At 38.0% G+C, this 72089-nt stretch overlaps 2 protein-coding genes and 1 long non-coding RNA gene across 4 annotated transcripts; 2 read left to right on the top strand and 1 right to left on the bottom strand.

The window, feature by feature from the left end:
* Window positions 1–18915: 18915 nt before the first annotated feature.
* Window positions 18916–21070, top strand: LOC131005058 (uncharacterized). Of its 2 annotated transcripts, XR_009095199.1 has the most exons (5): window positions 19127–19479; window positions 20017–20159; window positions 20399–20500; window positions 20717–20785; window positions 20869–21070. It is a non-coding gene; the product is annotated as an uncharacterized LOC131005058 (long non-coding RNA). The 2 variants fall into 2 exon arrangements; XR_009095198.1 differs by having other exon boundaries at window positions 18916–20159.
* Window positions 21071–21196: 126 nt separating this feature from the next.
* Window positions 21197–23993, top strand: LOC131005057 (uncharacterized). The gene is made up of 2 exons (XM_057931851.1): window positions 21197–22535; window positions 22629–23993. The coding sequence occupies exons 1-2, from the start codon at window positions 21766–21768 to the stop codon at window positions 23800–23802; spliced, it is 1944 nt and encodes a 647-aa protein (XP_057787834.1). The 5' UTR covers window positions 21197–21765; the 3' UTR covers window positions 23803–23993.
* A 15683-nt stretch (window positions 23994–39676) lies between these two features.
* Window positions 39677–43552, bottom strand: LOC131011602 (uncharacterized). The gene is made up of 5 exons (XM_057939373.1): window positions 43498–43552; window positions 41732–42352; window positions 41320–41474; window positions 40882–41229; window positions 39677–40792 (listed from the first exon to the last, which is right to left on the bottom strand). The coding sequence occupies exons 1-5, from the start codon at window positions 43550–43552 to the stop codon at window positions 39677–39679; spliced, it is 2295 nt and encodes a 764-aa protein (XP_057795356.1).
* Window positions 43553–72089: the final 28537 nt, after the last annotated feature.

Here is a 72089-nt window from a genome sequence, read left to right as displayed (position 1 = left end):
TATAAGATCGATATGAATCTTTTTGTATCTAATTTTCTTCAAAATATTGTGATAATAATTATCTATTTATAATGTATCGATATCTAATTTTGAATTCATAAATTTTCGTACGTTATAAATTAATACTACCATTTAGATTTAGTTAGTATAAAGGTGACTTTTATTCACTTTAATAACTTAACAAAAAAGAAAAATAATGCTCACTTTTTTGTGAATATATAGAAACAACTTAATTATCCACTCCTTTGTTTTGTAAGAAAATAAATAAGAGTACTGCTAAACACACATAATATGTGCACACATAATGCCCTTGAAAATTTATTACCTAATTTAAATTATTTTTGTTACTAAATTACCCTTAATTTATATTGGAAAATTTCTAAAGATTTTTTTTCCTTTTATTACTGCAACACAATTTTGGAAACAAAATATTGATATGCATGGCCACTAATCAAGATACCACTTTGTTTTAGAAATGATGTTAAACGATTTTATTAATTCTTTTATTTAAAATACAAATATTTTCATTAATCATTATCCTATCTACTAATATTTGTTTTAAACAATAAAATTCATGAATGAGATAATACTACGATTTATTTTTAAAAAATATCCTTTAAACAATGTCACAATATTCTTCCAATATTTAATTGTACAAACTATATAATCTATATAATATATATAAAATAAGAGTTTTTTTTTCCTCCAATTTTTCTCTATTTTTTTCTTTCTCTTCTCCCATTTATTTAAATCTATTTTTATCTCTATTTTTTTATATAATTTAATTCTTTTCTAAAGATCATTAAATTTGGTTAATGAAGAATATGCATCTTAAATTTAAGTTTGTGACAAATTATTTAATAAGATATAAAAAATCATCGAAATGAATTTAAAATGAATAAATTATGAAAATTTTAATATATTTTATTTTCTCTCTTCTTACAACTTTTTATTTATGTTTGTGTACGAAAATATTTATTTATTTATTATGACGTATAATAATAATAATTATTATTATTATTAGGCAGTGGGGGTGTTTGCGGCAACGGCATATAACCGGCCGTGTAGCTACCCTTGCTGCTTACTTGTGGTTTACATCTCTTCGCTTTGTGCGTTTGAGGATGGTTAGTTTCTGGCGACGGCTTCTCACCGGCCGAAACTTTTGCCTCTAGTTTGTTAATCCTTCGTGGAGTTTAGTTGGGTTGAGCCGACTTCCTTTGGCTTGGTTTTTCGGCGGTGGGGTGCTAACGGCGATGGCGTATAACCGGCCGGGTAGCTACCCTTTCTGCTTTCTTGTGGTTTACGTTTCTTCGTGGGGTTTGGTTGGGTTGTGGGTTGTGGGGGTGCTTACAGCGACGGCGTATAACCGGCCGTGTAGCTTCCCTTCTTTTGGTTTAGGCTCGTTTGAGGTTGGCAGACTTTTGGCGACGGTGTCTCACCGGCCTTTTTGCCTTCCGAGCTGTTTGGGTTTTTGTTTTTGTAGGGTGAGAGCCGGGATTGTTTGGGGACGATGGTTAGGCCGAAATTCCGGAAACTTTCTCTTCCGCTCTTTCCTTTTTTCTCTTGTAGACGAGTACTCTTTTTCCTTTTTACGGTTTTTCCCTTTGGGTTTTCCGTAAGAAGGTTTTAATGAGGCTCGACCCTTAGTCTGCTTTTCTTGTGCTTTCAAGGGTTTTTTTTTAGGTTTTTTCTTTTCTTTTTATAGAAAATCGCAGTTTAATAATAATAATAATAATAATAATAATGATGATGATGATGATGATGATGATGATGATGATGATGATGATGATGATGATGTACGTGTAATGTTAATTTTCATTATATGAATTATTTTATTTATTTTAAAACATAATTTGCATTTATTTATATTTTTGATTTTATTTAATATTTATACTTATTTATTTAAATATGTCGGTTATGGACCTATGGTTATGTTAGTCGTGCATCGCACGGATGGCGTACTAGTGTACTATAGTACAATAGCACACTTTTTGCTTTGTTTTTCCTTTCCATTTTCTTTTTCATTTGTGTTTTATTTTTTATTTTTGTTATTTTTATTAATTTATTTACAAAACTATAGTAATTCCTTCATATGTTATATTTTAAATTTTGAGTTCATTAAATTTATTATGGTATAATTTTATTGAGTAATTGATCCATGTTCTCAACGTAAGATATTATTTCATAATTATATTTATTTTTAAATTTTTTTTAATTTGTTATTTTCGAGTTAACTAATTTATTATAATATATTGTCCTATAGTATATTTTTATTGAGTTATCGATTGATGTGCTCAACGTATGACATTATTCCCACAACTATAGTCATACATTTATGTTTAATAAATTTTATGTTCACTAATTTGTTACTTCTTATTTACTTATTTATTAAAATGCGATTTTATATAAAAAGGGAAAAGGAAAAAAGAACAAAGAAACCCTAGAGAGCACAAAAAAACAGACTTAGGGCCGAGCCTCATTAAAACCTTTTCATGGAAAACCCCGTGGGAAAAACCAGGAAAGGAAAAAGAGTTCTCGTCAAAAGACAAAAACCACGACCAGAAGAGCGTAAAGGAAAGTTTCTGAAACTCCGGCCTAACCATCGTTTCAAAACAATCCCGGCTCAAACTAGTCACAACCGAAACAAGAACAAGCAAAGCAACAAAGATGATGTCCGATGAGACGCTGTCGCCATCATCCAAGAAACAGAAAAAATAGTTGAACCTCAGCCGGTTAGACGCCGTCGCTGAGTAAACCAAACCCATGTCCCCAAAAACACCAAGTGAGAAGAGATTTTTTCCGGTTATATGCCGTCGCCAAATCTCTCAGCAGAGACTACACACGAGATCGAACAGCAGCAAGCTGGAGATCTTCTTTGAGAACCCTACAGATCAAAAGACAAACGAGACAGAGGCCGGAAAGGTCACCCCTGTCCCATGTCATCAATTCTTCATACGAACGCGACTATGAGTCGCCATATCCAAAGAAACCGCAATCTTAATATCCTCAATAGCAAAGGGCCACCACCCTTCGATCCGGGCATGATTAGCCATAATATCCGCCACACTATTTCCTTCTCTATAAATATGCGAGATCTGAATTCGAAAAGTTGAAAGCCAATTTAAAGTCTGTTTCCAGAGCGGTAGAAAACGCCAGGGAACATTCAGAGAACGAGATTGAAGAAGCTGGACAACATAAGACGAGTCTGCTTCAATCCAAAGCCAATGCCAACCACGAGAATTCGCAATTCGAACAGCATGCATGATCGCGAAAAGCTCCGCTTCAAAAGCGAACCCCGAACCCCCTTTATAGTGATAACAACCTCGAACCGCACCCCAGTTATCGCGGAACACACCGCCCGCGGCAATGCTCCCAGGTTTCCCAAGTGCCGAACCGTCAGTATTGACTTTAATCCGCTGCCCCGCCGGTGGCCACCAGTGAACCTCAATCATCATAGGGGGCGAAACAGCGCGCATAGCGACCCCAATTTGCCTAAGCACCAAATAATCTTGCCAAGAGTTATTAGAACGCCCAAGCTTAGGGAAATTGGAATCCATCTCCTTAAACGCAACTTTCAGGAGCCCAAGAATCATATTCGGGTGGAAACTAGCATCATTAAAAGTCACTTGATTGCGGCAATCCCAAATTTTCCAAATAAAATTAATCACCCCAGCTTTCCAGAAGGACCGAACCAATGGACTGAAATCAGTGTTCCATGCAGCAGCTAACATACTATGAATACCCAAGCAGTCCAGCATGTGCGATTTGGCAAACCAATCAAAGAAAACCACCCAAGTCTGCCGGATAACACTGCAATTCCAGAACAAGTGGTCAATAGACTCCTCAGCCAACCCACACATCACACATCTGTTGGGGCCGTGCATGCCCCTTTTGATTAGACCATCCAGAGTCGGCATCTTCAAATGCAGAATCCTCCAGGTGATAAGAGATCTTCTGTCAGGAATAAAACGCTCCCAGATCCAAGTGCCCCAAAGAACTTTTGGAAAATGCGGAGACTGCGAAACATAGGCAAGAGAGGCCGAAACCTCCCCACTAACAGAAGGTTTCCAGAAGCGAGTGTCACTCTCTTCCCCAATTGGAAGCAAGAGAATATCCACCACAAGATCAGGAAACTGAATAATAAAATCCGGAGTGAAATGCCAAACACCATCATAGAAGTAATCACTCACAGCTTGCTGCAGGAAGTCTCTCATAAAAGGCGGAATATGAAGCTTGTCCGCCAACTTGTAACCCAGCCAATCGTCATGCCAGAAATAAATGTGTTCTCCAGTGCCAATATAGGAATAAGAATCCATCACCAAGGAGTTCACATGCTCCCTCACGCCAGTCCAAAATGGAGAAGAAGCCAAGAACATCTTGGCATAGCCAAAATTCGACAAGTAGCGAGTCGCCATGACCGAAGGGGCGAAGTCTCGGCCTTGCACAAGCTTCCAGGCCATCTTCATCAAGAAGCTTCTATTCATAGCCGAGAAAGACCTAACCCCGAGGCCACCTTCCGACCGAGAAGCGCAAACCCTAGACCAGCTTACCGGGCACGAAGGCTTTTTGTCCACATGTCCCGACCAAATAAAGTTGCGGCACTTCCTATCCAGTTTATAGATGAGGGATTTAGGCCATCTATATATCATCATAGAGTGCGTTACCGAGCTTTGAATCACAGAACGAACCAAGCAAATTCTGCCAGCCATAGATAAGTGAAGCCCCTTCCAACTTGAAAACTTGTTGACAATCTTATCATAAATACCAATCAAGTAAGAAGCACGCATGCGACCAGAGAAGATCGGGACTCCCAAGTAGGTAACCGGCAAAGATCCCATCGCAAAGCCAAGCTCATTAATCACACGATTCTTCATAATGCAATAAACGCCCTTCCCGAAGAAAACGTTAGACTTAGCAGGGTTACAGATTTGTCCCGAAATATCACCATAGAAATCCAAGATTTCTTTGATTTTGCGAGCGTTTTTCATCGACGCCTTACAGAAAATCAAGATGTCATCAGCATAAAGCAAATGAGTAGGAAAAGATGCCTTTCTGCTAAAATCCATGGAAATAATGTGACGAGAAGTCACACAAGTGAGGAATAAGTGACTCAAAACATCCTCAGCAATTCCAAAAAGAATAGGAGAGAGAGGATCACCCTGCCTAACTCCCCTGGAACAAGCGAAGTAGCCACTCAACTGCCCGTTGTAAAGAATGAAAATCCGGGCAGAACTGAAGATAATGGAAATCCATTCAATGAACTTTCCATGGAAACCATTAACCCTGAGCACATTCAGAATAAAGTCCCAGCGCATAGTATCAAAGGCTTTGCGAATATCCACTTTGCACGCCATATTCGAGCGTTTGCCCGTGCGATTCATGCAGCTAAAACCTTCAGAGCCAAGCATGATACAGTCATGAATCGAACGACCTCCAATAAACCCAAATTGGTTTGGCGACACCCCAACTGCCGCCACTTCCCCCAATCTGGTAGCGAGGATTTTGGAAATAATTTTAAAGAAGAAATTTGACAGAATGATAGGTCGCAAATCAGCCACCGTCTCCACCACATCCTTTTTTGGGATCAAAATTAAGATGCTAGCATTGCAGCCTGCAGGCAGATAAGAATTAAGGAAGAAAGCACGCACCGCAGAAAGAATATCCAGTCGAATAATGCTCCAACAACTCTGAAAAAACTTCCCAGAAAACCCATCCGGACCCGGCGAGCTATTCGCATCCAAGCTAAAAACCGCAGCCATAATCTCCTCATCATCAGGTATATGCGTGAGTTTCCCATTCTGATCCTCAGACACAAATTTATCAATAATACCTTCCAGCATATCCCAATTCACATTACTGGGGCTTTCGTCTTTAAAAAGAGAGGAAAAGAAATCAATAATATGCTGCTGAATATTCTCCCTATCATACGAGACTACATCGCCAATCTTCAAGTGCTCAATCCTGTGACTTTGCTTTCGAAAGCGAATAGCACGATGGAAAAAAGAAGTATTACGGTCTCCGTCAGAAAGCCAATGCGCACGACTTTTTTGTTGCAAAAGACTGTTCTTCCTGGCAAGCAAAGAAGACAACCGAGCTTGATGATTGACCTCCTCCTCAAAAAGAATGTCCGTGTAACCCTGGTCAGAAATCTTGTTCTGCACGTCGAGCAACGAGACTTGCTCCGAATTAATCTGCATATCCACCTGCCCAAACACATCTTTATTCCACGCCCTGAGGTCATTTCTGAGACGACGGAGCTTGAACATGATTTTAAAAATAGGACAACGAACGTCAGTCCCCGCATCCCAAGAAGACGCCACTCTCTCAAGAAAGTTGGGGTGAGAAGTCCACATATTCAAGAATTTGAAACGTCTCCCCTTACCCATCTCATCGCTGCATTGGAAAATCAAGGGAGAGTGATCAGAGGTAAGCCTTGGGAGCGCATGGGTGTTAATCGAAGCCCACAGATTCGCAAAACCAAGGGAGAAAAACGCCCTGTCCAATCTAGACTCCACATGCCGAGGAAGTAAAATCCGACCAGACCACGTAAAGCGAATGCCAGAAGAAGGAGATTCAATCATATCCGAAGCCGCGATGAAGTCGCAAAACTCGCTGCAAGAACTTCTCAAAGGGGCCACCAAACTACGTCGCTCATGAGCTCCCTTAACGGCGTTGAAGTCGCCAATAAAGACCGTGTTCCCATCAACAAAAGAAAGAAGGTCTGTCCACAAGGCACGTCGAGAAACGTGGTCATTCGCACCATGCACAACAGCAACTCTAAAGAAGTATGTTTGCCAAACACAATCAGCAATAATGACTTGATCCGAGGAGAGCAGAATTGTGGTCTGAACATCCGGACTAGTGAGCAACCAGATGTTCGGTCTCCGAGGCTGTCGACAATTTTGATGACGAGGGACCAAATTAATCGATCTCCAATAGCTCTGGCGAACTTTCTGAAGGCTTTTCTTAGGCTCAATAATGCCTACAAGAGAAGGCAAAAAGGAACGACAATGCTCCTTAAGAAGAGATTTAGAATCGTCCGAAAAGCCTCGGACATTCCAAACCAAAAAATTCATAAGAATTATTGATTAATTCTGGGCTGAGAAGACCCCAGCTCCGCTTCCTTATCCCACCGTTTGTTTGCTACGTTGTCCATAGCCTGCAAACTATCCGACTCTTGATAATCAACAATATACTCACGTGGTTGATGGCCATCATCAGCTGCCTTCTGGAGACGATTTTTGATACTTTCTTGCTGAAGAAGAAGAGCTTTATTATGATTGCGCGGATTCTTTTCATTTTTTGGAGGACGCCCTCTGCCACGTTTAGGTAAGCTTGATCCTGAGGCCTCATGCTTTAACCTTTCCACTTTAATATCATTTTCTAAAGCGAGAATTTTTTTTTCCTTGCTTGTTTGGTCCGCCGAAACAGGAGCAATAGTTCTCTGCGCATTCTGCTGAGAGATGGTGTCGCGATCCCTCTCATGTCTCTCCTCTTGAAGAGAAACCTGAGTCAAGCCTGCTGCCACATTCTCCGTAACGTCCCCCCATGGTTCGTTCATTTGCTCCTCCTGAAGAGAAGCGTGGTGCGAGCCTGCTGACATTTTCTTCGATACGTCCCCCAACTGTTCTATCCTTTGTTCCCCATCAACCTGCAATATAGATCCTTCTGCCGTAATTAAGTTTACGCCCCCCAACTGTTTGGTGAAAAGTTCCACCGAAAGAGGCTGCTGTGATTCCCTCTTATCAGTGGCATCTCCCATCTGTTCGATGCTATGCTCCATAGAAATATGTTTAGTGGCAGCAAATTCCCGACCCTTCTCTTGCTGTTGAGATCTCATTCCTTGATTATTATTATTTTCATCCGAAGCAATGTTCATGTCGATGTTTCCCGCTGTGTTCTTAAGAATGGCATCCTGCTTGTTAGTCTCCAAATCCTCTTGAATCGAGGAATTTTCGAGGATGGCGAATCTGTTACCATCCTGGGACCCCAGTTGATTATGCTTAGAGCCCGAGCTCCTGTTACACAAATTTTCCAAAAGATCCGGCCCTGTAAACTCCTTGTGCGAAGTCACACTCGTTTCCTTAGCTCCATCTTCCGACTCCGAGTCAGATGCCACCTCTCCATCGAGAGGCTGCTTACTCTTGTCCTCCACAACAGCCTTCCATTCCGGGCCTCTAATGATTTTCGCCTCAGGTTCCATATTTTTACCTGCTTTTCCTCGCCGACACTTGTCCGGCGAGTGACCAGTTATCTTACATTTAGTGCAATATAAAGGAATATATTCATAACTGAATTCAATGTTAAAAAATACTCGCCTCCATCAATCGTCATGAATTCCGGGAGAGGTTGAGAGAGATCAATTTCCACTAAAATACGAGCAAAGTGAGCTACTTCATCATCAATAGACGTACCATCAATCTTCAACGGTTGTCCCAACCATCGACCTATGCCCGAAAGAACCTCCGGATGCCAGAACTCCACCGGCAGGTAATATACTCTCACCCATACTTGAGCCAAGGAGGACGATTCTTTATATGGGTTAAAAAAGCGAACCCAATCACGGAGACGTATCGAACCTGCAGGAAGATCCCAGATCACATGTCGTTTAGCGGCAGCTTTATCTTCCTTGTTGAGGAACTTTAAAGTATAGAATCCTCTTCCCATCGGCATGAGAGACCAAGGAGATTTAATCGCCCACAACGATTGTAATTCCGCCTTGATTTCTCTAGTGGTCCTAGGTATTTCACCCTTATTCATCATGAAACGACCAATAAGCGCGTGTTGGAATTTTGACGCCTGAAAATTCTGAATTTCGCGAGGAACTTTGAGCACGCCATGTCCTCCTTGAGCAAAGGGTTGAAGCGCGTGGAATTTATGTGCCGGTAAGTCCGGCTTCCTGACCCTTTGGGGTGCCGTGACATGAGCATAAGAGGACACCGTTCCAACAGCTTTCGCGGTAGAAGAGGAATAACCAAGCAGCGGCTGCTGATTCTTCTGCGTTGAGACACTCGGCAAACAAGGGTTATCCTTGGAGGTTGGTAAAGCTTGGCCAGCAACGTCCGTAGAGGCTATGATGAAGTTGTTCGAAACTTGGGGCAGATTAAGACCACCCCTGTCGATCGAGGACTGCTGAAAATCACCGGGGGACATGATCGGAGAGGAGTTAACGGTGGAATTTGTGCAATCGTTTAAACAGGTCAACCATCTACAGTGTTCAGAGGTTTGGTCTGGCCTCTTAACCTGCTGGCAAGGATGGGCAGACCCCAAAGGCCGGAGAGACGGACTGCTGTAGGTGCAGCGTCGCAGCCGGAGAAGTCGGGGAAGGGCTGTCCGAGCGGCGGCGAGGATGCGCTCTAAGATCCGCGCTCTCAACAGTCAATCGGCTATCACAGCATCCACCCCCTCCGCGAAGACGCCGATCTATCACAGCAAGTACCCCTCCCCACCGTCGGAGCGATGCAGCGGCCGGCGATATCCAGTGACGTGGGTAGCGTCAAGCGGTCGCCGATCCAGTCAACTAACAACAGTTGAGACAGCAGCTGTGAGCGAAGGATGTCGGCCGATCTAACAGCAGCTGAGAGGGAAGGACATCGGCCGAGCGAACAGCAGTTGAGAGGGGATACAGCAGACTCCGGCTCCGGTCGGAAGCGGCGAGCTCGCGTCTGCGGCTGGAGCGAAGAACAGCAACGACGTCGTCACGAAGACGCCGATCTATCTCAGCAAGGAGCCCTCCCCACCGACGGAGCGAGGCAGCAGCCGGCGAGAACAGCAACGACGGCGTCAGAGCGTCAAGCGATCGCCGATCCAGTCAACTAGCAGCAGTTGAAACAACAGCTGTGAGCGACGTTGGCCGATAGTATAATTTGATTTAGTAATCGATCGATGTGTCAGCGTATGACATTATTCGAGTTTTTAAATATATTTATGACATTATTTTCACCATTATAGTCATTCATTCATTTTTAATTTATATTTTTATTATTTCAAGTTCACCAATTAATCATATTATAATACCTTATATGGCTATATTATGATTTCATTGCGTAATCGATCGACACATTATTCTCACAATTATAGTAATTCCTTTATATTTTTTATTTTAATTTTACTAATTCATAAAATATAATATATTATGATACAATTTTATTATTTAATTAATCAATACAATGTGGTCAACTTATGACATTTTTTCTCAATTATAGTATTCATACCTAATATGAAATAATAATTTCATATTCATACTTAATAAATGTCAATAGCATTCAATGATACATATAGCGGAAGTTATATATATAATATGTTAAAATTCATGATATATTAATGTCTAAAAAAATAATATTTGTATAAATTAGAATGTAGATAATAGGTTATTTCAATTTAAGGAAATAAAATATTTTAATATTAAGGAAAGATATAGCATTCAATGAGTTGTCCCTTCCTTAATTATCGCTAGAGGATAAATATGTAAATTACAAATTCAATTAAAATTTGATTATTTTCTTAATTTATAAAAATGTGTAAAATGACAAAAAAATCCAATTATGTGCGCACATATTATGTGTATTTAGCATTATTCAAATAAATCTAAAGAACGCGTAATGCGGTAATGATCATTCTATTTCTATCACTAAGCATAAGCAACTTCAAATATTACTTGCTCTATCACTAAGCTTACGCAATTACACGCCACCCCCTTAATTTGGTCATATCATATCCATCCCTTCTTCTTTCTCATTTTTCCCATTCTTTTAATTTATTCCTTATTTTACGGCGCAACATCGCCGTCGTAGCTTGTCGGCGATGAGTTTTGTTTGCCTACGTTGTGTCTACACTGAGATCGTCGAACCCGACACGGCCACACCTGTCTATGCTCCAACTGCCCGGATGCTTGACTGCGGACTATTGCACAACACAAAGTGCATGAATTGAATATTGTAATATTAAATACTATAATTTGAACGTACATGTTTAAACTTCCAAACATAATAGATTTCTACCTCAAACCTTGAAGAGTCAAAAAAAGCACAAAGAGAAAAATAGCCACCTACTCAACCACTTGTATACTCCATCCGTCCCGTTTATAACGTCCCCAAAAAATGGACATACAAATTATGAAAATGTAGATAAAATAAATAAGGAAAAATTGCATGTAAATACACAAACTTTGCTCATAATCCATATTTAACGTGAAGTTAGGATTTTACAATTAAATACACCAACTTTGTAAGTTGTTCAATTTTGACGCCTATTTCATTTTCGATGATCGGAAAAATTGACGTGAAGTTATAATTTCATTCATTTCATTTTGTTATTTGTCCGACAAACTAAAAGGTGTGTGCCAGCGAACCACGTAGGAGCTACGTCATTTTAAAATTTGAAAAAAATGAAATCGGCGTCAAAATTGAACAATTTACAAAGTTGGTATATTTAATTGTAAAATCCCAACTTCACGTACGTCAAATATGAATTTTGAGCAAAGTTTGTGTATAAACACGGGAGACATGGCAAAAGTTTAATTTAGTAAAAAAAAATTCTATTACTTACAGAGGACAAAAAGTCTTTCATTTAGACATTGAAAAGACTCTGAAAGTAAAAGATGATTTACTACGCTGGCAGTGTAATTTAATTTTTGTGAAGTTATAAAGATTTTCAGATTTTGGATAAATGATTCTACGCAAATTCTTATGTGCTCCATGGAGCACCGTGCTTCATGATACTAACACTTGCATTAAATGACACTAACATAATATTGTTATTCGCGACAGTGTTATGTATATAACATGATAATGTCATTTGTAAAACAAAATAGTGTTAGTGTCATTTCAAACAGTGTTATTTATAGTGTTAGTGTAATTTCAAGCAGTGTTATTTATATAACATGATAGTGTCATTTGTAAAACAAAATAGTGTTAGTGTCATTTCAAGATAGTGTTAGTGTTAGTGTCATTTAATGCAAGTGTTAGTGTCATGGAGCACGGTACTCCATAGAGCACACAAGACTGCCTCATGATTATAACAATTCATAAGTCAAACTTGAAACTGTTAAGTGTTCCAGTGTTGTTTTATGATTTTTCTACACATGGGACCATTTTTTTTTTTTGTTTAAAATTACTATCCATATTCCATTAATAGTGACTCATTATTGCTCTGCACGACTGTTAAGAAAAAGAGTAATTAAAGAATAAAAGTGGTGAAACCTACAATTTTTTATGATAGAAGATGATTTCCTATTTTAAAACATGTACATTATTAATGAGATGGGCTAAAAAGAAAAAATGAGACATTATCAATCATGAGACGAAGGGAGTACATCTTGAATTTTAATTTTTACAAGGAAAATTTTGTGTTAAGTATTTGCTTCTCTTTTCCCTCCAAAATAAAAAATAAAAATAAATTATAAATCCAGCCATATATATATATATATATACTCCCTCCGTCCCATAAAGAGTATCACTTGGGCATAGCACGAGAATTAAGAAAAAAATTGTAGATAATATGTTGAGTGGGAATGAGTGGCTTTGAATATGTGATTGAATTGATTGCGAGACTGTGTAGATATGAGTGTTAAAAAGAGATTGTATACGTTTCAAAAAAAGAAAAAGAGATTGTATAGCAGCGACGTGTCCGAAAATAGAAATGATATATTCTTATGAGACATATGAAAATGGAACAGAGCTATATTCTCCCTTGTGTGATTTTATATTACATAAGACTTTCTATTTCTAACTATAGACTTCAATCTATAATCGACTTAAGCTAATGAATCATATATATATTACCTCGCGACTGAAAGTAAACAATTTTATATGATATTCGTACATAATTTGAGCTTGGAAGCTTTTAATGAGAAACAAAGCTCCTTCCCTTATTTATGCTTCTGTTTGTTGCAATTTGTAAATGGATAGAGGAATGTAGTCCATCCCCTTAAATATATGCTTACACCAACCTAAGTCACACTATCAATGGTTGATATTTTTGGGGTACTTTATATGATTGGTTCTAAATCTTGATAGTTTTTTGGATTGACTGGTGTAGGATTGTTGGTCAGAATCTATATCTTCTTGGAATAATTTCTTTGTAGATTTATATTGGTGTTAGTCAATTTGAAAAATTCGCGATGTTAAGAACTTATCCATGAGTATATATATCAATCTATTTCACAAATTTTAATTAGTTCATTATTTCATGCACTATGGGAAAGCTTGCTTAATTCAAACGGCATATCTGAGGTAGTGATTTTGAAGACAAGGAGAAAAAATATTAAAGTCTATGAATATAGAATACAAATGAAGGCGATCGAAAGAGCACCTCCAGCATTGGCTTTTGAGAAAATCTTCAAAATGAATTATGTTACAAAAGGATGTGATATTACAGTCAGCGTCATTATCCAGTGTCAAATATGTGAAGTCCAAAATGATCAACTTTCCCTTCAACACGAGGCACCACATACCTGAAATAATGAATTTAACCCTTCGCCCGCACAACTCGAAAGACCATATTGTACCCTTCAAACGTAGTACATTATTAGAAAATGTGGCTTTAATATATCATCAAAAATTCATTCATTGAAACTGAAAAAACAGTCGTTAAAACGATTAACGACGCAAATCTTTCGTTATTTGCGTGCTCGTTCCGAAGATTAACGGCCGAATTTTCGATCGTTAATTTTAACGACCTATTAACGATCGAAAACCAATCATTACAAATATCGATTTTGGTCGTAATTTTTCATAATTTTTTATTTTTAATGATCAAATATTTACTTTTGACGATCGAAAATTGGCTAGTTTAAAAAAACAAAAAAACTCATTTTCAATTATGAAACCTTGCTTTACCCCACATGTCTTCCTAATTAACGTATTTTCTACTCAATGACATACACCTTAATAAACTTCTCAGCGTGGGTCAACCATCACAAAATTGCTCAAAGTCAAGTACGATTAACTTTGAATTAGCCTATTATTTATATAATTATCAACTATCAATTAATTTAAACTTTTCTTCAATATAGAGTCTCATTCATGCATATCCTTAGAATATGTCGAGAATGATAACTAAGACTTGTGGTGTCGGTGGTGGAAGAATGACAACAGAAATAATGATTAATTTTAAAATAATAAAAAAAATTAATATTATCATTATTTTTTTAAAAAAATTAATTTTATCTTTAAAAAAACTTCTAGAAATTGTCATCAAATTTAAAATAAGAAGAAAAAAAAATATTGACGATCGATCTTAAAAAATAGTACTCCCTTCGTCTGCAAAGAGTGTGTGGTGGAGTAGAGGACATTGGTTTTAATAAAAAAGTTGGAAGATGTGATTTTAGTGTTAAAAAGTAGTATTGGACCCACCAAATTGTAAAAGTAAAGAGTGAGGTGGAATGGAGGGCACTGGATTTAATAAAAAAGTTTATGCGATTTTAGTATTAAAAGGAAGTGTTGGGCCCACCAAATTGTAGAAGTAAAGGGTGAGTATTTTATAAATATTGAGTGTGTATGAGGTTTAAAATATAAAGGAGGTTTCTAAAAAAGTAAGACACACAATCTTCATGGACGGACGAAAATAGTACTATCTCTGTACCAATACAAATGTCTCATTCCTTTTTTGGCAATATATTCTCTCTCTATGCCTAATATTTAAATAATTTACACCAACCCACTTTATATACTTTTTACATATTTTTTAATCTATGTGTCCAAAAGTAATGTGAGATTTGTAATGAGACAGCGGAAGTAATAAACACACAATCTTTGTGGACGGAGAGATCATTAAAGAATTAATATTAACGATCGAATTTTTGATCGTTAATAATAATAATAATAATAATAATAATAATAATAATAATAATAATAATAATAATAATAATAATAATAAAAACGATCGAATTTTCGATCGTTAAACAAATTTAAAAAAAATATTTTTTTAATAATACATAATAATAAAAATAAATAAATAATATTAACGACCGGCTTTTTTGTCGTTATTATAAAATAAAATTCGATCATGAAACGATCGTTAGAGCCGCTTATTTAACGATAATTTTTCTTACGTTAATTGATGTCGTTATAGACGTTTTTTCTAATAGTGACATATCAAAACTCTGACGATTTCATTATTAGAATAACTTAAAAGGATATTTTCCGTAAAATACACGAACTTTCAATAATTTTTAATTTTTTTCATGATATTTAAAATTTGAAAAAAAATAGACCATCTTTCGATTCTCTCTGATTTTTTCCACGGGTATAAAATACCCCCAAATAGAAGTTGATTTAGGGTTTTTGACTTAAATTTTTTTATACTTGGTGTGAGGGATTTTCAATTCACATATACATCGGCTTTATTATGCCACCTTTATTATCCATCACGCTTTGATATCAAAAAATCTATGTTAAAAGCCCTAAAATCAGCTTCTATTTGGGGGTATTTTATACTTGTTCGCTTTTGTTTTTAGCTACGCCGCAAGTATACGGTGTAGTTGCAATAAGTGGAAGTAAGGTCGTATTCCACAAGGATTGGTGAATTCAAACTTCTAAATATTATTAATAAGTTGTTTTCAATCTATTTAGACAACCTAAGTTCAAGAGTTGTAGATTAACTACAACAAAGCTAAATAAAGCAAGCAAACAAAATAAACTTAGTTAATAAATTAGGGAATGACTAGAAAGAAAGTTATCATAGGGACTAATTTCGATGGATCGTAATGAACTTCAATCTAAATCAATATTAATCTTGATGTGCCTACTTATGTAAGGCGAACTCTGATCCCCACTAGCTTTAGCCCCCTTTCGAATGACTAAAACGATAGATTACAGGTAATAATTGTTGTCCTCGGTCAATTTCTAACCTATAACTCCCAAGAGCACAAAAGATCAATAAGCCCTCATCATCCAACTCTCAACCTCCCGGCTTATTGACGTGATATGTTTCAAGCTCTTAATCTATTGTTGATTATCCTCTCTCGATTCAAATAACAAATTCGAAATGCACAAAAGGTGGCCAACCATTCATATAAGAAATAAATCTAGGGCTTGTAAAGATAATAAACACAATCAAGATATATATCAAACAAAGATATCAATCCATTAAATAGACCATCTAGTCTAATCCCAAAGATAAGAAATTTTAGCCAAGCATTCATAATAAAAACAAATCCCATGTCATAAGAAAACATAAAAAAAGATATATAAAGAGATAGAAATTCATAGACAAATCAGATAATCTTGATCTTCAATCATGTAATCTTGATGAGCTCATTTTCAAGTCTTCCCCTTTTTGGTGTTAATTTTGTGTGTGGAAGAGAGCAAATTAAATGGTAGAAGATGGAGAGTAGAGTTTGGAATTGGAGTGTCGGGGGTGGAAGAATTGTGGAGAATGATGAATTTCTCCCTAAAATAAAGGTGTAAATGGTGTTGGAGCTCAAAAATTCCGTCTGAGGCCCACAAAGTGCCAATTTCACCTTCTATCCGCAGTCACGGCTGTGACCGCGGTACAGGACCGTGGGGGAGCTGTTGGAGAGGCCCAAGGTCAGGTCCGCGGCAGCGGGCGCAGTTTGGACGATTTTGGCCCATGGCCGCTACTGGGACTATGGGCTGTGTTGCTCTCTGCGCAGCAGACTTGCTCGACTTCGTTCTCCCTCGTTTGCGCTCACAGATTCAAGGGACGAAGCAAGTACCTATTTTGTTGTTGGCGCATTTTCCTATCGAAGAGGAGCATAAACCAAATATAAAAATCCTCCAATGTGTGTGAAAAATTGTTGATAAGTTGAATCAGATTGTAGCAAAAGAGACGCCATTAGTCTATGCTAAGATGTGATGAGTAAATGAGTAATTGCATCAAAACAAAAGATTTCTATATAGATAGACGAGAGATCATCGTAAACACTTCTTACAGAACCAATATATACTACATCTCCAATTTGGCTTTTTTCTCAAAATTGCTCCAAACCCCCACTTGGAGATTTATGATCATTTATGAATTTATCTCGCAACATATATATCCCAATTTCATAGAGTAAATAAATATGTACCTCCAATGCAGCAACGGCAAAGATCTTTTTGAGGTCAAGGCGGAAATAATTCAAACAATGACACCCCTCTTCCACACATGCATGCACTAGATAACAACCACGGGGAGGGGAGGAGTCCCTTGCTATGTTAGAAGACCTAAAGGCAAATGGTATAAAATCGATATCATTTCATAATTTGAAGAGTAAAGTCTTCTTAAGAATCGATGATATCGATTCAAATTCCGAAATTCACTAAGTGCCTAGGACAGTGGAAAGAGATTTGAGATTCCGTAAGTAACTCAGTGCCTAACAAGAGTTTGTCTTGGAAGAAGAAAATGAAATACGAACAACCGCGCTGGTCGTAATAGATCTACTTTCATGCTGGAGCAAGATCTAGCATGAAAGTTCCATTTCAGGGAAGGACGACGTACTATGATACTTTCTGTTTTGTCGAGCCCTGCTTTGGTGAATAATGATTGGGAATTACATTTGGTGTAGAGCCCTAGCTAAGAATTGAATTAAATATGAAAGTATTTTTCATTTACTAAAAGCATGTCAAACCACCAACAATAAGAAAACACAGAAACAAACGACTTAGTTCACAAACATCTTATGAACTTTAAGACTCAATTTTCCTTTCACTACCATCATCAACTGACATTGTCTAACAAATTTAATTTGGCATGTAGTATTGGTCCTGGAAGAAGTGTTTACGATGATCTCGTCTATCTGTATAGAAATTAGGGATGTCAATCGGGCAAACCCATTGGATTTCGGGCTAGCCTTATCGGGTTACGGGTTATTTGGGTGCGGGTTAATCGGATTGAAAAAAATTTGGGTTAGAAATTTCCAATCCTAACCCTAAATGTTTGGGTTTCGGGCTAGCCCATTGGGTTAGTCGAGCTCAAAATTTATTTTTTTAAAAAAATTAACTATATATATAGGGGAGCCTCCAATGAGACCCCCTATTTATAGTGGGACCTGAGACACGATCTCGTGCGTTTATTTCATCAATCATATGACTGATATTGTATCTAGAGGGAGAATTTTTTTTCTCAGGGTTCGAATCCTGGAGGGAGCGAAATATTTTAAATTTCGCTATTCATCAGTATATACTACATTGTTCATCGGTATATATATCTTATTCATTCCGAAGTTTTTAAATTTCGTTATTCATCAATATATATTGTCTTGTGGCCCTTGTTCATCAGTATGTACATCTTATTCATTGTACTCAGTGTCTCACGAAAAATAGGGGGTCTCACTGGAGCGCGCCCCTATAGGGAGAGGTTCAAATAAGAACCACTAAATAAAATTAGAACAGAGAACCATTTTAAACCATTCGATCATCAAGATCTACGGTGGATGCATCATCTTGGTGGATGAATGCAGATCCTGGGTTCGAATCCTGAAGGGAGCAAAAAATTTATTATTTTCGGATGCATTAAATTTAATAGCGAATGCATTAATTTATATAGTAGATGCATTGATTTTAATGGTTCTTATGTTCTCACGATAAGTGTGGTTTTCACTATAACCGCACCCCGCCCCTATATATATATATATATAATAAGTATTATTTTTTAATTTTTATATCTAAATATTTTATGTTAAGTATTCGGGTTTTGGGCTAGCTCATCTAGTTAGTCGGGCCGATGAGTTTCGAGGATGGAGTGACATCCCTAATAGAAATGTTTTGCTCAAATGATCCATGATCCATCGGTGGAATTGGCTAGCTGCTCAAATGATTCTTCATAGTAAGCATTTTTTGTAAAGGATTTTCTTTAATTTAAAGAGTCGGTGCTTCACCTTCAGGAGTTTTGCATGAGCCCATGCTTTGCTTTCTGAGGCCCGGAAAGGCTCTATTCCCTCTCTCTATAGACATTGAATTGGAACCGAAAAAGCACTTGGAAGAAGGTTTCACAGCAGTCCCTTAGGCCTCTTCTTCTTCGTTTTTTCTAATTCATTCACTTCCACTTCAAGACTGGTTCTGAACGCCGCGTAACATCATCTTCAACCAACCTCCACCGTACGTACCTTTCGGTGCGACCACGCCAAGACGTAGTAGATTTGTCGCCTTGGGTAGTGTAGCCAGACTCGGAGAAGGTTGAAGTAGATTAAGAAATAGTTGAACTATGATTCATACTAAATAAGCTGGCCGCGTAGGCCATTCAGCACGAGTCCGATCGTCCAATATGAATCATTTTGGTTCCAAAATAGATCTACTTCCATGGTCATGGTGGAGCAACAATTAGCATGAAAGTTCCATGTTTGGTTTGAGACTCATCTCTAAAAGGCAGCTCCTTCACAAAATGCTTACTACTATTTTTTTTGGGAAATACTCTTTTTTATTTATCAAAAAGCATATCAAATCATCACTTACAACAAGAAAACAAACAAGCAAAGCATAAAATTAGGTCTGCCGCTCCCCTCTTTCCGATTTCCGCCGCCTCGCCCAACCGCTTCTTGTAAGCCTCCCTTTTACCACTAAACTCGTCTTCATATTTCAGATCTAAGCCTTCAATTCCCCCTTTATTTTTATTTCTTCCAGATCTACTAATATATGTAACTTCTATTAATTCAATCTCCTATCTCTAGCTCATAACATACAACTATGCCCTCTCTTTCATGGAAAACACAAATTTTCACTTATTTTTTACTCTTTTCACATATTTTTCACTCCAATTCTTGATAAGTATTATCATGGGCTAGTAGCTAGTGTAATGGAGTACTATTTTCCCATGTTTTCTTTCTTAGAGAAAATCAAATAAAAAAAAGTGGGTGTGATATAAAATTTTCCCACATTTTCCTATGACTCCAACCTAAACCTTTTCTCAAGATGTAAATACTTAACTGATTAATTTCCTAATCAGTGTTACACGTCTGCTCATCTTGGATACGGCTTAGGTTTAGATTATTTTTGGTTATTTAATTTATGTGTTGTATTTACAATCTGTGTCAGCATGATGGGTAAAATGTATGTAGTCTTTAATTTGTGGGTAAAGTGGCTGGCATTTACAAGAGCTGGGAGGCTTGCAAAGCTCAAGTCGATTGATTTCCCAATGCAATACATTGTAAATTTGACAGCGAAAAAGAGGCTTTGTCTACTTTTGGAAGGTTTACTGCTGAGAAAGAATGGTTATCCAAGGTAATCATACCAACCTCTTCTTTTCAATCTGTATATTATATCCTGCCTACTTATTATATATACAACTTGTATAAAGTATTATGGTATCCTATGTGAAGTTTGATACTATATTACAGAGAATCTATAAGTACTTAATTAATTGATTTTGTGAATGTAAAAGACAGCAACGATTTCAGCTTTTAATGGGTGGGGGGTTCACTACTCACTAGTTGTAAAACAATATTTGTTTATGCTTGCAGAATTCACTCTACAAATGCCCATTATGTGCCCACATCATGAAAGCTGAAATTTCCAACTCTAGGAATACCATTGGCCAATATTATTTTCGTTGTGGAACTATTGTAAGTGCAACCACTTTTACAGATCTTTATTTGTTAATTTGCCTTAAACAGTACTACTTCAATTAAGGTTGCATGTATGTCATTTTATTTTTGGCATCATACCATTCATTAAACTAATTAAAAGTGGAAAATAGGATTTGATAGGTTGAATGATTTGTTTAATTTGGTGCTCTGCTAATATATATGGCTTTTATGTCTGGTGTTTGTGATTGCAAGAACTGTGGCTATTTCACATTAATATTCTTGGTTCATTTGATGAAACAAGAGCACCAAAGTCCACACGGAGTAAGCTAAGTTTCTTTTTAATTTCTGTTTTGGTATATTGATATTCAATATGCTTACTTCAAATATATATATCTTGTTTCAAGGTTGATGAAGAAGCTATTTGCTCTAGTTCTAGCGAATCAACTCTTGAGGCTAAGCTTAAAGCAGCAAAACAAGAGAGAGATGTTTACAAGGATTTGGTGCACTCATTTGCAAAAGAGATGCATTTAAAGGATTAGGGCCGGTTCATGTAAAAAACTAGACTTAATTAATATTATATGTAATCAAAATTTCAATATTTTGGGACATTATATTGGGGATGAGTGAGGATCCCCGACTGGCTTTGGATTACTCAGATTTAGAGATGCCATTTGTTTCTTATGTTACGCTAGTTTTTGTGTTACCATCCCGTACGTGCCATTATAATATTTGTGTAATTGTGTGGTTTGATTTTTCTTTTATAAAATTTTATGTGTGTAACTAATGGCTTCCATCAAAGAGTTTTTACTTGCAAATATATGTTGACCTAACTAGCGTGTTATATTCAAAAAAGAGAAGGCCTATGTCTAAATTCTAATGCAAAGAAAATTATACTTCCTCCAACTTGTTAAGGGATAGTTTTCAAAAAATGAATTTCATACATTTTTATTGGGAGGGTCGACGAAAATAATAATTAAGTATGCATTCTGTGGTAGGAAGGAGTGAGTTTATGATATAACGTAATGGATATATTCTTTGCTCACGTTTGAAGTTTGTATGAGTTAGGAAGTCTAGAAGATTTAATTTCTTGAGAAACTACCGCCACAATAACAACTAAATAAATAAAATAAAATTCTTTGCTGACCAAAAGTAATTTCTTTGGTATATTCCTTTCTCACATTTGAAGATCGCCTTATAACACTTTAGTCCGATTCTGTTTGTTGATCAATAATAAAAGTAGCAGTAATTGAGAGCTGAGAACACAAAATGCAAGTATAGAGGAAAAGAAAAACACACATAGAATGAGTGAGAAAGGAAGAGAGATGACAAAGGAGGAAGAGGAGGTGATTCTTGATCATTTCTTGCACGACCATCCACTTGCTCTAACCGAAACTCGCGTGGAAAGCATATGCCACTGCTGTCGGAGGCGCTTCTACGGCGAAGTAGGCTATAGCTGCAGCAAGAAATGCGGCAGCGATTTCGTAATACACGAAGAATGTGCAGAAATGCCGAGAAGCATCACGCATCCCACGCACCCTCCCCAACACACGCTTACCCAAACGAAAGAAACGTGGGCGGGGGAATGCGCGGTCTGTGAGCTGGATATGAGGTCAGAGGTGGGCTACCACTGCTCGAGCAGCGGCTGCTACTTCCACATGCACATGAGATGTGCATCCAGCATGGGCGTCATGTGTGTGGCTGGTGATGATCATAGCATGAGCCACCCGCAGCACCAACTGAGGTCGTGGCGCCGGCCCGGGAGGTCGTGCTCGTTCAGGTGCGACGCGTGCGGGACGAGGCAGCACGGGTCCTCGTACGTGTGCGTCGCTTGCCAGTACTGGATACACGAGAGCTGCGCGGCCTTGGCCCTCACCGCGCAGTTCCCCCACCACCAGCACCCGCTCTCCCTCGATTTTCACTTCCCCATAGAATATGTCATGTTTAACTTCAAATGTGATATATGTCGTAAGCCGTTGCTGCGGAAACATTGGGTGTATCATTGCAGACTTTGCAGATATGTCGTCCATATCAAGTGCGCCATCACTGCATCCTCAGTACCTCCCAATACTTTGTAAGATTACTCTCTCTTAACTAAATTATATTCCTTCAATTTTTTCCCGATTACTATCTAATAGAGTTTGTTTTGATTATGGTTTCTTTACAGAGATAACGAGGTGGATGTAGGTGAAGACGAAGATGTGATTCAATTCCCAATAAACGACATAGCTGAGGAGCTGATCAGACCTTTTGTTATGAGAGTAGGTGCAGCTCATGATGAGGAGGAGGAGAACATCAATGCCGGCAAATACAAATTTCATAACCACCATCATCAACTTAGTTTAGTCTCATCATCATCATCTCCTTCTCATGATGATCATCAAGAAGAAGAAGAAAACAGTAGTGATGATGATGATTATAATCTTAACTATGGACAAACATCAAAATTGGTTTGTGATGGGTGCACTGCACCCATATATCACGAGAAAAAGAAGTCATCATCTTCTTCACACATTAATTACTACAGCTGTGTGGAAGGCAAATACTTTCTTCACTGGGCGTGCTTCCGCTTACCCCTGGAGTTGAGACCTTCTCAACCATTCCACCGCCAACACAAGAAGCAACTGTTGAGGCTTCAAACTTGTCCCAAACTGGACTGGATCAAGTGCAGTATCTGCAAGTTTTATACAAATGGACTCTATTATTCATGTGCAGAATGCGAGTTCAAAGCAGATATAAAGTGCTCTTCTCTGCCCAGCACCATCAAACACGAGGCTCACCCGCAGCGCCACCACTATCTCAAACTGGTTGACGGAGAGGATTACAAAGACTCTCTCCACATCCGCTGCATCGGCTGCAGCGAATTTCTCCTACACCCGGGAGCCATATTCTACACGTGCCAAAAATGCGAGTTCAACTTGTGCTGCAGATGCGTTCTGCTGCCGGGAACAGCCGACACGCGGTGGCTGGACAAGCACGCGCTGCCGCTGGCATTTGAGGCGGCCGTGAACCACCCTGAGAAATTCTACTGCGATGAATGTGAGAAGGAGATGAATCCCAAGTGCTGGATGTATCACTGCCGCCACTGTGATGCCTCTTATCACCCCAGATGCCTTCCTACTGTAGCACCCTACTGTAGAGACTTCAAGTATGGGAGGGAATTCGCCATTGCCGCCATTCACCACCATCCTCTCACGCTTGAACGTTTCTTCACAAAACTTCGTTGTCACGTTTGTGGTAATAAAGAGCGAAATGATGTTGGATTTCGATGTGCATCGTGCAACTTCTTCGCCTGTGGATGCGGTGAATGGTCCAACGATGATGTTCTTCCCCTCGATTGACAAACCTAAACTTCAGATTCAGATTCTTACCAAACTTGTACTTGGAATTGTAATTATGTGTCTTAAGTTTTTGCTGTTTTAACTAACTTTGTTACATCAGTTGTTGAGTAATGTGATACTCAATCTGGTGGTGATAATTACTCCTGCTGCGCACCATATAAATTATTGGTTTACTCGTTTCCATATTTTCATTTTCGGGAGTAAGTAGTGTTGAGACAGATTCTATTAAGATGAGCCGACTGATACTAGAGTCTAGAAATGTGTGTGAATAAATATGAGGAATTTATACAGTCGTTGCAATTGGTAGCCAGCAAAAAATTTAAATACATTTCCGTCACATAAAAGCTTCTACTTCAGTCTTTACAATATTTTCTTTTTTTAATTTTGACGTAGGATTCCCCTACTTTTTTTCCATACCTTATTACACTGTACGTAATCCCCTGAAGAAAAATATACATATTCTATAATGGGCCTATATTACACTTTAGTTATAAAAAAAATGGCCCAATAAAGTGCAAATTGTGCTAACTCTCACTCTTGGTGATGTGTTGTGTTACAGCACCTTAATTTTTAATATTAAAAAACAATTGACAACAAATTTTTATCAATAATATTCTTTAATTGTTTTACTATTTTTTTTTTTTGGATTCACGGAGATAGGTGGAATTTGAACCCTACTTCCTTATAATCATAATTATGTAATGACAAAAACTTGTGAGAAAAAATTGTCTCCTCCTAAAAAGAGAGTCAAATTTATATCCAAATTCACGAGGAGGGCTAAAATAAGTACACTTCTTAATATATAAAATAAAAATTATTTTCAGCTCTTAGATCATCAAGATCAACGGTTGATTCGTAACCCTGTTGGATGAATTTATGATCCTGAGTTTGAATCCCAAAGGTAGCAATAAATTATTTTTTACAATTCATACATTTATACAGCAAATTCATAGGTGTTCTACATAAAATTCATACATTGAAAATTGCTCTTGTTTCTTATTTTAAGATGTGTTCTCATGGTAACCCACTCCCAAATTCATAATATATAAAAAGTAAATATTTATAGAGTAGTTCAAATAAATTTAGATGTATATCATATAAAATATGAATCATTTTCAGTCTTAAATCGTGATGATTTATAGTGAATTTATGAATTTGATGAATAAATTTATGGTCTATGTTTTTTTTTTTGGGGGGGGGGGGGGAGTTGGGGAGGGGAAGCAGTGGAGTTTGAACCCGAGACCTCACTGTTCACACACAGGAGGTCGCATCGTTTGGTGTCCCCTTGGGGACTTATGGTCTATGGTTTAAATCCTTAGAGATGATGAAAAATAATTTTTTTCTAATTCATAATTTTTTTAGTGCGAATTCACAATGTTCCATAAAAACTTATTTACTATATTTTACACAAGATACATCTGAATTTATTTGAATCACTCCATCTCCAATTAAAATTATAAACATATAACTTATATCCAAATTTTGACCTATTTCACGATTAAAAGAAAATCTCATACTCTACAAGACTTCATTTCATGTAATTTAGTAATCAAATTTAAAAGAAAGAAAAAAAAACTTTGTTTCTTAATTTAGTCGATCCAATTTTGCCTCAGACTTGAGTATTATAATAATATAAAAAATATGTAGATGTGGATGAAATTAAAGTCACTCTAGCTATATCTCCCTGTGTGGATATAAAACGTGCAACACCGACATAGACATTAACACGTCAACTCTTATCACTAAAGTATGATTGTATAGAATTTTTAAAAACTCAATAAATATATCAATACTGTTCCAATTTCGGCTACCACCTGCCCTTGTTTTACATGATTAAGTATAATATTCTGAAAATATATATAAAGAGAAAAACATTACCTTATTATAATTATTGTCATATTTATAATTAATACTGTGTTACTATGTTATTATATTTAGTTTTGTTTTATATTAATTATATGTTGGTCATCATTGTCAATTTGTGAATAAAAAAAGTTGAAATTCTAATTCAAGACTTGCTAATTAGGACACGGGAAACTATATATGAATCATGAATATATAGATTAATTATGGTTGTATATATAATAGGTTAGATTTCAATAATTACGTTTCTTAATTTGACCCTAACTTGGAATGAGACAGAAACACGAGGAGTACGGACTAAAGGAATTAGTATGGAAATTAAAGGAAACTAAATGCAAGAATCTAAGAAGACCAAAGACCAATTTATTCCACATTGAAAATCCACATGGATTATAGACATGAGCAGCTCATGAATTTTTCTAACTACCAATAAATAAGTATTGACCCAAAATCGTGATAGTGAAGTAATAATTAGGATAACTTCGATTTCGATATATCCAATTATTTTTGAATTCTCTATTACAAAATCATATTTTATTTGGCAAATTAGATATGTTTGACATAGGAGTTATTAACATGTAACAAAACTAATGTATCATAAATACGAAGTAATAGTGTGTGACAAAAAAGTCTAAATATAAAAAGTGCATAAACTAGTGTGTCGAAATTGATGGTGTCATGCATGGCATCACAACTCACGAGCAACATTTCTCAAATGTGCGTGTGGTTTTAAATATTGTGGACCATCATTTGATTGTTTTGTATTTCTTAATTAGTGTCAACATAGAATAGTAAAGTCAAGCATGCTATTTGCATGTAATATTGGCGTCTTAATTAGGACTTATTCATTGTAGAATATGATCTGCGTAACATTTAAAAATTAAAATTTAAGAAACTTCTACAATTAATTTTCTCAATTATTGATCACACCGAATTTTATTATACAATTTTATTTTATACAAATTTAATTGATTTATTTAAATAGTTTTATCGTTAATTTATCTGATACAAATTTATTAATTTGATTTGATGTCAAATCACACCAAATTACTCCGCATGCACTCCTGTTATACCTCTTATTTTGTGTCAATAAACCCAAATAAAACATATCTAAAATTTAGAAGTAATTTTTTATGAAAACTTTATTTACATGTGAACTTGTTTTGCTCAGCAATAAGCTGAATTCGAATATCGAATTACATTTTACATCTAGATTGTCTGCTTCTAATCATGTTGAGCTAGGGTAGGTTTTCAACCTTAGATCTCATAGTTTAGAAGTCGAGCCTAGCTAATTGCATAAACTATTAAAACGTACTTATATAAAGTAATTGGAATAAAACAAAATCTGAAAGGCGTGTCAAATTTGTAAACTTATGTACAAAATATTAGCATCTAAATTTTTTTCTAAGGCTTCAAACTACGTGGACACTCCCCTATTGACTATCTACAAAAGAAACCAAAAATATCTAGAAAGACCTACAATTCAAACCATTGTTAAAACTTAAATCTACTAAGGCACTGGCTTTCATTAATTATTCCCAACGATAAAATCGGATGTGTTATTTAAATATTAGTATATTATATAATTTTATCATTACACATCATTAAAAAAAAAACCATTACACATCATACACATTACCGATTAACGTAATTTTAGTACAACGTACGTATCTATCTTTCACTTGATTTATAAGATAGGAACTCACTAATAACTCTTTAATATAGACATTCGTCTTTTTTTCTAATAAAATCTCAATTAATATAGTCGGTTTTTTTTTTTCTTGTAAAATTCTAAAAATAAAATATATGAATACATACATAATAAATAAATAAGCAGGAAGTTCCAAAAAGTAACGTCGGTGTCAAAGTCCGACAATTTGGCCTGCTTCCAATAAAGAAGAAATGAACGTCAATATACGTGTGTGGAGATTAGTCAATTAGTACTCGTTTTGTCCAAATTTTCCTACTCATATTATTTTGTCGATTTCTGATGTCATTTTTCTGTTGCCGTAATTCCTAGTTTGTGACTGAATTTAACTCATTCTTTTATTTAACGATCGTCAATTTTAGTCAGTTAATTTATTTATTGCAGAAGAAGACAGTACAACAGTCTAGTTACAAAATTTGTGTTGTAGTGAAAGTGCAATGAAGCCTATGAAAAATTGAAAGACGCAGCATGGTGCACGTAAATGAATTTTGCAGTGTTTCTATTTTTGTTTATATTCATTAGATATGACTCTTCATAAACGAGTCTTGTTCTTTTCTTTTTAATGTACTGATTTAAGGAGGGAGAATCGTGAATCAAACTCCAATTACTGATCTTTATAAAAACGAGGGCATTTTTACGAAAATATCCAATTTACTAGAACATGTGTAATTATTCGTCAACGAGAGATATATTGTTGTAGTGTTTGATTCCTACTTGAACACAATTAAACGCTTGCAGAGATATATTGTTGTAGTGTTTGTTTTCTACTTGGAACACAATAAAACACTTGCATATGCGCAGGGACGGAGCCTAGAATTAAGTTCGGAGGGAGGGAGGGGCCAAATTTTTTTAGGCATTACGCATATTTAAGACATTTTTTACTAAAATACGAGCATAATAGTAATAATAACGAACAACATTTTCATAGATTATAGTTTCAATATATTACAAATTAGTTTCAATACACTACAATTTTTTGTTGAACATTTAGTATATTTTAGGCATTTTTTATTAAAAGACAAGCATAATCTAAATAACAAATGGTGAGGAGCAATACATGCAGAGTAGGGAGAGAGTACAAATCAGATGAACCACTCTCATCAGAGGAGCCGTATGGGTCAGAAGAACCATTTATACCAGAAGGATTTCATCCATCAGAGGAATGACTCTAGCCAGATGAGTCATCCGCACCAGAGAAGTCATTCTTGACAGAGGAGCCCTCTCCTCCAGAGAAATCATCCGCGCCAGAAAAGTCAAACTCCATCAGGGAAGTCATTACCGCCAGAGGAGACGCCCTTGCCAGAGAAGACGTGTTTTCCAGGGAAGTTCTTCATGCCAGAGATGTCAATATCACCAGAGAAGACGCCTTCGCCAGAGAAGACACTTCCATCAGAGGAGCCAATAAACGCGCGGGAAGGTCTCCCGCGTATTATCGAAATTACCAACGTACCCTTCCACCACGCAGGACGCATGCACCGAAGATGTTTTTACTATTTTACCCCTCCGCTTGTAAATCTATAAATAGGGCCCGAGCTCGTGTATTATTTTTTACGCTATCTCATATTTTCAAATACAACAGTCAGTTTTTCTCTTGGGCTCCAGTTTTCCGATTGCTTTACTTCACTCTTTCCGATCATCTCTAGGTATAGCTTTTACTTTTCATATTATAGTTTAGGTGTTGGTTCCGTAAACACCAACTGGCGCCGTCTGTGGGAAAGCTACTGAATTAAGACGTGAGGTTACGGTCGCCGGCGTACGCAGATCTGTAAATCCAATCGGATTTGTGGGCGTCGGCACCGATGGGTCCGATAATCGGGACAACTAGTTGTTTTTGATTGTTTAAATTGTGTTTTCCGGGTCAATATGTCATTAATTTTCTTTAATCTGCGCTGATTTATGTTTTGAGTGCATGAGGAAAGGTGGCGACGGGTATGAAACATGAATCGGGGGAAATTTACGTTTATTTACCGTTGATCCGGACTAGTTGTCCGTAAATAAGGGATTCTCTCGTAGAATTGACGTTTTCTTCACCGATCCAGTGTTTTGCATGAAGAAATTATAATTTGGTGCTCTGTTCCAATTATGTTCGTCGTTTTCTTATGGATCTTCGATATCTTGAGTATATGCCACTTGTGCATGGGTGTTTTACGTGTCAATGTGATAATTGTGGGCGATTTACGTGTTTCCTCCGATAATCTTAGAATTATACTAGGGATTTACCGAATGTTGTACTGTTTTCAGTCAAGCGTGTGGCTATTACTGTTAATCCATGGGTCTGCATCGATAATACGTCGATTAGTACTTTACTTCTGCTGTGTTTGGGTTCATGCTGTTAAATCCGTGGGTCTTCTTTACTGGGGTTCGATAATTACCGTTACTTCCTTTGTCTGAATGATAAATCTTTGTTCTATATCGTTGGATTGGAATTGATGCTTTGTTCTTGCTATGTTGGCTCTGTGCCGGGGGTTTATAGACGTTTTTTTCGTTTAAGGGAGGGGTTTTATGGGTGTTTTTCGTGATTTTCGTGGTTGATCTTCGATTCCGATGATGGAGTGGGGAAATTATGTTCTGTTCCTGGCATATTGGGGTTTTTTACTGCGGATCTATGGGTTTTCGTGGCTAATCTTCGATTTCGAGGGTATTTACCGGCATGGATGCGTATTTGTTGTGGTGAGATTTGCATTGTTGTTTTGGGGACGGTCTTCACTTATGGGAAATGATTATTTATGCTTTCCATGTTTTCCCTGACTAATCTTCATATTATAGTAGCATTTTACATAATTCCTTCTGTTATCATGTTTAATGAAGCGTGCTAACATGTCTTCTGATGGTTGCTCTGCTTGTACTTGTCTCTGGGTATCTTGCATCTGCTGGATTTTACTGAGGGCTCTGTTTCCTCAAACTATACTCTGGGTTTATTTCTCAGAGTGTAGGGTTACTTGGAAGGGAATATTCTAACGGTCTTCGTACCGGTGATTGGGATTTTTTATTGGGTTTCTTATACCGGAATTCCCGTCGGTAGCGGAGGGTTTTGTTCTTTCGTCCTCGATATCATTTCTCACTTTGTTTACATGTAGGTACCATGGGATCATCAGATGCTCACCGCAACCTAGAAAGGGAGTTCGACTCCGCTGCTCTCACCACGGAGATGCCACCTTCATTGTTCCCGGGCCTCCAGGGCAATGCTACCTTCACTGCCCCACCAGGGTTTCAGGCTATCCCCGCCACTCCGTTGACAGGGTTGAATGCAAGTCTCCAGAGATCTGCTTTGGTGACTCCAGGATCTGACATGCCATGCTTAACTCCCGCGTCTGGAGCGGGACAAATCACGTTTGGATCGATGGAACAGATGATGGCGCTGCTTCACTACTCCGCTGTGCGTCAGGCACTAGGAACTCCCATGTTGTCCGCTGTTCCCACTGTAGCTCCACTGGTGGGAACGGCTACTCTGCAGGGCGCTGAGGCCCCACCTCCCGCTGCTCAGGAGGTAAACACTTTAGCAATCAACAAACAAGCTGCGGTGCCTCTGGAAGTACAAGGGGACCCTGCTAACAGGGAAGTGGAAAGAAGACCAGAGGGGAGCCGGGTCAGACTTAACAGTGTGGTGAGAAAGGAGAGGGTTGACGAGTCTGATAGTCAATCCGTCTCTTTGGTGTTCGAGGAAGAGAGACCGAGGGAGAAAGCTCGGCTAAAAAACCAAGTGTCTCAGCTAAAACATCAACTCCAGGATCTGGAGGAATCACTGAGGGAGAAATCCCGAAGGGAGGACAGGGAACAAAGGTCAGGAAAATCGCACCGGGTGGAAAAGTCCCATCGATCGGAAAAATCACGCTACACAGAGAGGTCAGAGGAAAGAGAGCCGGAGTATTCCTCTGGCAGACATGAATATAGAGTCCACAAGCGCCACGCTCATGAAGTACCCAGGGACAGAAGGGAACAGGGGAGGCATAAGGGGGACAAGAGAGCTAAGACATCGAGGTTCCACCCGATCCACAACCGCAGTCCTTTCTCGGACGATATTTTGGCAGATGCCTTACCTAGGAGCTACAAGCCCATCTCACTGGATTACGATGGCACTACCGATCCGGAGGTACACCTCAATCGGTTTGAGGGGTTGGTTACGTTGCACATGTACACGGAGGGCATCAAGTGCCGGATCTTCTCCACTACCCTTACTGGACCAGCCCAGTTATGGTTTGGGACGCTGCCCCCAAATTCCATTCACTCTTTCGAAGAATTACAGACTCGTTTTTTGCGTCAGTTCGCGAGTTCACGGAGGGTAGGGAAATCAGCCCTTTCGCTGATGGATATTAAGCAGGAGCAGGGAGAAACGCTTCGGGAGTACACAACAAGGTTTAATCTTGCTGCTCTGGAGGTGCCAGAGGCAGAATCGCAAATTAAAAACTGCGCCTATGTCAGAGGACTCAGGCCAGGAATCTTTTTTGACGAATTACAAATTCGACCAGCAAGGGATTTTGATGACATCATGGCAAGGCTGCCGGGGTATCTACAGTTGGAGGACGCCAAAATGGCGAGGAAGGTGGAAAATGAGAAACACAGAGTCAAGAAAGCTGAGGAAGCACCCGAACGACAAAGACAGCAAGATAGGGCCCCATTCAGAGGGTTGCCTCCTAGGGTACTCCCACCCCAGGGAGGAATGCCATCTAATCAACAGCGCACAGTGAATGAAGTAACGCGGTTTACCGAATACACGCCCTTGATTAAACCACAAGAAGAAATTTTTCATCTAATAAAGGATCAGCCGTTCTTTAGGGCACCGGGGACTTACCGGACTGGGCCGCCGCAGGAAGGGCCTAATAATAAGTTGTGTTAATATCACAATTCCTTCGGGCATTACACGAAATATTGTGGACACCTTAAGCACCAATTGGAGTTATTGGTGCGCCAGGGATGTCTCGACCACTTCATTGACAGGGGAAATGAAGGTCAGAGGAGGACTGATCAGAGGGATCAGCGGGATCAGAGAGATCAGCGAGATCAGAGGGATCAAAGAAATAACCGGGATCAGCGACGAGAGCAGGGGAATAACAACAGAGATCGCAGGCTCGATGATAACCAGGATAATCGCAGAGAAGGGGCAGATAGACAAAATCTTCCTCCCCCCCCATATAGGAGGGAAGTTCACATGATTTGTGGGGAAAACGGGATGCCCACATCAAATAGGGCTAAAAAGCAAGTCGTCAGAGCAGTCAAAGCAGGGTATTATCCTAAAAGGGTCATGGAAATCACCAGCGCGGCAGAGGAGCCGGCAATCACTTTTGGAGTAGAGGATATACGCACATTAATGTATCCACATGATGATGCGCTGGTCATCACGGCGGACATCGCCGGCTGCATTATTCACCGAATTTTCGTGGATTCGGGCAGCGCTGTAAACATCTTGTACAAGGAATGTCTCCAAAATATGGGAATTAACGCTCATGTTGAGCCGACAAATGCTCCTCTGTTTGGGTTTGGAGGAGAGATGGTCATGCCCCTAGGGTATGTAGAGCTGCCGTTGATCCTTGGCAGTACAGTGTCGGGCAATAAAACAAGGATGGTACGTTTCTTAGTGGTGGATATGCCCAAACCCTCATACAATGTCATACTCGGCCGGCCTGCCTTGACGGCATTCAAGGCAGTTATCTCTTTGTTTCACCTAAAAATGAAGTTTCCAATCGAGGGTGGAAGAGTGGGAGAAGTTTGTGGCGATCAGACGACATCAAAAGCATGCCACGTGCAAATGCTCACGCAGTCAGCGGGGCAGAAAAGGGAAAGATGGACAGAGGGATCGAACGCCCGGAAGAGGGGGAAAGTGGGCGAGGTGCATGCCCCAGCAGAGGAACGCCAAGAGTTGGCGGATTTATTAAAAGACAGAGACTCCACAGAGAAAACCGCGCTGGTGTCCACTAGCGATGTTTGCAATATGATAGAGTTATTTCCAGGGAAAGAGGGTTTCCAGACTAAGATTGGATCGGCCATGAGTGATCAAGTCAGAGAAGAGCTCATTGGTTGTCTTCGACGAAATGCGGATGTGTTCGCTTTTAGTACCTCAGATTTGAAGGGAATCGATAGAGGGTTGGCGGAGCATTGCCTCAACGTGGACCCTAAGGTCAAGCCGGTAAAGCAACGGACAAGGAATTTTGGGGCTGAAAAGGACGCTGCCATCAGAGAGCAGGTCTATGAATTATTGAAAGTTGGGCATATTGTAGAAGTGCAATACCCAGAGTGGATTTCAAACGCAGTGATGGTACCCAAGAAAACAAACACCTGGAGGATGTGTGTGGACTTCCGAGATTTAAACGCTGCTTGTCCGAAGGACCACTATCCTCTGCCGAGGATTGACCAATTAGTGGACTCCACTTCAGGATGTGCCTTATTATCCATGATGGATGCGTACCAAGGGTATCATCAGGTAAAGATGAACAGGGGAGACATAGCCAAAACGGCCTTTGCCGTCTGTTGCGGAGTATATGGGTGGAAGAGTATGCCGTTCGGTCTGAAGAATGCAGGAGCCACATATCAGCGGATGATGGAGAAAATTTTCAAAGAACAGCTTGCTAAGAATATCTCAGTATACGTAGACGATATGCTCGTACGGAGTAACAGGGCAGAGGACCATGTGGTAGATCTGGAAGAAATCTTCACGGTAGTCAGAGATCACAGACTCATGTTGAACCCAGCCAAGTGCACTTTTGGGGTCACAACAGGGAAATTCTTGGGGTATAAAGTCACGCCAGCAGGGATTGAGGTCAACGCCGACAAGGTCAAAGCTATTTTGGAAATGACACCGCCTAGAGGAATCAAGGAGGTGCAGACCCTGAACGGGCGTATCACTGCCCTAAGCAGGTTTATATCGAGATCGGCAGAACGGAGCATGCCGTTTTTCAAAGTGTTGAGGAAGGGAGCCAAGTTTTTGTGGACAGAGGAATGCCGCGCAGCATTTGAGGATCTTAAAGTATACCTAGCGAAACTCCCAACCCTGACCAAGCCGGTCCCGGGAGAAACGTTGTATTTATACATAGCTATGGGGGAGGAGTCAATCAGCTCTGTGCTAATCAGAGAGGAAGGAAGTCATCAGAGACCTATCTATTTTGTCAGCAGAATTATTCAGGGCCCTGAGCTCAACTACACAGAGATCGAGAAGGCGGCTCTGGCGGTCATGATCACGGCAAGAAAGCTGAGGCCTTATTTCCTTTCACATCGAGTGGTGGTGCGCACGTCTTTACCTTTTAAACAAGTTTTGGGGCGCACAGATTTGTCGGGAAGAATGGTCAAATGGGCTGTGGAACTAGGGGAATATGATGTAGAGTACGAGCCACGAACGGCGATCAAGGCGCAGGCATTGGCAGACTTCATACAAGAAACAACTCGTCGTCCCATACCAGAGTTCTGGGTGGCTTATGTGGATGGGTCAGTGACAAAAGAGGGGTGCGGAATCGGGGTTTATATTACTTCGCCAGGTTATGGGACATACCAGTTCGCCATCAAATTCACCTGTCGGTTATCTAACAATGAGGCGGAGTATGAGGCCGTGGTCAGAGGGGCTCATATCCTGTCAGAGCTTAAAGCTGAGTGTGTCATTATAAAGACAGACTCCCAGTTGGTTGCACAACAATTCTCGGGAAGTTATAATGTCAAGGATCAGAGGATGAAGGCGTACCATACCAAAATTAACGAAATGAAAGAAAAATTCATGGAGTTCAAGCTCGAACAGATCTCTCGGGAAGAGAACACGAAGGCCGACCTACTGGCGCGCATGGCTAGCGCAGTAGAGCAAACTTGGAGCGACGAGATTATTCTACTTTGTGACACCAGAGAGATGGAAACTTCGCAGGTATTCTCGGTAGAGATCAGAGATGATTGGCGGGCTCCGATTATACACTTTCTGAAGACAGGGGAACGACTAAGCAGAGAGTCCAACCAGAGGGCTCGCTATGAAAATTACTGCCTAATCAATGATCAACTCTTCAAAAGATCTTTTACTCAACCTCTGCTAAAATGTTTATCGCCAGAGGAAGCTAACTTTGCTCTGAAAGAGATTCATGCAGGTTGCTGCGGCGGGCACACCGGATTTCGAGACCTTGTGCGCAAGATCATTCGGGCAGGTTTTTACTGGCCTCACATCAACCAGGAAGCCAGAGAATTTGTCCGCAAGTGTGAAGCTTGCCAGCGGCATGCCGGGAAAATCAACATACCAGGGGAGCCCATGGGTGTAATGTACGCCGCTTGTCCGTTTGATAAATGGGGCATTGATATAGTTGGGAAGCTGCCTACAGCACCTGGAGGGAAATGCTTTCTCATTGTGGCAGTGGACTATTTTTCCAAATGGGTCGAAGCTGAGGCCGTGAGCAAGATCGATGAAGTTACAGTGGAACGTTTTATCTGGAGGAATATCTGCTGCAGATTCGGAGTGCCACGCATCATCGTGTCTGATAATGGGACTCAATTTACGGGGCAACGGGTTGCGGACTTCTGCGATCGAATGGATATCACACAGCGTTTTGTCTCGGTGGCTCATCCACAGGCAAATGGACAAGTAGAATTGGCTAATAGGACCATATGTGAGGGCATCAAGAAGAGGCTAAATCAGAGCAGAGGGAAGTGGGTGGAGGAGCTGGATACCGTTCTTTGGGCTTACCGAACCAGTCCAAAAACGGCGACAGGGGAGGCACCATTCACGCTGGTGTATGGATCCAATGCGGTGATACCAGCAGAGGCACGACTAGAATCATACCGGATTACCACGTATGACACTGAGCACAATGAGGAGCTCCGCCGAGCAGAGCTGGACTTGGTGGAAGCACAGAGGGAGGAAGCCCGTATCAGAGCGGCCAAGTACAAAGGCATCATCAAGGCGGGATATGACAAAAGGGTCAGAGTGAGGAAATTGTCGAAGGGAGATTTGGTTCTCAAGCGAGCTGACGCATTAAAGGCGGTGGGTAAGTTCGAAGCCAATTGGGAAGGGCCATACATTGTCACAGAGGTTTTGGGAGGAGGTGCGTACATATTGTCGGATTCAGATGGCAGAGCTCTACCCAGACCATGGAATATAAACACACTCAAAAAGTTCTATGTATAACTGCTTCTTAGCAGGAGTAATCACTTGTAGACCGGATACTCTTTTTCCCCACAGGGGTTTTAACGAGGTTCGGGGCCATAATATCAATAAAACAGATATGTGGTTCTAGGGAATTCCCTGGTGTGGTGTTTGTTTATTTCAATTTTTGTTTTCTTATGTTACATATGCTACCTAACATGTTCGTGCAGAGCACTGCACATGTCACCAGAGGGGGGAGTAGGGTGTATACCCATAATCCTCAATTTTTAAATTCAAAATGCAAACTCAAAATGCAAACTGCTTCTTAGCAGGACAAGGGAGAAATAAATACAAAAACTGCTTCTTAGCAGGCCAAAGGGAAAACAAGCATCAGGGATGGACGTCTCTTCCTTCATGATCCAACACTCCGAGTTCTTTTTCGTGGCTGGGACACGCTCACCTCTCAGATCTACTTCAACTCCATTTTGTGTCTGCAGAATACCAAGAAAAACAAGTCAAAATGCCAAAAAGAAAGAATACAGAGGAGGAACAAGGCCCAACGCCCAGATCTGAGGAGCCAACGCTCAGATCCGGAAACCCAACGCCCAGATCTGGGAAATCAACGTCTAGATCTGAGGAGCCTGGTTATAAAACACTCAAGCAAGGGAACTCCACTCGTTACAACCACAAAGTTAGGGATCTACACCAGAAGCACAGGGGAAAAAGGCGGAGCCCTCAGGGATGTGAGTGTTTAGAGGGGAAATTCCCTTACTTGAGTGCCATACAACCGATCTAGGGAGGCAAAACATCAACAGACCCAGGGTTTGAAGGATCGGAAGAGGATATATATAGAGGCGATACTGGGCTTAGAAAATGGGCTAAGAAATAATGGGCCTACGCGAGTTTATGGGCCGAGGAAGGAGTAAGAAATAAATGGGACAACATGTTCATAACAGAGTATTGCACATGTCACCAGAGGGGGGAGTAGGGTGTATACCCGTAGATCCCAATTTTTAAATTCAACAAGTCACGCTCCGCCAGAGCAGAGGGGTCACGCTCAACAAGTTAGAGGGGTTGCTGACAATCGTAAGCCGCGAAAGTTGGTTGTGCCGCCCGGGCCCTCCATGCTCCGCGCAGAGGTTGCTGACAATCGTAAGCCGCGAAAGTTGGTCGTGCCATCCGGGCCTTCCATGCTCCGCGCAGAGATATCACTTAATCATAAGCCGCGAAAGTTGGTTGCACCCCCCGGGTTTTCCATGCTCCGCGCAGAGGTTGCTTTAACCGTAAGCCACGAAAGTTGGTGGCACCCCCTGGGTCCTCCATGCTCCGTGCAGGGTGTTCTTTCAATCGTAAGCCGCGAAAGTTGGTCGTGCCAACCGGGCCTTCCATGCTCCGCGCAGAGGTGGCACATAATCGTAAGCCGCGAAAGTTGGTTACACCCCCCGGGTCCTCCATGCTCCGCGCAGAGGTTGTCCTTAACCGTAAGTCACGAGAGGTGGTGTGCACCCCCCGGGTCTGCCAAGCCTCGTGCAGGGTGTCCACTTAACCGTAAGCCATGAAAGCTGGTTGCACCCCCCGGGTATTCCAGGCTCCGTGCAGGGTGGACCTTTAACCGTAAGCCACGAAAGTTGGTCGCACCCCCCGGGTCTTCCATGCTCCGTGCAGGGGGTTACTATTCAATCGTAAGCCGCGAAAGTTGGTCGTGCCAACCGGGCCTTCCATGCTCCGCGCAGAGGTGGCACATAATCGTAAGCCGCGAAAGTTGGTTACACCCCCCGGGTCCTCCATGCTCCGCGCAGAGGTTGTCCTTAACCATAAGTCACGAGAGGTGGTGTGCACCCCCCGGGTCTGCCAAGCCTCGTGCAGGGTGTCCACTTAACCGTAAGCCATGAAAGCTGGTTGCACCCCCCGGGTATTCCAGGCTCCGTGCAGGGTGGACCTTTAACCGTAAGCCACGAAAGTTGGTCGCACCCCCCGGGTCTTCCATGCTCCGTGCAGGGGGTTACTATTCAATCGTAAGCCGCGAAAGTTGGTCGCGCCATCCGGGCCTTCCATGCTCCGCGCAGAGGTGGCACATAATCATAAGCCGCGAAAGTTGGTTACACCCCCCGGGTCCTCCATGCTCCGCGCAGAGGTTGTCCTTAACCGTAAGTCACGAGAGGTGGTGTGCACCCCCCGGGTCTACCAAGCCTCGTGCAGGGTGTTCATTTAATCGTAAGCCGTGAAAGTTGGTCGTGCCACCCGGGCCTTCCATGCTCCACGCAGAGGGTTACTATTTAATCGTAAGCCGTGAAAGTTGGTCGTGCCACCCGGGCCTTCCATGCTCCACGCAGAGGGTTACTATTTAATCGTAAGCCGTGAAAGTTGGTCGTGCCACCCGGGCCTTCCATGCTCCACGCAGAGGGTTACCATTTAATCGTAAGCCGTGAAAGTTGGTCGTGCCACCCGGGCCTTCCATGCTCCACGCAGAGGGTTACTTTTTAATCGTAAGCCGTGAAAGTTGGTCGCGCCACCCGGGCCTTCCATACTCCACGCAGAGGGTTACTATGTAATCGTAAGCCGCGAAAGTTGGTTGCACCCTCCGGGTCTTCCATGCTCCGCGCAGAGTGCTCAAGCATGGATGGGAAGCAGCGTGGACGGGAAGCACGAAATCGCCAGCAAAGAAATCAACCAAATCCTCGTCAGAGGAGGCGGTGAAATCCTTCCTAGAAGAGTTAACAAAATCCTCGTCAGAGGAGTCATCGCAATCCTCGCCAGAGGAGTCATCAGAATCCTCGCCAGAGGAGTCACCAAAATCCTCGTCAGAGGAGTCATCGCAATCCTCGCCAGAGGAGTCATCAGAATCCTCGTCAGAGGAGTCATCAAAATCCTCGACAGAGGAGTCATCAGAATCCTCGACAGAGGAGTCATCAGAATCCTCGCCAGAGGAGTCACCAAAATCCTCGTCAGAGGAGTCATCAAAATCCTCGTCAGAGGAATCATCAAAATCCTCGTCAGAGGAATCATCAGAATCCCCGTCAGAGGAGCCAACAAAATCCTCGCCAGAGGAGTTATCAAAACCTTCGCCAGAAGAGTCATCAACAAGCAACGAAAACAAATATAGGCAATAAAGATAAAAGGAGCAAGGAAGGGAAGGAAATTTCACTAAAACATGCCCGGAGGGCATAGCTATACACCAAAATTTGAAGGTAAATATTCAGCTTATACAAATCAAAGAGTTACAAAAATTTCTTTCGGTAAAGACAGGAAAGGGATAAGGAGCGTCAAGAGGGAGGAACAGAGACAGCTGGGGCAACAGCAGAGGAGACAGGGGCAGAAGCAGATGGAATTGGGGAAGGGGCACCACTTGCAGAGGCATGGCCAGAAACGGTCTTCTCTGTGAACACGGGCAACGGACCAGTCTCCACCGGTTGGGGAAGACGCACTCCCAAATCCAACAACTTGGCAGCTTCCTGCACATATAGATCCTCATCTTGATACAGGTCGAACAGCTGTTCCACCGCAGCAGAGGAAGAGACAGAGTCGGTGAAGGCAGAAGCCGCTAAGTCAGAGGGCAGAGGGGGCTCTAGGCCGAACTGAGAGAATGTTCGGGTGCTCTCGCCAGAGGGATCCCATAGCCGGTTCACAAAGTTCATCAGGGAAGCAGAGAACGCAGGCGCATATATGGGAGCAGAGGGCAGCGAGTCAGATCCAATCCCAAGAGAAAAGTAGGGAATGGCTTTCTCTAGCACTGGATACCACCACTCTGGCTTCTCTGGAGAGTGTTCAGAAATGCCCATCCGTTTGTTTATCTCCTCGTCTTGGAGGTTATCCATCAGGGCTCTGAAATTCAAAGTGGCAAGTTGTTCTGGGGTGGCCCCCGCCATCTCCAATGCCTTGGAAGCTGTTTGCTCTATCACATAAGCAAAAAGAGGTCCGAAATCTTCCAAGTATTCGGGAGTCTTTTTGAAAGACTCCAGAGTGCCTTCCAGCATCACCCCCAGGAAGTGTTGGCCTCGCGGAGACAAGAAGTACTCCAGGCGTTGATCTCGAGCCCCCAGGACGTACGCACGGTTCTGAGCTTCCACAAGTATCCTTTTCCAGCCCCGCCTGGCTTCTTCGTAGTCTCTTTCATAACCAGCTTTAAACCTGGCCAGGCATTCATGGCCCTCTTTTGTGGCCCTCGACAATTCGGAGGCCAAGGACGCCTTCTCCACCTCCATCTGAGCTAATTTAGCTTTCAACTCAATAACCTCCGCTTCAGCCTTGCTTAGGCGCTCCACAACTCCAGCAACATCATCATCGCGTTTAGCGACGTCCGCTTGCTCTTTCTCTCTCTCTTTTTCAGACACATCATAATCATGAATACACTTGACAGCTCCCCAGATCCCGGATTCCATCTGCAAGGAAAACAAAATGGGTAATGACAGAGCAATCAAAAGGTTAGTAACTTAAATTTTCTATAACAAAAATACAAGAGGCAGGATACCTGAAGAGCCAGCTGGCACAACTTAGTAGCCAAAGCCCCGCGCGTCAGCGCCTCCATCTTTTCCTGATCCTGAGAATGGACACGAGCTATCAAAGCATCAATTAATTTCTGCCCCGTCAGACTCGAAATCGGCCCAGGAACAAGATCCTCTGGTTCGTCAGCCGAGGGCACCACAGCTTTGCCCTTACCCTTTCCACCGGCAGAGGGGAGAGCCTTGGAACTACCAGCTGACTTCTTCGCTGGCCCTTTGCCCTTGTCCCCAGTAGGAGGGAGAATCTTCACACCACCAGCAGACCTCCTCGCTGGCTCTGAGAACTTGCCAACCTTTTTTAGGCCCTCCTGCCTCTCCTTCTCACCCACAGAGATCAGGGAACCTCTCTTCCTCTTCTTCGTAAGGTCGGCAAGGGTAGCATCGGGAGCCGAATCAGGCGAAGGAACCTCATCAGTAATATCCACGACTTGGATATCTTCTTCACGGGTGCCAGTGACATCACCAACGCTGGAGTGTCTACCCCTGCGAACAAGGGCCCCCGCATCAACTTCCTCCGCATCAAAGGGGCGCGAAGCTTCCACATTTCTCTCTGGGATCTCAACTACAGGGGGAATAGGGATCAGTTCGGACCCAGCAGGTTGCTCCGAGGGACTTGTTCCGGAAGCAGAACCGCCCGAGCCATGTGCTCCATGGCCAGCAAGAGAAGGGGTGTCAGGCAAATTGTCCCCACATTTTGATCTCCAAGACATATCTGCAAACCAAAATTTCACAACATTAAAAGCAGGGTAACAAAAGCTAATGTGTTTTCTAATGTATATTTTTTACCTATTGATCTCGCTGGATACAGGGGAAACAGACCATTATATGCCAGAGAGGAGTTGTTCTCGGCCAGATACCTACAGTCTAGAGGTTGGGCCTTATTCATAGCATTAAGATGAGCTATAATACTCAGGTCGCGAGTGGAGGGGACTTCGGGAGAGGCTGGCTTATAAGTAGTGCGACTTGTATGCCATTCTAGTTCCGAAATGTGATAGTCGCGCCAGGTGCCGAAAAGGGTGCGCACATAACAATAATGCTTCAGGAAACCCTTATCGAAAGAATTCAGAGAGGAAAGGAAGGTGGTAGGATATTTCGGGTGAGCAGCAAAGCTATACAGGGGATTGCCCTGCATGCGGAGGGTCTGGGTCTGACAGAACAATTTGGCGGTGTCCCCAACACCGTGAGCTCGGCACAAAACATGAAAGGCATATAATCTCCGAATGGCAGAAGGAGCGACTTGAAAAAAGGGGATGTGAAAATAGTTACAAACATCAACCAGCAGAGTAGGAGGAGGGAGTCTCAAACCAGCATCTATTTGAGCTTTCCAAACAACTATCACCTTGGGATGACGAAGGCTTTCAGGAGGCGTTGAATCCTTACAAAAGGCCTCGAATTTTAAACCATCAGGACGCCTACATTTGTTTCTCAACTTCCCCACCTCTGCGACATTAAGACGGGAATGAGGAATACGTTTGGGGGGTAGGCGGGGCTTTTTCCCTTTTCTCCTAGGTGGAGAAGGAGGGGGTGCAGTTTGAGATTCGTCAGAAGTAGAGGGGGAAGGAAGATTTTCAGGATCTGGCCGCGATGGGGAGGAAGATGAAGGGTCTTGGGCAGAAGGAGAGGGCGAGCGAGAGGGTTGAGGGGCGGAGGTGCAGGCCATGATGGGAGATACCAACCCTAGGGTTTCTAGCACGCTCAATCAGAGCACCAACAGTTATACCACTACACTACGATTAAATATAAAATTGCAGCGAAGAAGATACGCGAGTTACCTAGACCGGAAAAAGATGGACGGTAAAACCTGGAGCGGAAGGGTCGTAGGAGAATGCCGGAACAGTGAGGAAATCGCCGGAAAATGCAGAAAATTCGCTCGGTAAACTTGGAGAAGAAGAATAGCGAAAAAAGGGGAGTTCGAATCGCCTAAGTAAGATTGTACGCGGGTAACCACCAGCACGCGGGATGAACGGCACGTGGCATACGGAAGAAATCAACGGATGGGAATTTATACGGAAAGGCGAAAGGACGCAAAGGTTAAAAAGTAACCTCGGGTACGGGGAAAATACTGTAGACTGGGCAGACATTTAATGCGGATGACGTCATCCACGCGGGCGAGTCCTCTGACTAGTTGCATCTCTCCAGAGTGAACTAGCCAGACCAGGGGGTGGGAGTAACAAAAACGCCAGAGAACAATTTACAGGGCTTCTTTTTATTCTCTCATAATGTCAAAATGCTTATGTCTTTATGATTTACAGGGGCCAAGGAAAATAACAAAGCTTTGATGCTGATAACACACCACTGGTTGAACGCGAAGAATACCCGGTTCAACCAGACTAGAGGGGGGAGTGGTTGGTGAGGAGCAATACATGCAGAGTAGGGAGAGAGTACAAATCAGAGGAACCACTCTCATCAGAGGAGCCGTATGGGTCAGAAGAACCATTTATACCAGAAGGATTTCATCCATCAGAGGAATGACTCTAGCCAGATGAGTCATCCGCACCAGAGAAGTCATTCTTGACAGAGGAGCCCTCTCCTCCAGAGAAATCATCCGCGCCAGAAAAGTCAAACTCCATCAGGGAAGTCATTACCGCCAGAGGAGACGCCCTTGCCAGAGAAGACGTGTTTTCCAGGGAAGTTCTTCATGCCAGAGATGTCAATATCACCAGAGAAGACGCCTTCGCCAGAGAAGACACTTCCATCAGAGGAGCCAATAAACGCGCGGGAAGGTCTCCCGCGTATTATCGAAATTACCAACGTACCCTTCCACCACGCAGGACGCATGCACCGAAGATGTTTTTACTATTTTACCCCTCCGCTTGTAAATCTATAAATAGGGCCCGAGCTCGTGTATTATTTTTTACGCTATCTCATATTTTCAAATACAACAGTCAGTTTTTCTCTTGGGCTCCAGTTTTCCGATTGCTTTACTTCACTCTTTCCGATCATCTCTAGGTATAGCTTTTACTTTTCATATTATAGTTTAGGTGTTGGTTCCGTAAACACCAACAAACAAATTGTTTTTGGGCATTTCATACATTTTCTATTAAAATACAAGCATAATAATAATAGTAATAATAATAATAATAATTAATGAACAATATTTTCATAGTTACATAGTTTTAAATAACATGATTATCCTTAAGTTAAGTATATATGAGTGAATATAACAAGCAAATCAACTTTTGTATAACAAAGTTCTTTTATATATCTTCAAAAATATATTCAAAAAAAAAAACTCAAATTTTTTGAGCAGCTCCGTCCCTGCATGTGCGCGGCCATATGGTGTGCGCAGGTCAGGCCAGCCTAAAATTAATTCAAAAATCGATTAAAATCTTGTTCTATGATTTATTGTATAAAAGTGACAATTTTTGTGAATAAAGGTGACGGTTGTTATAAGTAATATTGCATTCTAAATAAAAGTAGCAGTTCTTATGCGTAATAATGACAATTGTAAAAGTGATAATCCTTATGAATAAAAGTGATAAATATTTTACGTAAGAGGTGGTCTTGGGTACAACCGGGTTGACACTATTCGGTTATACAAATGACACTGTTTGTAATTGACGTTATTCTGTTATATAAATGACACTATAAAATTATAGATAACACTGTGTATAATTGACACTATTCAAAAATATAAATGACACTTCCTATAATTGACACTATAAGATTGTAAAATGACACTATAATATTCTAAATGACATTACAAGATTGAAAATAACACTATAATATTTTAAAATGTTATAGTATCATTTATATAACCGAATATTATCAATTATAGTAAGTGTCATTTACATAACCGAATAGTGTCATTTACACGATTTGGGTCAAAATGCGAGTTCAAATAAAGATGCGGGTCAAGATTTGAGTACGGATCAACCCAATTGTACGGTATACCCAATTGAACCCAAGTTTTTGTGTTTACGTAAAGGTATTAGTGTTTCCAAATAAATTAAAAGTGAGAATTCTTATGTTATAAAGTCATGGTTGTAAGTGGTCCATATTCTTAATTATAAAAGTAATACTTCATCTAGTTATGAAAGAACTTTCTACTTTTTCTTTTTGGAACATTCATAAAAAAACTTCTTATCTATTTTTGAATTATACCCCACCGCTTATAATATTTTATTTAATCTTACTTAAAGTGATATCAATTTACTAATCTACTGACAACTTGAAAGTTTATATGTTGATCAAATAATTGATGTTGTGCGGAACATGGTGATTAGGCTATTTGTGTTTTTTGAAAATCTTTAAGCTATTTAATTAGCTTGTTTAAAGCATATCAATTGAGATGGACAACTGATAAGAGATGATGATAAATTGGCCAGCCGATATGTCAACTAATGTGAAGGTGTGCGGAGTGATGATAGTTTAATACTCTATCCATCCTACTAAAAATTGCTCATTTCTTTTTTACTAGGAAATTAATGAGAATGTATAAATTAAATAAAAGTAGTAGGATCCACACATTTTCAAGAGTTAATTATCACCTTTTTATAAACTAAACCACTTATAGTGGGACAACCCAAAATGAAAAACGAGCCACTACTTTTAGCGGGACGGAAGGAGTGATACTTAATTGAAAAGGTAAATTTTAATGTACACAATGTGTAACTTGGTTCGGAGAAACCCTCCTACTTCCATAGACCCGGTAAACGGGTGAATCCATTAAAACTTACTTGCTTATACTTCTTACAACAACCCTGAATGTCTTGGGTAAGGGGAAATGTAAAAGATGGATTCCAACTTAGAGCAAATTGTTACGATTAAAAATAATATCTAAATGATTAGTTTGCTCAATTTTAGGTTTAAGGATGAACAATAAGAACAAATTAGAACATGGTGGGAAAAAACTGTAAGGGTTCAAATGATAACTTGTATAAGAGCTTGAATCTCCTTAGTCGTTGAGTTTCCCTCCTGGTTACTTGCGCTACTAAAGGTGTAGAGAGATGAATGCTTAAGAGTTTATGTCCGTAGAGTTTCTGATAACATTGAAGTGTTGAGTTCTTTAGGTATTTATATGTAGAGGATGAATAGTGTCGTTAAAAGAAACACCATTCAAAATCTGAACCTATTTGTATTGAAAAACTTCATGTTTGACTCATGGTACATTGCTTTTAGCACATGCAATATTGTAATTGGCGCTATGAAAATATTTTACTTTGTTCTATATATGTCAGGATTCTCTACAGATATGTTGCCAAGCTTCGCTAAAACTCAACTAGGTCTTAGGTTAGCTCTGTAAAAGTTTAGTAAATGTCAGGTTGACTGTGTTTTTACTTCGGTAGACCTTGGGTAGCTAATCAGTTGATCTTTTTTAGCTAATCCGGGTAGACTAACTTTGTCCTTAGCTTGTTCTAGTAAAATGACCTTCGCTTTTCTATCTTATGATGACCATTGCTAAAATTAGAGCTGTCAAATGGGCCAGGTCGAGCCAGCTCGGCCCAGTTCACTGGGCTTTCGAATTATATCGGGTCGGGTCGGCTAGGCCCGAAATATGATCGGGTCTCAAAATAGTAGGCCCAACCCAACCCTTATCGAGTCATTGGGCGGTCGGACTAAATCCGCCCAATAATTTTTTTCTTAAATAAAAATTAAATCTACTAACATCAAATCAAATCATCAATTCATAAATATAATTAAAGATAAAATAAAAATTTTAAATCATACTATTGTATATCAGAACACAACAAAAAAATAAATGAAAATCCTATAATAGATGGTTTATTAAATAACACTTCAAAGTATTTCAACAAATATAAAGTCCTAATAGTAAATATTAAGCAAACTCAAAATATTGTATCCAAATCAAGAAAGCACCCATTTTAAATTATAAAATTAGAAAAATAGACGTTCACATTCCACACTGCACTAATTAAAGTTTATTCTAAAAAAGGACAAACTCACGGTCACGGCAAATTAAAAGAGAAATGATAATACTCATTAAATCATGAAAGGGTTTACAAAAATAAATAATTAAATGAATAAATATGAATATATATATATATATAATTAATTAATTAATTTATACCAAGTATTTAATTCAAGATATAATATTTTTTTATATTGAATTCAGAAGTTAAACTTTCTCAATTAATGAGCTAACATAAGAGTGAAATATGAACATGAATCTATTTTAAATTCTTTTTTATTTTAAATTTTAAAATATATAATTATATAAGTAAATATTATAAATTAATAATTAAAAAAATCGGGGGGGCCAAGAAGCATAAAACCCCCGGGCTTTTTAGCCCCGAAGCCCAGTCGACCCAGCGGGCCGTCTGGACGGGCTTTATAGGCTCGATTTTTTTTCGGTCCTCTATTTTATCGAGCTCAACCAACCCTAAATTCAGGCGGGTTGGATCGACCCATCGGTCCGGACCAATTTTGACAGCTCTAAGCCTCTAATTGAAATCTTCTATCATCATGGGATATGTACGTAGATTAGTAGCTTTTTCTTCGTACACCATCAATACACTTGATCTACTAATTCTTTATTGTTGAAACATGTAAATATAAAAGGCATATTCTCTAATTAAATTAACAAGTGAATTGCAATCAATAATACGCTAACTAGCTATCATCCATAGAAGATTTTAGTATCAAGTTAAAACGTAAATTTTTTCCAATATTACACGGTTACACCCTTATAATACGTAATAAATGTTTCCTATATGATTTTGCAACCACTATTATTTAAATCCGGTGTGTATTGGTAAAATATAAAATGGAATTCCAACATTCTATAAATATAACAAAATTATATTGACCAACAAAATTACTTTTAACATATGTTTGAACATTTGTATTTTCAAAATTTGTGAGGCTTATAAATCTTTAAGTATATAGTTATTTAATCGATCTTATACTCTTTAATTATCTATAAATAAATTATAACAACAAATAAGCGTATATATGACCAAGCACATATCACATATCACCTAACCTCCCATTCAACTAGCTACTTGTTACTCAATTCTGGTATAGTCTTGCTTTTGTTCGCCTATTTTACTTTATTTATTTTTTATCCTAATTTTCTAATAGTTGGACTCTTAATTAAAATGTCAAAGTCAACTCCTCTCTCTCCCTCTCTCTCTCAATTAAATTTTACGTGGCTTCGAATCTCTCATCACATATCAGGACATCAGAATTGACTTGGTTAAAGCACTATGTAGTGTTCAAATCATAATTAGCACAGTTTAAACTAACAGCAAAATCTTACTTAAGAAATAAGTAAATGCAAACACTACGCATTTATAGTCTAATAAAGTACCTATGTAACCTTCGAAAGCAGGAGCCTCTTAACAACATTTTGTTGTATGTCAATATAAACAGGGCCAGGATCTCAAATTAATCGATCGTCTGTTTTCTCTTACTTTTAATATTTTAATTGCATTAAAGCTAAGAGTTATTAAATATAGGGTTAATAGTAATTTTTTATGGATATATAAATAAAGGCGATAATTAAACAATGCAAGATAAAAGTATTTAAAATTATTAAGATTAGTCAGCGAAAAAATTTTACAGATCTAATTTTTTTATGTAAACCTGATCAAGAATCTTGAACTCTCTACATGTAATATTTTTCCGTTTTGTTTTGGGCGAGAGAGAGAGAATTATAAATAGTCCTACTATTTTATTTTATTTTTTCAAAAGAGAGGGAAAAGAAGATTGAACTAGAGTAGTTGATTACCACATGACATTGTTTCCATTCCACATTTTTATACACGTACTCATGCATAGCAAATTTAGCAATTGGTCCCTCTTTGTTCCAACTAATTTAATTAATATTTCTTTTTGAATTGTTCTAGTTAAGTTGATCAATTTTCTTATATAAAATAAATATAAGCAACGAAACACTTAATCACTTATTCACTTTATTAACAAACAAACTGAAATACAAATTTTTTAAATTTCGTAATGAAAAGAAATTAATCAACTTAATTGGGACGGATGGGAGGGAGTAAAAAGAACCTCGAGAAATATCATAAATATAATAGAACCTTTTTGAATGATTTTTCATTAAGAATGCGCTTACTTTGATGGATAAATTTATCATGGGAAAAGAAGAGATAACAAAAATTTATGCTTTTAAATGTTTTATTTCTTTTCCCATATTTTATACAAAAGAAAAGCTCACCATTTTTCCTTCCTTATTTTCAGTTCAACGATGGATAATATTATTCATTCAAAAATAGAGGGATAATATCCACCCTTGAAGTGAAAATAAAGAAGGAAAAATGGTGGAGCTTCTCTGTTGTGTAAAATATAGAAAAAGAAAGAAGATATTTAAAGATATAATTTTTTGTTATCCCTCCTTTTTTAATAATAAAATTATCCATAAAAGTAAATACACCCTAGTTACATAAACTCAACGATAACTATGAAAGTGCTCTTTGAGTGTGACAAAGGAGAAGAACCTCGCAGTAACTATTGAACGTGCTCGTTAGATAAACTCCGACGATAAGACTTTGCAAATTATTTATAAAAATAATAATAAAAATAGTTTGCATAAATAATGTGTGGAGAACTTCAATCGAAAAAAGAAAATTTAATTGGATGTTTTCTTCACCACAAATTTCCAAAATAATATAGTAATTAATAAGAAAATTTTGTTTTCAGATTTTTTGTCTGAAAATAAAAGAAAAAACCATTTGTTTTTCTTTTTAGGAAATAATAAGCCATTTTTTAGGTAATAATTAGCCATTTTTTTGAGGAAATAATAGCCATTTGTTTTAACCTTTTTTTTAAATTAGAATTACAAGAGTTATCTGAATATAATTAATTATGCAACTATTAAACTCAAGACCTCTCACAAATGAGAGTCTTTGGATGTCTCAGTTTTGCCACTAGAGTAAGGCCTTATTGGCTGTTTCAATCTGTTTTTTTTTTTTTTAAGCTCAGAGGGTGGGGGGTTTAGACAGAACCCCAATTTATAGATAAACCATCAATCAGTATCTCATATACGACGGTGCCCAAAAGTGACAACGCCCAACAGAAACAACAAGAAAAAACCAAAAGTAAATAGACCAGAAACATAAAAAGATGTAGCCCAAGAATGACCGTTTCAATCAATTTTAGTTGCATTATTTTAGAGAGAAAGACGCTAATTACTGAACCAGTTATTTGTAAATTGAGTCTTATACATCCCAAAAATTATATTTTTGACTGTTAAAAATCTAAACCCCACACAACGCTTTAACAAAGTGTGTTGCAAAAACCCTCCAGAAATTATAGTAATTAAAGTGTGATCAGGAAAAAAAATTATGTAATTATCATTTTAAACCCCAAACTATTTTCACACTATCAATTATATTCTGAACTATTGAAAATAATTTTTTAAACCTTGAACTATCAATTTTGTATCAATCGTACCATTCATTTATTTTTTTAGCTTCAAAAATTTGACGTGACTCACCGGATACCACAATGTATTTAGAATCATTCTTTTTTTGACCTATATTATATTAAACGACGTGATTATATGCATTACTCATTAAAAATTCAAATGATGAAAAATGGATAAAGGGTACAATTGATACAAAATTGGTAGTTCAAGGGTTAAAAAATTATTTTTAATAGTTCAGGATTAATGCGAAAATAGTTTGGGGTTTAAAGTGATATTTACCCAAAAATTTTGTAAGTAGCCATTTTCTATCCTTATAATATCAAAATGATTATTTTCACATATTACTCTATATGTAAAAGGTTAATATATATTTGACTAACAATCTCAGGTTTTTCATACCTATCTACCTCTTTGTTTATTTTTCTTAGTAATAAAGAAAAATAAAAGAAAATAGAAGAAAAAGAAAAATATATTGGTACTTATTTAAACCCAAAGTCTTTGCAAAAGATTCAATTCCTATTAATTTTCAAAGTATTTCAGACGACAAAGTAGGAAAACTCGAAGTCCGAGGCATCTCCGCCGCCACGAAATCAAAATCCGGGCCCACAAATACCCAAAAAAGAAAAGAATAAATGGAAAAAGAACCATCTGAAACTCGATTTTTCGTTACTACTACTAAAATTTGTACGCATACACCAATCTCTGACTCTTTGAATTTCTAAATTCTAACCCATGTGATTTACTACTAATTAATGCACAGCCTTGAAATTAATATGCTTACCGGTAAACAGCTCTTGTCCAATTAACTGTATTTAGACATATATGCGCTTACGAGAATTCGATTTTTTCTTTACCTGCTTTTAGAAACGAACCAGTAAATTTAAATGACATCACCAATTAGACTAGGATTAAACTACAATACATATTCAAAGTTGTCCACGACATTCCAGGTACAATTCTTTTTGGAGGCCTACGGTTAATGGTTAGATTAGACCCGTATAGAAATTAATGACTGAGTTACCGTTATGAAATAAGGTGTGATATATTTTATTGATTTATTCTTTTATTAATCATTTTTAGTATATTAAAATATTTGTAAAAATATATATAATTTGTTGTTTGGTATGATGTATTACTATTCTCACGAAAAATAGCAATTTCACTATAACCTAATTCTATATATAAAAAATTTATTATGCATATTTGTATCAATCTAAATAAATACTGAAGTTAAACAATTTTCCTTACATATATAGAAATTTTGATTTAAATATGTCAAAAATATAGAAAGAATAAATAGAGAATTCAGATAAATAGGAATGAAAAATATGGGGATGCAATATAGAATAGAGGATTGAATTATATTTTCATATTATTTTTAATATTTTTATATAGGCTCTTCAGTCGATGATGACCACTAAAAATTTGATTTGAGATGCAATATTTTTAAAAACATAAGAATTATAAATGCACAACAATCAGAACTTTAAAATAAATATAAATAGAGGATGTAGGTGATGCCACGTAGCCACGTAGGACCCCAAGTAAATTAAAAGAGAGAGTTCAAGTCACTAATTGTATTATGTACTATATATGATAGTATAACAATATCATACTTATACACAAATTATCTTGAATAAATGCACAAATTATGTTTAATGCAATAACTTATTCATAAAATTAATATAAAAAAAATATGATAAGGAATTAAGAAGAAATAACTTAAGAATTTTAAAAAAGAAAAGAAATAAATATAATATATATGAAATTAAAAGACATAAATTACAATTAGATTTAGAAAAAAAAAAAGAATGATTAAATAGCAAAAGCACTCATAATGTTTATATTGAACACTAAATAGGCCCTAACGTTTATAAATTGAGACAAATAGGTACCTAAGGTTCACATTCGTTAGACGGAGGGACTTATTCGCTCTAATTTGTGAACTTAATTAGGGATCTATTTTCCCAATTTGTAAATATTATGAAGTTTGTTCTATAAAATACTAAGGACATATATATTTGCTACTTAACTTTTTTATTTATAAAGACTCTTGTGTTTTTTACTAACCAAGATACTAAGATGTTACAAACATATTATACAATACACCTTAATCATCCATATAAACAAGCCTTAATTAGTAGTAGTACCTAATCTTAGAACAATATGTAAAGTAGGTAGAAGTATGTGCTATTGGATGATTAATTGAATTAGGACATAAAAATAGCCGAACGTACAACAAGTTGGAGAAGCGATGGTTCAATGAATATCACACCAACTTGTTCGTGCACAAATATAGATTTGGTCTTGCTCTATGTTGAAGTCTTTGATGTTTGCTTAAGAAATTTCGAATTCAACCTATCGCGTATATTCTAATTTTACTTTAACTAATGATGATATGATCTGACGATCAAATTCGTTTGGGATTATTTCCAATAATTCGATACAATAATTACATGTCATGTTTTTTCAGTCTCTGTATTACTTTTATCTGTGAAATGAACATTTTGCACGTGTACTGTGTATTATTGGCATGTGCAATAATATGAGAACGGGTGTTTGTAATAATAATAGGGTCAAAATTTAAAATACCCACCTTCATAACTTATCTATCAAAAATACCCACTTTCACAAAACACATATCAACCATATCCAACTCATTATTAATGCCAAAACTACCCCTCAACCAATCCTCAACAAATCCATCATAAAACCATTTCATGTTCAAATTATCAAAATTCAATTAAGACATAATCAGGCCCAACATGCTTCCGTACAACTTCGAAATAATTCAAATCATAAATCAACAGTATACCTTTTGTCGACTGGTCACCTTCCGGAGCTTTTATCGCGTTTTACGGACTTCTTGCCTCCTCGGCCTTCGTCCAACCACCCACTCGCAAGTGATGGTTGCAACCTTCTTCCTTCACTGTGTTCCGACTTTCGCCGAATGGTCACCTTCAGGAATCAGTTTCCCTCCTTCACTGTGTCTCGACGCCAAATATTTTTGTTGAAAAATGAAAAGAAAATATTTTTACTAAACCGGAATAGTTGGACAAAAACTAAGTGTTTATAGAGGAATTATATAAAAATTAATTTATTTCATAAAATACTCCCCAAGGGAGGAGACTAACTTGTTTTAGCTACTCATAGTAGCTAACACTTGTGTACATAAAAATAAAAAGGAACTAAAACTAAAAACGAAAAACTTTGAAAACAGAAATTTAAAATTACAAAGATAATTTTTCTAGAGAGAGGAAGTGGTGTGTGAAAATGTTGTGAATTTTTGGATGATCTTCTTCTCTCCAGCACTTGGGTTTATATAGAGGTTTGATCCCCTCTATAATTGCTTGGTTGTTGGCCTCGGATTCCATCCTCGTGGCCAGCTTGCTTGAATATGACATCCACCTTCTTTTGTCGGCCTTGATTGCCGACACTTGTTAGTGGCATCACATGGTGCTGGACCCCTGCTTTATCTTCTTGTGATAATGCTGGTAGGGGCCGGCTGCTTTTCTCTCCACTCACTTTTGTCCTGGAGCTTTTGGTGAGTGGTCCTCCTGTTCTTCCACCCACTTTTGTCGTTTCTTTTGTGGGTGCGATCCTTCCTGTGAATCACATGATTCACTTAGCTTTGTCGGCCACCTTCCTTTTTTGGTGCCCGAGGTGTCCTTCCCTTTGGAGTCTGATGCTTATCATGTTCATCAGACCGGAACCTCCTTTTATCCGGCTTTGGAAAGAATCCTTTGCCGAATTCTGGCTCCTTCTGCGATGAGCATTGATCGCAGATCTTATCGCTTCAATGGCCTAGATGAGCCATATTGCAAAACTTGCGACGAGTCTCCTGGCTCCCCGCAATCCTGTTTTTCCAAATCATTTGCCGTTTCTTCTCGAAGGATTCTTCGGCAAAAGGAGTTGTTGTTCCTGTCATGGTATTAACTAGGAACGTTCCCAGATCCGAGCTTTGATAGAACTTGAATCTGGATTTCATTTTGTCCATCTCTGTGAGACAGACCCATAGACCCCATGCTCGTCTCGTGGAGATTTGATCCTCCGTGAATGTTGAGACGATTGCGGCCTCGAAGTCGGGAACTTTGATCCTGTTAAGGGCTCCCGTATCAGGTCTCCGAAGCTTAATGAAGTGGAAAGCTTCACGGATTCCTTTTCCGACTGGCTCTGGCGCTGCACTGAAACAATACAATTCCAGAACATCTCCCCTTTTGAGGGACTCGTTGTTCTCCCATGTGTCGAACACCGTTTTCTGGATCCATTTTGGTAGACCCTTAATTTCGGTGAAGGCTGGGGCGGTGGTATAAACTGAGGCCAAAGCCCCAAACTCATACCATTCCTTGACATCGTTTGGATTGGCTCCTGGAGTCGTCCAAACCCTTGGATATTTTCCGGCAACATCAACCCGGCAATTTCCCGGATTAATGCCCTTCCTTATGAGAAGTTTCTCCCACCTGTCCTGGTACATCTGCCAAGAAGGAGAAATTTCAATAAAGTCAGTATCAACCTTAACTTGGCCTGTCATGGGCCTAAGATTGATCTCTTCCTCTTTTACCCCAGAGGTGGAGGGTTGACATGTTGATTCAGGGTGTGACCCCTTAACAACATCTTTTCCTCGAGAGTCTGGCTGTGAAACCATTGTCTCAGGACTTGTGCTAGGGGTACTTGAATCCCCTGCTACAGGTAATCCGCCCTGTACGGAAAGCATTGCTTTAGCCCGATTTTCACGGACAGCGCGCAAGAGCGGCTTGTTGGTTGCTTCCTGAAGATTGAACATCTTCATGAAACAGACATCGATTTGGCTAGATACTTTGGCTTCGTCAGCCGCTTGTATCTTTCCTGCTTGTTTGGTATGTAGCACACACTTGTGCCACTCTTGTTGTAGCAGCTCTAGACTTTCAAAGAGTTGTCCCTGTATTGCCTCGATGGCCTCCACTTCAGGGAGCTCCATCCTTTGTAAGGAAATCTGCAAGAACATTCTGATCAGATTTCAAAACGACAATATCATAATCATAATATTGGCATTCTGCTTGCCATCTAATCAATCTAGCCTTTTCAGGTTTAGATTCAATCTTTTTAGTTAAGAAAGCTTTAACGTTGGTGTTATCTACTTTCAAAACAAATTTTTTAGCAAGTAAGAATAGCGGCCATTTTTTGAACGCCTTCCTGACTGCAAAAAACTCTTTCTCGTTTATGTGCCATCGCACAGCCTCGTCGTTGGAGAAAAGACCGCTACAGTATCTGCAAGGTTCTTCTCCATAAGGGGTGATCTTTGTGAGCACTGCTGCCCACCATGAATCACTCGCGTCAGTGTAGAGGACCAAGTCATCCTCGTCTTGTGGTATTGAAAGTTTCGGGAGATTTTTGCAAATCTCTTTCAGCTTCTTCATACCCTCTCGATGTTCCTCCTTCCATATGAATGGAACATCTTTCTTCAGTAGTGGACTGAAGACCTTTCTGTGTTCTGCAAGGTTTTTGATAAACATCCCTGCAAAATTGACAACCCCGAGAAAACTTTGGAGCTGCTTCTTCTCCTTGAGATCCTCCGGGAATCCCTGGACTTTTTCCACAATATGATCTTGTAGAATTATCCCAGATTCATCGATCTCGATTCCCAGAAACTCCATCTTCTGGGTGGCAATGACTGCCTTCTTTTCAGACAGCACTAGTCCTTCTTGTTGACAAACATCCGCAAATATCTCCAGATGCTTGACATGTTCATGAATGTTTTTTGATGCAATAAGAATGTCATCAATATAAACAAACATAAACGAAGAATAATCTTTGAAGAGATTATCCATCTTCCTTTGGAATATCTGAGGCGCGTTGGCTAACCCCATTGGCATGACATTCCAGACATAATGTCCCTGTGGAGTTGAGAAGGCTGTAAACTTCTTACTCCTTTCCTCCATGCGAATCTGGTAGAAACCCGATTTGCAATCGAACTTTGAGAATACCCTTGCACTTCTGATGCAGTTGATGAGGTGTTCTCTACTTGGGATGAAGTATCCATCAAACTCAAGAATGTCATTAATCCCTTTGTAATTAATGACCAGTCTTGGTTTTCCTCGCTTGATCTCCCCATGATTTCTCACCAGAAATCCAGGACTGCTGTAGGGTGATCTTCCTTCTTCGATCAGCTTTAAATCAAGGTGTTCCTTGATTATACTCATCATATCCTGTTGATCTCGAGGATTCATCAGGATAGGTCTGAACCTTACGAACTCATGCTCCTTTCCAGTTTTAACTTTCAAGGTTGCTCTGAGCTGGTTCTTGTCCCACCATGCCAAAGGATTCTCATGGTAACACCTCTGAATCCTCCTTTTGACGTCGGCAATGGACACCTGTTCTTCTTCCTTGATATCTTTGTGTGATATCAGGGATACTTTGAGGATTTGAGTTTCTTCCTCAGAGAGATTTGGGAATCCCTCAGTTCTGCATTTGAGCAAAACTTCTCCGAATCTCCTTTGATCCTTCATTTGGGGTCTCCGGAGTCTGCCATCATCACCACGCTTGCTGCGGAATTTGATTGGCATTGATCGATGAAAAGCTCCATTGAGCCTTTGCACAATGATTTTGTGATCACAATTGGTTGTGAACACTAGCCTCATGGCTTCATTGTCCTGTATGTACCTCTTGAAGCTTTGCAGAAAATTATTTCCGAATAATATATCTGCTCCGGTATCATGGAAATAAATTGGTGGAGTCTTGACCTTGTACCAAGGTGTCTGTCCTGCTCCGCCGATCAATATTTCCGTTTGTTTTACTCCTTTTGATAGAAGCAAAATCTTTTTGGAGAAATCCCTTCCTGCAATTCGAGGTAGATCTTCTTCCACTTCTGCTGGAAAGACTCCTCGTTTTGCTGTACAGATTCCTGCTCCCGAATCCACATAAGCAGCAAAATATTCTGCTTTGAATTTCTCATAACATCCCTACAGAGATGTATATCGAGAATGGACTAGTCATTGGATCATCACTCTTTGGCGTCCAAGGGTGATCTCCATTCCTCCTGATTTCCATGACCATGGTTTATATTTGTCAAGGAAATCTCGTCCTAAGATCAGGACATCCGCTTCCTGTCCGGCTTGGATTTCAAAACCTCCAACCTCCAGAGTTCCGATGTATCGGTTGTCTCCTGGATTTGCCAAATAATACAACGAACTACAAGGAAATTTGTTCTCCCTGCTTGTTGTATCAAATCTTGTGGAAACCTGTCTCCATCCTTCGGGACATTTAAGCTTGACTTTCATGTCCGGAACTGGGGTTTCCTGAATCGCCCTTCTCTCATACGAATGAGAGAAACTTCTTGTTATAGGCCCTGAAGTTAGCCTATTTCCTTGGAATGATAGCCTTGGTGCTCCAAGTCTGAGACTTTGGGTATGGCTAAGCACCGGCTTATCTCCAATGTCGATGTCGATTTCTCTGATCTGAGGAATCTCCACTCGGTTTGGACTGACTGCCTTGGCCACCTCCTTGAATATTTCTGGAATTTCAATGTATTCTTTTCCCAGAAATAATTCCGTGTGATGGGAATTTGATAGGGCATACGAGACTTGGTAAGTCAGTGAGTATGGCCTATTTCCGTCCGTCATGTATTCCTTCTTCTTGTAGTCCTGATAGAGAGTCAGGGCCCGGCTGAAGGATGAATCTTCCAGATTATAAGCGATTTGTGGATAGAACTCGGTTATAATCTTCTTGGCATAGAGATTGCCTGAAAAAGCTCCAAGAATTGAGCCTCTGGCATCTCTGATCCTTTTGTCGCAGAGTGCGACATCAATTGGTTGGTCTGTCCCTGGGAAAAGGGAAGATTTGATTACCAACTGAATTGCTCCAATATGAATCCATTTCATCGTGTTTGCGACTTCTGGCTTCATTTTCTTGAGATCCTGCCTTATTTCTTCGGCCGGAACCAGCTGGATTTCCACCTGATTACTTGTGATCTCAATTGGAAGCGCCATTTCTTGGCTTGTGACGCCAAAATAGACATGATGCTTCCTTTTATTTGGAATCAAGCTGTATAAAACTCGATTTAATCTTCCATTGGAAAACCCTTGGTAGGTTTGAACCTCTTCGGTTTCCTTCTTGAGTTTTCTCACGAGCTTCTTCACCACTTCTTCTTGTGGGATCAGGAAATGGCTAGTAAATCCATTTTGATCCTCCTTCTGGATGTGGTGAACCTCTTGCTCCTCTTTAGTCTGACTCGTCTCCGGTTGATCCATCGGTCATCTCCGAATCCTCAGAACTAAAGACCTCTTCTTGCTCATATATACTCTCATCAGAGGATATATCTTCGAATTGATACACGGGTATCAATTTCTGGTGGTAGATAGCGTCTTCGATATCCGGTGTGGATTCGAATCTCCTTATCATCCTTTTTTCGTTGTCTGGGCAATTGGTTGAAATATGCCCCTTTGCACCGCACGACCAGCAGTTGCAATCCTTAAAACTTTCATTTGCTTTGGCCTGAGTGCGCCTGAAAGTTTTTCTCGCCGGGATTCTCTTTTGATTTGAGAATCGGTTCCTTGATGGACCGCTCCGTTGGCCTGACTTGTAGGAGCGTGCCTTCTGTCTGGTCCACATAGTTCTTGGCTTCCAAGAACTTCTTCTGGACTTTCTTTCATAGGGTTGATACCTATGTTTCTTTCGGCTTTTCCTTTGATACAGCAACTCAGCACCAATCTCTGTTGGAAGATCAATGTTGTCGCACATCAATGGAGATTTCTTGTTGAGTCTCCTCAATCTCTTGAGATTCCTCTGGTCCGCTGCCTTTTGGCACCATTCGGACAGCTTCTTGTGGACATAAAACATCCTTCTTGAAGCACTGTCAAGTGGATATCCTCCTGGTGATACATACTCGTTGATGAGCATTTCCCTCCATGGACTTGGAAACTTTGGGAAAAAGAGATCCATGGCTTTTTGATCATCAACTTCCCCCATATGGACATATAGGGTGTATATACGCAGAAATTCATCGAGAGCTTTTGGCTCTAGCACCATCAACCTTAGATTGTAAAGTGCCTGTTGATATTTCTTGCGCTTCTCCTCTGCGGATCCTTCGAAAAAACCCATTCCCAAGAAATGGATTTTTATCTGTTTAGTAGTTTCCTTAATGATATCATACATTGAGGTGCTACTAAACATTTCTTCCCTTGCTGGAATCTCAATCTTGTCCCAGTATTGTTTTGCCATGCCTGCCAAACTGGCTTCGAAGACTCTGGCAAATTCCTTTTTGTCGTAATCAATTGTGGCAATCACGACTTTCAATGATGAAGCCCATTCGTCGATGAGACCCTCCCATTCTTTGAAACTGGCTTCGTCGAGGTTGAGAATCAATCCATATGGATGGACTGGTTCCAGTGTGACCTTTCCTACAGGAGTATCCTGCATCTGAGGCCTCCGTCGCCTGGTTCGTTGGAACTGGCTTGCATCGTCTCGAGCTGACCCCTTTTTTGACGATTCTTCTTGAGGCTCGGTTTTGGGAACCTCATCTTCTTGGTTCATCTTCAGATCCACCATATTGAGGTTAGCAAAAGATTCTGCTAACTCTTGTAGATCTTCTAATCCGATTCTGTCAAGGCTATCCATGATATTTGCCTTTCATAATTCGGATAATGTCCTCCGGCTGCAACTCTTTGGGTGTTGCATCGAATAGAGATGTAGACGTCGGGTCTTTGGACCATTGATTCCGAATTTTTCCGGAACATGGTTTTCGCCTTTCGATCTCCTCCATTCTTTTCTGGATATCACGCAAGAGGGTTAATATTTCCTCTTGTTTGAGTGATATTCTGCTTAGCTCCATCGGTAGATCGTATAGCTTGACGCCATAATATTCCACCGTCTTTTGGATCTCCCGCAAGTTGACGTTGTCGGAAGAGCTTGGCTCGATCTTTTGGTAGTTTGGATAAACTACTCCCGCCTTGTCTTTTGGTTCCATCAATCGTGAGACTGATGGGCCTCGTCTCTGGTTCGTTCAATCGCCGTCCTGGTTGCGGCGAGTCCCATGAGGTTCTCATGGTAGAATTGGATACTCGTGATAATATCACGAATAATCTCGACATCTTCTCCTCGTCGTACGTTGGTAACGAAGGCTCGATTGTTCCAGTTGAGTCCGTCTAGTAGACGGGTAATTTCGCTCTCCAAATGTTGGAGAGTATTCCTGTATGGTACACATCTCGGACACTCGTCCGGATCCATAATTTTCAATGGAGTCTCCTCCCACATGGGTTAATCATAAAATAAATTAAAAATAATATAATTCCTCTATAAAAACCCGCTCTGATACCATTTTGAGAAGCGCGGGATCAATTTGAACAATAACCAATTTAATCATTTTTTGCTTAACAGTACGTGGTGTTGTCTCACAGTCCAGACCCAGTTTACCGAAGTAACCTATCGGGCACGAGGAAAGTTTCCAGCCGATATACCATTCAAGCTTAATTAGGCAAAAGATGGGAGATAAAGAGAAATTAAATCTAAGGGTAGAAATGGAATTTCACTATGAAGTGGGTATTTTTCATAGATGTTTTATATAGGTGGGTAGATTTGATAGATGTATTATAAAAGTGGGTATTAAAAACCATTTGCCCATAATAATAATAATAATAATAATAATAATAATAAGGAATCAGTTCATACTATGATTACTTGGATGTCCAGAAAAAGGAGCAAAATATATTAATCTAAATATTGAAATATCGATGCAATGTTTTTTTTTTTTTTTTCATTTAATAGTTTTGGTGCGTAAATCGATGTTTTATTAGAGAGATGAAAAGGCAAAACGAAAAGATTAAAAGTTGAAAGACAGCTTTTGAATTAGGGAAAGACAAAATTCAAGATGAAGCATGAAGGGACGGATTATTTGTTTTATTTTTATTTTCTAGGTATACCTTCTTCCAGAAAAGAAGTTTTAAATTTACAAAACATTTTTCCGAAATTAATAGAGTAGAAATTAACAATTATTTCACAATCCAACTAGATTTTCGAACGTGAGAGTAAACCAATTAAAATTCATGAACCAAATAGTCGTCCATCGGATATTTTTAAAAAAATAATATAAAATGTAGTACTTGACAAATAAAATTATTCCTATTTTAAAAAAATAATATTATTATATGGATAAGAGACTACTGAAAGACCATAGCGGGAATTGAATTTGCAAAAGTCATGGTTGTGTTTCTTGTTTTAATGGTAAAATCCAAAACAAGTGGGCATGCCACAAGTTATGATTTTAATGTTAATTCAACCAAAGTTAATCACTATAAATACGTCTTACTCGTGCATCATCATACATCCATTAATTATTAATCAAGTTTAGTACATCAGCTCAAGTGGACCAGCCAACTTTGACACGTTTTCATAATTCATTGTACTTGCCCCACTTTGATTTTAACCTCTTCCTCATCTATTTCAAGTGGAATTCAATTTGGTTATAGAAACAACAAAAAGAAAATACGAAACATGTATATAGTGGAAGGTTTTTTTGTGAAAATATAAATTAAAAATGAATATGTATTTATTGCACCCTTTTTTTTTTTTACTTTACTTTTGTATTTGTGAATCATAGTTGTGTTTAGTTCTTGGGTGTATTCTAAAAAATATTTCAATATTTAAAATATAGTACTTCATTCGTTCCACTTTAAATGTCTCAAAATTATAGAATTATCCTAATTTTGAGACATTTGAAGTGGGACGAAGTGAATAATATTTTGATATACAACATTTAATTAGTTATTGGTGGACACATATGCTAATGTACAGTGTGTGTCAAAAATGAGTATTGTTTGTACCCAGTATTATAAAAATGAGTATTTTATATATTCTCACTTTTGAATATTGAGACGACTCTTGTAAACCTTATCAATAAAATTATAATTGCACCTTCAAATCTATATTTATTTTATTTTACGAAGAAATTTTTATGGTCATCACGAATTTATCATCACCCTAATGATTTTTCGCAACTTGGGATGGGGCCTGGTATATTTGTAAACAAATTAAATATAGAGTCAAATATCATGATTAGTATTTAAATATTAATTGAATTGAATATTTGTATTAGAATTTTTTTAATTAGAATGATAAGAGGTATTTAAATATATAATCAAATAAGTAACTCGCACGCAGATGAGACCTCTACACCACACAAAAATGAGAAAACTCACTTCAAGCAAGCTAGATTGAATTCAAGGCCTCTCACAAAGGAGTGTCTAATTGGGTGCCTCAACTTTACCACTTGAATTAGGTCTCATTAGCATTATAATTTGAATCGAATATTTGTCGAATACGGATATCAAAATGTGAATATTGAATTGAATACTAACTATTTGATTACAACCCTAGTAAGGAGGTATGACTTGTGGTGGAAAAATGACTTCAATTTGAAATTTTGGTTTTAAAAGGATATATTGATATGTAAATACATAAACTTTTAGTCAATATTATGAAAATTGCACATGAACTTTAATTTTAGTGACAATGTACAAATTTTCAATTTGTTACTTATTTTACCATGAAACTACAATCCCCAAATTTAAATCCATTTTCAAGTTAATCAAGCTATATGACTTTGAAAAAGTTTCAAAAGACAATTTAAAACACGGCACAAATTAAAGCTAAAATGATGCAAAAAATAAAATGAAAAAATTACATAGCACTGATCTCTTCTGAAATTTACGAAAATTTGGAGATTTTAATTTTGTGATAAATTTATAACAAATTGAAAACATATGATTTGTCATATCAAAATTAAAGTTTATGCGCAATTCATGAATTGGCTAAAAATTTATGCATTTACAGACCAATAACTCTTTTAAATATTGTAAAAATTTAATTTTTGAATGCTGAAAATTTTCATTATGTATATATTATGTTTCTTTTCATTTTGTTAAATATTTATATAAAAAGGTCTTACATATGAAAAGCATGGGGTAACATAATTAAATATATATATAAAATTATTATATATGTAAATATTTAATAAAATAATTACTATTATCAAATCATAGTACCATAACTTTATATTTGTATTTAATACTGATGGAATAAAATAAAATTATATTTAAATTCAAATATCACCACCCTAGCCCGGGAGTCATTGTAGTTAACTCCGTGTGAAATACGTAGAATTATATGGGTTTAGACCTTTAGGTAGAGAAAAATATACTATATATAGTAGTATTGGATTAGGAAGAAACGTGAGATATATATACCTTCTAGAACTACTATTGGTTGATGGAATGTGTCTGAAGAATGATAGTCAAATTTATGTTTTAAGATGCACGTGATTTGGACTAGTGATTACAACTCTTTATTTATTTTCTTGTCAGTTTATCATTTTATTGTGAATCTAATCCAAGATTTTGGAATTAAATTTCATTCAACATCTCTATGTGAGATCTCAATTAATTAAAATGGTTGAAAGTTTACATTACGTTTTTTTTTTTTTTGATCGGGCAAAGTCATATCAGATGTTAGTAATTAGTTCCACATCCACTCCAAGAACCACCTTATCTCTCCAATCTCCAATTCGCTCCCAAGAGAGATCGAACCCAGGTCACTTCACTTAAGTGAGGACCCGGTGGCCAGTGGGCTAAGCCCCTTGGTTAAGTTTACATTACGTAATACTCCTAATATATTGAAATACAGGGGTTGAATAGTGTGTATATACATTTTATCCTAGGAAATGAGATGATTTATAGATCACAAAAATCGTCATGGAGAAGGGCTAAGCCGAAAACAACTCCCAAAATTTAAAATATAAATCAACTAAAATGTATTAATTCTATATCACGCCTAATTACCGGCGACGGAGCTACCGGTAATTACCGACGGCACAACAACAGCAAACAATACGACCCGCTTTTTTAATTTTACCGGCGGCACGGAAGCTGTCGGTGATCACCAGCGGCGAACCGCCGGTATTTAAAAAATAAATTAATTTATTTTAAATATTAACTAATAAATTAATTACTGGAGACGGAGCTGCCGCTAATTACCGACGGGGCTCAATGCCGCCGGTAATTGCCATAGGGTCGTCGATTAGCGGCGACATTTTGCCGCCGCTATTTGTGAATTCAAATGCCAGCCCTCTCCTTTCCAGATTTGTTTCACGCCGATAGCCCCCCCTCCCCCACCCACCCAGTCGTCGATCCGGCTCGCCCCACCCCCAGCCGCCGCCGCCGTCAGACCTCGCTGCCGGGCAACCACCCCCTGCAGGTCATCTTTCTCTCTCTCTTTCACATCTCACTCATTTTCTCTCTTAATCGTCTCAGTTCGACGCCACCGCCGCCGACCACTACCGTACGCTCTCGTTCTCGCTATTTTATCTATTAATTAATTATTTTGTTAGATTAAAATTAATGTTAATTAGATTAATTTTAATTAATTTATAGTATGATTAATTATGAAGTTTGATTAATTTTAATTAGTTAGATTAATTTTAAATTTGTTTACTATTATTTTATTAGATTAAAATTAATGTTAATTAGATTAATTTTAATTAATTTATAGTTTGATTAATTATGAAGCATGATTAATTTTAATTAATTAAATTAATTTGTTAGTTTATAAAGTATGATTAAGTATGAATTTGTTAGATTAATTTATTTATGTTAGATAATTTTGTTAAATTAAGTATGATTAAGTGAATTTTAAGTATGCTAGTATGTGTTTATGATGAAATGATATGTTATTATATATTGTGGGATAGATTTAATCAATTTCTTAAGGATCTTCTCCCTTTGGGATAGAAATTGATTATTTCTTAAGGATCTTCTCCCAACAAATGATTGTCTTTAATTTAATTACTTTATTTTTTATTGCTTAATATGTATTGTATTGTTTCGACAATGGGTAGACCTAGTATAAACTTAGTAAATTAGGACCACTATGGTCACTATAGCTGCTGGTAGAGTCGAGCATTTGGTAGTTAGGATAGTGGGGGTTATGCTGTCGAAATTTCGTTTGATTCAAGTAATTTATGATATTTTTTTATTTTTTTCAATTACAATTTAAAAAAATGAGTGATAATCGTATGTGGATGTGCGCGAGATATAATAATCGTTTTGCATTTGAAACGAAACTTGAGAGTTTCGTTAAGTATGCGATAAATCAAACGGCGTAAATAGATGGAGTAGCACTTGAGCAGCGTATGGCTCAGTTCGAGGAGTTCATGAGGCGGTCGGGTCAGCTACCTTGAGCAGCACTTCTACTTCTTTATATTTGATTGAACTATTTATTTCATGTTTTGGAACAAAATTACAATTGCACTTTCTTTTTACATTTATGTTTTCTTGAACTATTTATTTCATGTTTTCAAACAACATTGCACTTGCCTCGTTCTCCATCCACTATTTATTGTGATTGAATTCAACGTATGCAAATGAATTCAAAATACATTACAATTACCAAATTAAAATACTAATGGTGTATAAACTAGATTGATATAAGAAAAAAATAATAAATTAATAAATAAATATTTTCCACATAAAAATAAGGACGTATGCAAATAAATTCAAGATACATTAAAATTACCAAATTAAAATACTTATGGTTTATAAACTAGATTGATAAAAAAATAAAAAAAATAGTAATAATAATATTAATAATAAATCAATAAATAAATATTTTTTCGACATAAAAATAAGGACGGAAACGAGATGGATCCGTAATTAACAACATCTCTTGGATATCATCTCGACATATTCTAAGATTATGAATATATGATATTGTATATTGAAATAGACTTTAAATGAATTAATAGATACTAGATATATAAATAATATAAGTGTTTTGTACTTGTGACCACTCGAAATGAACTTCAAGGTTAAGCGCACTTGACTTAGAGCACAACTAAGATGGGTGACCGACTGGGAAATTCGTCTAACGTATGCAATACTGTATAAATATAAAAATACATGTGGAATATAAAATAAATAAATAAACAAAATAAATAAAAAATATATTAAAAACAAATACTGGCGGCATTGTGCCGCCGCTAGTTACGGCATCCGGCGATCGACGCCACCGCCGTCCAGTCAATATTACCAGCGGCGGTAGTGCCGCCGCTAATCACCGGCAGCGTAAAGTCCGGCGAAACTCCACCGATCAACAACGAAATTCACCGGCGGCGTCGCCACCGTTATTTACCGTCGGTGGTAGTTTGCTGCTGGTAAAACAATCACCGACGACGAAATTATCGGCGGCAACCAGCCGCTGGTAATTGTTTTTTCGACGGCTGTCTCACGATTACCAGCGGTAAATACCGCCGGTAATCGCACGTTTTTTTTATAGTGATATAAAATACATGAATTCGATGTGTAAATGTCTGAATTTAAAAAATTATTTATTTTTGCTATTTATAAGATTCGAACTTATGACCATGGATTCATCCAACGAAGCGATGAATTAAAATTTTGATGATCTAAAGACTGAAAATTGTTCCTCTTATTATTTTAAGAGATGCTTTTATTTTAACCCGCCCCTATATATATAGTTGGGATTCAGTGAGATGGTATCTTTCGTGAGAAATGAGAATCTACGAATAAGTTGTCTGTAATATATGAATAACCGTAATTCAGTTAATGTGGTGAAATTTTCACTCCCTCCAGAATTCGAACTCAGGTTTGAGTTTATTTGTGTATTACAAAAAACTTATTTGTAGAATTATTCATTATCAATTCTCAATCTCATGGATGATAACATTTTCAGTGGGTCTTTCTTTATATATATAGAGAGAGAAAATGAATCCGGTGAGAATAATATCACAAAATTGTATATAAGAATTTTATTTTCTTTTCTTACAAATTCGGTACCAGGAACTGATGAGTTTAAAATAAAAGACCAAACCATTTGGACGCAAATAGAATTTGAATCGATTTCAATTTCAATTTCAAGAATAATATTTTTTCGAATTCAAACTGACTGTTCCAAAAATAGTAGTAAAATGTAATTAAGCAACACGTTTATCAATCAAAACATGTGTGGATCTTCAGTTTCATTTTTTTTTTTTTTTTTTGTGCTGGAATATTCAGTTTCATATTGTAGAGAAAACGTCATAGAGAAAAAATATTAAAAGAAGTCGTTTATCTGCAAAGCAACATGAATACTAGTAGAATAAATAAATAAATAATGAGAAAAGCGCGTGGAGGATTTGGTTCCAATAAATTTGCTCTCATCGTTAGGTAGCAATGGATAAAATATGATTTGAACGTGGAAAATGCGCGTAAAACGTGACAGCAACCGCTCCTCCCCTAACAAAAACCTTTACTTTAATAGCTAGGTTGTGTTTGTGCACTTCAAAGGTTAAAAAAAATAGTAGGACGGTCTTTGTGTGATAGGGTATATATGTAAGCTTGTCATTAGAAGTTATGAATTTGATTTTTTTCCAACGTGTTATAAATTAATACAATTTACATTTAATGCATATTTAGAAGACTATTATGCAAAATTATTTGAACGAAATTTATAGATGTTGCTAGACCAATTGATTTCACATGAAATATTTTCATTAAGTAGAATATATTTGTGGAAAATAAGCTACTTATAGCCATTTTCTAGGAGGGTGTTTGACCAAGCTAATAAGTTCTTTAAAACATCTTATAATTTATTTAGGAGCTTATAAGCTCGTGTTTGATAAAATAAGTTACTAAGCAACTTATAAACTCTAAAAATAAGATTTAAAAACTTATAAGCTCCCAAAAAATAAGTTCTTCTATCACAATTTATTTTTTTCATAATCTTATATACAATAATAATTTTATAAATATTATTCAACTATAATTTGTTATTTCATCATACACCATTTTAAATTCATCTTTATTCGATTTTATCTATCACCAAAAAAATCTCTTTCTAAATTATAAGTTCAATTATTCAAACACTTTGACAATTTATAAATTTTTAAAAAATTACACTATAAATTTTTGAAAATTTTATAAATTATTAAAAATTTATAAGCTCTTTAAAATAAATATATACTTGAAGTCACTCTAAAGGCCACTCAGCTCTAGAGGTCGTTGAAGTGGCCGCCTCACATTCCCAAAAAAAATTTATGACATTTGTTCTTTTTTTCATGTATCCATGGAAAGCAGTCATTATTTTTAATGCGAATTAGATAAATTAGGGGTGAGCAAAAATCGAACCAAACCGCAACCTTTCAGTGCGGTGTGGTTCTGCTTCAGTTGGTGCAATTTTCGGTGCAGTTCCGAAACATGAAAGTCGAAAATTTTCGGTTCGATTGGGGCCCGCACTGAACCGAATATATATAATAGATATTAATTTAAATTAATATTACCAAAATAAAAAGAAAAACACGAGAAAATAGAGAAGAAAAAAATATGGCTGCACGCCTGCACATAAAGAAAAGGTCCCAACTTGACTACTACTCGATGCTAAAGTGTAACGAAAAAAAAAACTTAATGCTAAAGAAGACGTACCAAAGGAAATTGGAAAAGTGAAAATTTTCTAATTGTTACACATACCAAAATTAAAAAAGAAAAAAAAAACAGACTTACCAAAAATAGCCTATAAATTAAGTTAAGGTAAAATTTGATGCTATAACAAAATATTATTATTATTTTTATTATTTTGTAAAATTTTAACATGTAATATGCAACTGTGAAAGCAAGAAACATGAAATTAATTTTCATAATATATATATATATGGAAAAGTTCTATTGAGAAAGACAAATATTTTAAAAAGTGAGAACAATTTCCATCCCTTGGATTTCCATCATCGGACGAAGGATTGAGTTTCCATTTGAACCCGATTCTATTTTTGGAGGGTATATGTGTATTTCATCACTTAATGTAACGGTTGCTCTCCCTATAATTACGAGAGGTGTATCTTTTTATTGCTGACATTATTTTTGAATCTGCATTTTTAACTCATAAAATTGTATAATTAATTATTATTTTACGATTCTGAAAAATCAACTAACATTTTATCATATTATTTTACGATTCTATTATAGATTTAATGAACGTACGACTATTATATTATGAACTTCATGAACTTCCCATTTTACATCTAAAATCTCTATCAGTACATTGCAACGTAAACTCAGATACATTATGCTTACAAATATAGTGATTTCTCTTATAGATTTAATGAACATATGCGTATTATGTTATGAACTTCATGCAGGGCCGGCCCTTGCATAGGGCCAAAGGGGCAAGGGCCTAGGGCCCCCTAAATTTAGGGGGCCCCAAAATAAATACAAGTCCACTAATATTAATCCTATTAAAAATTTTAGATTATTTTTCTAATATTTTTATTGCATATATAATATTGTTGATTATAATGTGGTTATTGTCCCCTAAAAAAAATTATACTGGTTATTGTAACTTTAGTAGAAAGAAGTTTTTTAAAATTAAATCAATAAAATTATAGTATATATTTGCATTCTACTATATTTCAAAAAAGGTTAAATGTATTAGCAATTTTATACTTTAAACATGGGGTATTCTTGAAGAGGTTATTGATAATTGTTCCCAAAATATTAAAAGTCTACTTTATTTCTATAATTATTTGATCATTAATTTATGATTTATTGCACTTTATAATAATGTTATATATGTAGTTATCTCAAATTTGCTATAAAACTATGAAGCTTCATTTTTTAGGGGGCCTTTTTTTTTCCTTTCGCCTAGGGCCCCCAGAATGTCAGGGCCGGCCCTGACTTCATGAACTTCCCATTTTAATTTGATAAATATTATAGATTTAATGAACGTAGGAGTATTATGTTATGAACTTCATGAACTTCCCATTTTACATCTAAAATCTCTATCATTACATCGTAACGTAAACTCAGATACATTATACTTACAACTATAGTGAATTCTCTTATAGATTTAATGAACATACGAGTATTATGTTATGAACTTCATGAACTTCCCATTTTAATTTGATAAATGATTATATTCAATTCATGGTTGTATTTGTCGAAAACGGGATGTTGATAAAAGAAATATGAATAAGAAAATAACACTGAAAAAGGGTATGTTACCAATTCATTGATATGAGTCGTCATCTACAAGGAAAAATGAGAGGATCCCGAAATTTGATCAAAATGGACTAATATAACCTTTTCGTATATAAAAGTGATTTTTGCTGCTAGAAGTTGATAAAGTCCACTTTCACCAATATTGAAATCATAGTAAGAAACAAGAAGGGAAACCTGAAGTATCAATCCACCAGAGATACCTTAATTTCTTGGAGCACAATTATAACAAGTATGGAGTATTTGTTATATTCCAGTGAAAGAGAGATTGGAAAGAAGTCCCTTGTTACAATGGCGGACGAAATATTTATAGGCAATACAAATGAAGGGCATAATAGTCCTTTTCTCTTCCGCACGTACTCTTCATGCACGAACATCCTCCAGTGTCACTATCGTTCTTGATTGTCCTTTCTCTAACGAACTTGCAGCTTTGTTCACTTTTATCAGGAGGTAGTTAATGGACTGCTGGACTGTGCAGATATCTTCACGAAGACCTGCGCAAGCTCTTGTTCTGTGTAGCTCTCTTTCATGGTCTGGTGCATGTGTAACTCCATACGACTGCGCCGGTAAAGCTCCGCGGGGCTACGCAGGTAGAAGGTGACTAGGGACAACCCTTGCACGAATAACTGTAATTTAGTTAATTGGTGAAAATTTTGCCCTATCCAGTGTTCGAACTTAGGTTTGAATGGTTATTCGTGCATTACAAGAAGATTATTTGTAGAATTTATTGACTTATTCATATCAATTCACATTCTCGTGAAATATAACATTCCCATTGGATACGAGAGAGAGAGAGAGAGAGAGAGAGAGAGAGAGAGAGAGAGAGAGAGAGAGAGAGAGAGAGAGAGAGAGAGAGAGAAATGATATATTGAGAATCCACAAGTAGTGTGAGAATTAGTTTGAACATTCGTGAACAAGACATTTCATTTTGATAAACAAATTAATAATTTTTATAAACAAGCATTTTGGTCTAAGGTTCGAATTCTAGCGGGAGCGAGATTTTCAACATATTAAATAGATACGTATGTTCATTAGTTCTATTGATTTATTTGTAGAATTTATAATTTTGTTCATTATTCTCATCTTTCACAAAAAATAAAATTCTCAATAAATTTAGCAGTGGATGCATTAATATTTAATAGTCGATGCATTAATTTTTACAGCAAATATATTAATTTTAATAACTTTCAAGTTCTTACGAAAATTATTGTTCTCGCTGAAATCATATGTATATATATATATATATATATATATATATATATGGTGTGGTTCCATTGAGAATGCTAAATGTGTTGATAATTGAGAATAATGAATAAATAAATAAATTATTTGAATAAACCAATAAAACTGATGAACATGCATATCTATTTGAATATGATGAAAATCTCGCTCCCTCCAAAATTTGAACCCATGAACAAATCAATAAATTCATTTCTATTTTTAGTAAAAGTAGTTGGAACCTTACTCCACTTTAATTATTTTAACACTCACATAAAAGTTGGAATTCTTATTCCACTCATAATACATTCAACCACTTTATTATAACTTGTGTGACTCTTAATTGGATACTAAAAACTTAGATGAAGAAAATATAACTTATTCGTTATTCTCATTTATCGAGAAATTAGTCATTTTCAATATAACTCAATTTTTAATCAGATTGGATAAAGCCATTAATTCCCATATATAGTCAAATATGATTAAAAAAAAAGGTTTTATCATACAATATGTGTGTGTATAAAAATGAAGATAAGGAGAGAGAAATAGAATGGTCAAGTTGAGAGTTGAAGTTGTTTTAAATGAATGATAGAGGAATGAGATA

This window comes from Salvia miltiorrhiza, chromosome 1 (assembly GCF_028751815.1).
Source record: "Salvia miltiorrhiza cultivar Shanhuang (shh) chromosome 1, IMPLAD_Smil_shh, whole genome shotgun sequence".
In the NCBI taxonomy this organism is placed as follows: domain Eukaryota; kingdom Viridiplantae; phylum Streptophyta; class Magnoliopsida; order Lamiales; family Lamiaceae; genus Salvia; species Salvia miltiorrhiza.
Note: the sequence above shows the minus strand (reverse complement) of the source record. Positions and strands in the feature narration are given on the sequence as shown.

What these genes read in the sequence shown, in the direction of transcription:
- LOC131005057 (XM_057931851.1), top strand. Translation starts at nt 21,766, where the DNA reads ATGAGTGAGAAAGGAAGAGAGATGACAAAGGAGGAAGAGGAGGTGATT. An exon ending in TCAGTACCTCCCAATACTTT is followed by an intron (nt 22,536 to 22,628) that starts GTAAGATTACTC and finishes GTTTCTTTACAG; the next exon opens with AGATAACGAGGTGGATGTAG.
- LOC131011602 (XM_057939373.1), bottom strand. Translation starts at nt 43,552, where the DNA reads ATGAAGAACTTCCCTGGAAAACACGTCTTCTCTGGCAAGGGCGTCTCC. An exon ending in CAAGGGCGTCTCCTCTGGCG is followed by an intron (nt 42,353 to 43,497) that starts GTAATGACTTCC and finishes TTAATGTCGCAG; the next exon opens with AGGTGGGGAAGTTGAGAAAC. An exon ending in CTCCTCTCTGGCATATAATG is followed by an intron (nt 41,475 to 41,731) that starts GTCTGTTTCCCC and finishes TTCCCCCTGTAG; the next exon opens with TTGAGATCCCAGAGAGAAAT.